This window comes from Rattus norvegicus, chromosome Y (genome assembly GCF_021556685.1).
Source record: "Rattus norvegicus strain SHRSP/BbbUtx chromosome Y, alternate assembly SHRSP_T2T, whole genome shotgun sequence".
NCBI lineage: Eukaryota > Metazoa > Chordata > Mammalia > Rodentia > Muridae > Rattus > Rattus norvegicus.
In genome coordinates, this window is record NC_141555.1 from 71,897,641 (window position 1) to 71,969,729 (window position 72,089).

At 42.0% G+C, this 72,089-nt stretch overlaps 2 pseudogenes; both read right to left on the reverse strand.

The window, feature by feature from the left end:
- Positions 1 to 40,549: 40,549 nt before the first annotated feature.
- LOC147998098 (large ribosomal subunit protein eL19 pseudogene) lies at positions 40,550 to 41,126 on the reverse strand (annotated as a pseudogene).
- Positions 41,127 to 62,398: 21,272 nt separating this feature from the next.
- On the reverse strand, positions 62,399 to 63,375 carry LOC147998099 (Y-linked testis-specific protein 1-like; annotated as a pseudogene).
- Between the last annotated feature and the right edge of the window lie 8,714 nt (positions 63,376 to 72,089).

Sequence of the window (72,089 nt, forward strand, 5' to 3'; positions counted from 1 at the left end):
ACACAATGCTGCTGCCTCTGTCATGTGAGTGCCTGCAAGAACAATTGAGGGTGGGGTGGGGGAGGGTGCTGGACCAAGGCTTTTGTCTAAGAGAACTTTGGAGCAGGTGAGGAAGGCGATGGTAAACGGGGTTGAGCATCGGAATCTAATTCTGTCATAATCAGGATTTCGTAGGAGGGCTGGGCAATGGTGTAGCACACCTTTAATTCCAGCACTCAAGAGGCAGAGTGAGGCAGACTCTGTGAGATCAAGGGCAGCCTGGTCTACAGAGTTAATTCCAGGATAGCCAAAGTTACCCACTGAAAAACCCTGTCTCAAAAATGAAAATCTAAAGTTCAAAGGGAAATGAAAAAATGGTTCTCTATAGCTCAGAATAACATATTCAGACAAATTTCTTCAGCCCGAGGCACTTTGGCTCTGCTGAGGAACCTCTCCTTGAATGGCTAGGTCAGTGTGGGATTAAGTTTCCCTGTCCCCACTTTAAGCAAGCAGAACAGAGAAAGGATAGCAAAGGAGCCAGAAGGGTGGCCACACCCCTCTTCTACCCTCTAACTATGAGCTATGTGGCAACATCCACAAGTGTCTGCCCAGAGACACAGCACACCAGTCCACCGGCTTTCTGTACTGTGCATCCTGACCCAGGCCCAGGTTTATTCTGCGACGCTGTTGCATCTCCGACCACAACAATAATCTTTTGTGTGGGCAACAACAGCCGTTTAGAAGTAATATCTCCTGGGGTTGGAGATTTAGCTTAGTGGTAGAACAGTTGCCTAGCAAGCACTAGGCCCTGGGTTCGGTCCTCAGCTCCGAAAGAAAAAACAAACAAACAAACAAACAAAGAAATATTATCTCCTAAAATGCACAGGCACAGAGAGGAGCTTTGGCATTTTAGTAGGATTGTGAATTAGATATTGTTGGCAAAGGATAATAAACTCCAGAGACTGACTAGCCTAGACCATCCGCTTAGCTCTCAAACGTGGAAGTTATCAGAACATAAGGTTACTCGCTGTAAGAGGGAAAACTTTTACCTTTCTGGGCTGCAGGGGTCCCAGTTATCTTCATAAACGTATTTACCGAAAGAAAATGCCCTAGTCGTCCAGATTCTGTCTTCGGAAACCGGTCAGGCACCAAAAGGCTGTTGAACAATTGTGGGTTTCAGGAGCTGAACTGGCTTTCACACACCGCTGCGAATATAGTGAACCCACCTTCAAGGGAGTCTAGCTCCCCCAAGTAGAAGAGATGCGCAACCTCCACCCTTGTGCTCTGTGACATCATCCAGGCTCTGCTTACGTCATAGAAGCCCTCTCAGGCCAGTTCCTTCCCTAGTTACGCTTAGAAACTTCCAGTATCTAGGTTTTAGCTTCTCATGTAGCCTCCTGGAGACCCAAAATAAAGTCTCCTCCCAAATATTCTGATGACTCGTGTCACATTCTGCCCAAGTAGCTCTTTTCGTGCATTTTTTTTCTTAAAAAGTCTTTTGTTTCTCAGTCACCAACATCCTTGGTGGTTATTTTCCCAACTCCTATCTTTCCTATCTTTAAGTCATTCTCCGTATCAGAAATATTGCTAGGCTCCCTCTCCGAGGCAACCCACTGGATAGCACACCAAAATTAGCTTTATCAAAACCCACAATTAGAGGAGACCCCTTTTTATTCACAAAAAGCTGGAATTTGACAGGATTAAATACCTTGTATTGAAGTCAATGTCAATCATGAATTATGGATTCTTTGCAAAGAGCGAGGAAAAATTAGCTCCTGGACATGTTTCCAAATTCGGAATAAACTGATGACAAACCCGATATCGACCTGTCATATTTTAAATGTCTTTAAAATTTACCAGCACTTCTGGTTACAAGGAATTTATACACTCTGGTTTCTCTTCAGATCGTATAAATCTTTCGCCTTTTACAACAAGGAATTTATTAGATCAAATGCAGTAAAACAGGATTAAATAGATGAGGTAATTTTATTTTTGAAATATGGGTAGACAGAATACTGGTTGCAGGTAAGTGTGGAATGTACCTGTAAATTACAGGTCACTTTAATTGTTTCTGTCACATAGTTCTTCAGATCTTCAAAATGATTCTTTTCAGAACCCTCCCCTGTCCCCAGTACACTCTGACAGTCCCTTCCATCTTCCCAATAATTCCCTTCCACTTTAACATTATAATTTTTTAAATGTACTTAGAGCTTAACAACTTATGGCAGCTTTTGAAAATCTGTCCACTTTTCTAAGTGCATCGTCTTTCTTTTCTCCCTTCTATCGTAGTTTTAAGCACATTTTCCTTCACACTTTGAGTTTTCCTCTCTCTCTGCTCTTATGACTCCTCTGCCATTATGTGACTTTGGTCTACTATGTGGCTGATCTCAATGTGGGGTTAACTCAAATGACATGATTTTTCCCCCTTTTCTCCCCTTCATCTTCCTTCTCTAGGCACCTGCTGAGATTTACAGCCTTGGGGATTTTTTTTAAGCCTGGAAAGCACACACACACACACACACACACACACACACACACTCATACATACCAAACACACACACACACACACACTCATACATATGCACATACACACAGAAACACTCATACATACACAAACACAGAAACACACACATACATACAAACACAAACACACACATGCACACACAAACCCACACACAAACATACACATATACACACTCAAACACACAAATACAGAGAGAGACAGAGACAGAGACAGAGTGCCCATGAGAAAACATGTAATATCATCTTTCTAAGAACAATAAACACAGACAACTTTCAAAAAAGGGAAGATCAAGTAGGCACCATGAAGAATAATCTCATCAAAGTCGTCAACATGAGGAGGAAAGATTTTGTCTCACTCTATCTTTTAGGTTCCCGTCTGTTTCTGAGCGACGTTGGGGCAGGAACTCAGGCAGGACTCTAGAGGCAGGAAAGGAAGCAGAGACAACTTAGAAATGCTGGGTACTGGATTGGTATCTATGACCTACTCAGCTTTCTCTCCTCATACAACCCAGGGCCACCTTCATAGGGGATGACACTACGCATAGTGGGCTAGACCCTTCCACATCAACCATTAAAAAAAAATTCCTTAAAGATATGGCCAAGTTCAATCTGATGGAGGCAATTCCTCAGCTGAGGATCCTTCTTCCCAGGTTGAGTCAAACTGATAATAAAACTAACCAGGACCCCTGCACATCAATTCTGATTGCCACACTGTGTGCAATAGACAAGCCATTGGAATAACCTTAGCTGTTGATCACTGGATAAATGGCTTAAAAATGTGATATACATTGATGTGATTTTCAACTATGTGTAAGAGGAAAGGGTTTTGTTCTCAGAAAAACGGAAGGAACTGTAAAATACAATATGTTAAGTGAAACAAGCCAGACTCATACAGACGATTGTGAAATTTAGATTTTAATAAGGGAAATAAGTGAAAGGTGGCATTTAGGAAGAGGAAGGGGAGCAGCAGGGTGTGTGTGTGTGTGTGTGTGTGTGTGTGTGTGTGTGTGTGTGTGTGTGTGCAGGTGTAAATGGAGGTGAGTTGTGAGGATGAAGATGGCTAATGTACACTATAAACCTGTACAAGGAGTCACAGCAAGCCCACTGCCTTGTACATTTAAAGAACATCTGTATAAGAGAACTGAATCTAAAACAATATTTTGATTAAATTGGGGGTTTATAGTTTAGAGATACCATAAATTTTATTCGTATTTTCCTTCCCACAGGTAGCTCTTGCTGTTTTGAACTTGATACTGGTGACAGGATAAGGCAATGAGCTTTGGTGTCTGTACCTCATCAATCACCCGGAATTCACTTCATTCAGTGAGGCTACCGTGGGAAGGAGGTAGTTAGAGATCTTACGGGTACACGATGTGGGAAGAATAATGCCCACCCCCACTATAGATATCCAAATATTCTCCGTCATCTCTGGTATGAATGTGATCGCCCAAAAGTAATTTTCTGAAGATTAATCCCCAGTGGAAATGTAGTTGTGAAGAATTGATTAGGTCAAGAGGGATGCGACCTACAAATAAAGATCCATTAATTATGCTATTGTGGACAAAGGTTAAATTATGAAAGGGAGTTTGGCTCCCTCTCTTGTCTTCCTACCCCATTGGATCCCTTCTGTGGTGACAACATCCCACAAGAACTCCTTCCTCTGCCGATGGTCTCTTCATCTTGGATTATACGCTTCTGAATCAGAATCATACAGAATCTGCATCATTATAGACTAGCCAATCGGTGCCATTCTGTTTGTCCATACAAACGTGAACATGCCTCAGAATTGTGAGCAGCTGGGTCATATGGGAAAGTGAAGCTTGCAGAGAGGACTAGGTGGTTAGTGCTGACTGAGGACAAGATGGGTTCAGGGTTAGCGTGTGTGCTCTTCGTGAAAGAACCAGCACAGAGGAAGAGTGTAGATTGGAAAGGTGCAGCTTGGGAGGGACTCAGACATCTACTGTTGACCTTGTGGGGACAAGGAGCCGTTAGGGAAGGGGAAAGATCACTAGGGTTAGCTTCAGCAACTGCTTTTGGCTAGCAGGACCCTTTTTAGAATCCTAATCTTCGAGGATGTAAAAGAAAACTGCCTGGAGTAAGTTGATGCATCAGTAACCATCAATAGTGTGTCCACTATTCCAGCGGGACCCAGGAAAAAGCCTGATCGTGGAAGATCCTTTGCCTTCAAGAGCTGGAGACTCCTCCCCGGCAACACTGGGCAACCCATCTATGTCAGTAAGAGCCTCCCACTATGTCCAGATCAGTGGTTGTAACCCTTGGATTGAGACCCCTTTGGGAGCTCAAATGGCCCTTGCACAGGAGTCACATATCATATATCCTGTACGTCAGATATTTACATTACAATTCATAACTATAGCCAAATTAAAGATTTGAATTAGCAATGAAATAATTTAACAATTGGTGTAGATGTATTAAAAGGTTATGTTAGGAAGGTTGAAAACCACTCTGGTTGACTCCTCTAAAATATGCCTGTCCGTATGGACTGGAGGTACAATCCCTTTTATTCAATCAGGCAAATCCAGAAAAACCAAAACACCACCATAAGTTTATGAAGGATAAACAGCCACTGTACCCACAGTGTCAGGACTCCTGATATCTTAGACAAATGATGTTAAAATGGAAATTACGTCACACCATGACCATCCCCCTAAATGAATAGCATAGAAGAAAAACCAGTTCCCTGGTGGTGGCACCAAGAGAAAACCCTTGTCTGAATGGTCAGCAAGGATTTTAAAGCCAGGATTCAAGCGTCGTCAATGAGAAACTTCCAAAGCAAAAGTATACACATAATCTTGTGTGAGGTAATAGAAGAAACAAGATTAAATCGAATAGGTACTCACTGAATTAAAACAAACACTAAGAGTAGGAACTAAAGGCATGTCTGGGCAAGATGAGCAATGAAGTGGAGTTTAGAGCAGGCAGAAGGGGCTGGGAAGACAGCTCATTGCTTAGCAACACTGGTTGCTCTTGCAGAGGATCAGGGTTCAGAGGATCTGATGGATTCTTTGGTCAAAACACACACACACACAAACACACACACACACACACACACACACACACACACCCCATAGAGATAAATTTTTAAAAAAATTAAAAAAGGAAGGAGCCAGGTATGCCCCTTTAATCCCAGCACTCAAAAGCAAGCTGATCTCTCTGAGTTCAAGGCCTACCTGGTTTATACAGTGAGTTTTAGGCCAGCCCTACCTACATAATGAAAACCAGTGGTGTCAAAATAAAACAGAAAAGAGTGTTATATTTATTTCTGATAATGTAGGCAACAAAGAAATATTTCTACAGAAAAGAACTTATTGTTGAGAGAATCAGTGGGCTGGAAGGGACCCCAATTCTTTGTGTCACTAACTCCATCACAGCCTCAGCAGGAAGCAAGAATGGGTACAGCTAAAAGGAAGCAGGGCGATTATGAGTAAATCTGTGGACACGCATCAGCCCGTCAGCAACAGAAGCAGGCAGAAAAACAGATAGGATAAGATGCCTTCACCAGCCAATGTCTCTGACTGACAGTCCCTAGTAGCACCAGGTTGTTCTTTTCCTTCAAGTACCCTGGACTTTTCAGAAACTCAGAAACCACAGAACAAAGTATGGCAAATGTCTAAGAAAGGATGTCCTGTGGGACATATTTGTTTATACAAGTTTCATGTAGCCCAGGCTGGCCTCAAACACACTATTCACCCGAGGATGATTTTGAACTCCTGGTTCTCCTCCTGGTAATGGGACTATGGGCATGTACCTCCACACCAGGCTTATGAGGTACTGTAGGTGGAGTCCAGAGCTGTGTGAGAGCCAAGTGAGCACTCTATCCACTGAGCTGCATCTCCAGCCCCTCGGGATGTGTTCTGCTAATACAACAAAACTAAAATAGACGTCTTCAATGAGAGACAACAGGAGTCTCCCAGTCCAAAAACGTTAAATTACACATTCACAAGTAATACAGATGTAAAGAAATAATGAAACTATGTAACAGTAAGAAAAAAAAAGAAGAAGATAGGAAAAATACTATCAAAATATGTGAGAAATAACTATGAAGGAGTTAAATAGGAAACTGTATTTACAACACTAATTCTTATATTAGAAAGAAAGACCAGCAACCTAATTTTTATCTACACTAGAAAATAAGAAAATAATTAATTCAATGAAAAAATAATTGTTAAAAGGAACCCCAAAACACTAAAAATAAGAAATTAACAAAAAAAGACAATGAAACACAATTAGTTTTCTTTTTTAAAGCAAAGAATTATATTTCATCGTCTCAGTTAGACCTAGATAGAAAAATATAAGGTCCTTTCTCTTTGGCGAGTTAAAAAAAAGAAAGAATTTGCCGTGTTTTAGGGTTTATGCAGAACACTGAATCTGGTCCCACAGACAAAAATTTAAAAAAAAATTCATCATTTAAACCCTTTTTAATGACAGTGTTTATCCTCAACTTATCTCTCCTATAATCTGTTTAATATCAGACAAGATTTCCAGGGTTGCCATATGGAGATTATGCAGTGTTGAAATGAAAGCACAGCATTGTATTCCCAACACAGACTCTGGTTGAGAACATCATTGTTTTTATCATGAGGAAACTAACACAAGATCCAAGCCCAGTCTCCCGAGGCGTTCTCCCATCTTAGAGCCATTTCTTCAGACAGCACTTCCCATGTGTCATATTTTGCTTCAACAATCGAAGCAGACTTGTTTGGTGCACTTTTTGGTATGCCATGCTGCTTGGGAGATCCTGGACCATCAGACATGATGAAACTTCTCGCCCACACCCCCAAACTACAGCACTGGTATCAGTGTAGAAGAAATAGGAGAGACAGAAAACAAAAAGGAAAAAAAAAACTGTTGTTGTTTGGGGAAGAGTCATATAAGTAGGCCAAGCGGACCTTGGACTTTTTATGTAGCCCGGGTTGGCCTTGGACTTACTATGTAGCCCAGGCTGGCAATGGACTTACTCTGTAGCCCAGGCTGGCCTTGGTTTACGATGTAGCCCAGGCTGTCTTTGGACTTACTCTGTAGCCCAGGCTGGATTTGAACTTGTGATCTTGGCAAGTATTGAGAATATAGGTATGCACTACCACACCCAGCTTTGTCTCTGTTATTATAAGTGACTCAGCTGTGGCCCCTCATTTGCCAGCCTCCCTCATCATCAACTACAGCATCCACAATCACCCACTAGGATAATCCCATCCTTTAACTCATCTGTTAAGGTAGGACATTACAGAACAGAGAGTCAGCAGGGTCCTCCTCCTTATTAGAACACATTTGTGTGGAGGGATTTGAGTGATTGTTTGAGTGAGCCAGTCATACCTTAACCTGGTTCTGATATTATGACCAAGACGGAAAAAAAAAAAAGGAAAAGAAAACAAAAGTAAAAGAGATGGGTCGAACACAGGGACTTGAACCTTAGCATTTGAGGAAATGGCTCACAGGTCTCAGGTAAATGATGGGTAGGCTTTGTGGCCCACACAGTATCCCAGTCCAGGGAGGTAGAGATAGGGCAGAATCCCAGGGCAAGATAGCTGTCAAGACTGTCATATTGGTGAACTCTGGGTTTGACTGAGGAATGCTGCTTCAATGAATAAGGTAGAAACGAAATGGATTAGTCCCTACATTATACACTGCACATGCACGTATGTACACACACACACACACACACACACACACACACACACACACACACACATACACAGGAACAAAACAAAAAACCTTGGACTTAAGGCATTGCCTCCACTGTATTAGCACATAGTAGAAGGTGGGGATCTAAATAAGTGTTCCTTTCCACCCCCACAAAGACCAACATACTTATGAACCCTCAGCCCTGGATCTGTACAATCTGCTGAGGTCTCCCAGATGTTTAGTTTAGTCTCCTCGCTCTGTAATATATTCTGGTGTTCTGTTTCAGGAATCCTGAGCTGGGACTTGGCTGACTTGATCATTACTCCCAGTCTTGCATCCAAGACAACTTTCAGCTGCCATGTACTGATCCTTGGAATGCCCTGCCAAGGTACCCTGACTTGCGTTTCTTACGAGGGCATGCCATTAAGCCAGAGAAAGTGCGGCTTTCTTATTCTGCCATTTATTAGCTTAGAGTATTGGGAAATTGGCTCCAGGTTTAAACCTCACTTCCCTCATGTATAAATGAGCAGGCGAACAATTCCAGTTCATCAGCTCTACATTAGGAGTGAGTTAGAAAAACACATTCAAAACGATTAGTGCCAATGTGTTTTATGAATGATAAGCAGTATTATTTATATGATTTGTGACATTGGAAATTATGGTACATGGAACGTAACGGTTTTCATTATCTTTGCACAGATGATGCGAGGAAAGCATCTAGGATGCAGAAATGCTTCCTTTTTTGCTTTATTTCCAAGAAGCATTTCTTTGTGCTCGAATTATTTTTTTAAAACTTACTTTCCACTCTATCTGCCCTTAGGTGATTAGGTTAGAACAGTGTTTGGTGAGAGGGGTTATAAAACGTTGTGTTACAGAATATATCTACAAGATCAACTGTTGAGTTCAAATGGAGGCAGCCTCCATGGTAAGCCATGCTCCCCCTGAAGCTTTTGATATCTTTTCTTTTTTGTTTTCATTGATTTCTTCTGATGGCTAGTCTTGGTGTAAGGAACCTCCTTGGAGGAGCTTCCTCCATCAGATTGGCCTTGACTATGTCTAGGTGGCATTTCCAAGAATGTTCTCTGATGTTGGAGAGCCTGGTCTAATGTGGGCAGCACCGCCCTATTGGATATCTAGGCTCAGTTCAATGGTTGACTGTGAATATCTGCGTCTGTGTCAGTCAGGTGCTGGCAAAGCCTCTCAGAGGACAGCCACACCAGACTCCTGTTTGCAAGCATATCTCAGCATCAGCAACAGTGACTGTTTTGGTGTCTGCAGATCTCCTGATGGCCTTTCCTTCAGCCTCTGCTCCAAATTTACTCCTGCATTAACATTAGACAGGGATAACTCTGATTTAATGAGAGATGGGTGAGTGGTCCCATCCTTACACTGAGGTCATGTCTATCTACTGCAGGTGGTGTCTTCAGATTCAATTTCACTGTTGTTGATGTTGTCTAATGTCATCCCTGTTCGGTCCAGGGAACCTGTTGCATCCTTAGTATCTGGGACATTCTAGAGGTTACACCATCCTCCACTGTTCCTTCTTTCTATACTCATTCTCCTCGTCCTCTGTTCTTCTCTCGTGTCTCTTCCCACATCTGATCCTACTCTCCTGTTTTTCTATTTCACTCCCCTCTCCCACACAGGGTCCTTCCTCCATGTTCCTCCCATGATAATTTTCTTCCCTCTTCTAATTGGGATTGAAGCAGTCCCTCTTTGTCCTTTCTTGTTGAGCTGCAGAGTGTATATTAGTTTACTGTGGATATTCTGAGATCTTGAGCTAATTTCCACTTACCAGTGAGTGCATGCTATTTGCATTTATTTGTGTTTGTGTTACTTCTCTCAGGATGATATTTTCTAGTTGCATCCATTTGCCTATGAATTTCATGAAGTCATTCTTTTTAATGGCTGAGTACCACACCATTGTGTAAATGGACCCCATTATATGAATCTGTTTTTCTTTTGAGGGACATCTGGTTTCTTTCCAGCTTCTGTCTGTTATAAATAAGGCTGCTATGAATATAGTGGAGCACATGTCCTTGTTGTAGGCTGGAGCAAGTTTTGGGTATGTGCCATCGAATGGTACAGCTGGGTCCTCAGGTAGTAAAAACTATGTTCAATTCTCTCAGGAACCTCCAGCCTGGTTTCCAAAGTGGTTTTAATAGCTTGTAATTTCAACAGTGACAGAGTGTTCCTTTCTCTCCACATCCTTGCCAGAGTCTGTTGTCACCTGACTTTTTATATTAGCCACTCTGACTGGTATGAGGTAGGATCTCAGAATTGTTTTGATTTGCTTTTCCCCAATGACTAAGGATGTTGAACATTTCTTTAGGTGCTTCTCAGCCATTCTGTATTCATCACCTGAGAATGTTTGTTTAGAACTGTAGTTCACTATTAAATAGTGTTATTTGAATCTCTGGAGGTTAGCTTATTGAGTTTTTTGTATATATTGTATATTAGTGCTCCATCAGATATAGGATTGGTAAAGATCTTTTCCCAATGTGTTAGTTGCTGTATGGAAATAATGACAGTGTCCCTTGCCTTACAGAGACTTTGAAATTTTGTGAAGTTCCATTTTTCAATTTTTGATCATAGAACAAAAGCCATTGGTGTTCTATTCAGGAAATTTACCTGAGTACCAATGTGTTCAAGGCTTTTCCCTGCTTTTTCATCAGTTAGTTTCAGTGTATCTGGTTTTATTTGGAGGTCTTTTTTAAAATTTTTTTTATTTACTTGAGTATTTCTTATTTACATTTCGAGTGTTATTCCCTTTCCCGGTTTCTGGGCAAACATCCCCCTAGTCCCTCCCCCTCCCCTTCTTTATGGTGTTCACATCCCCTACCCTGCCCCATTGCCGCCCTCCCCCCAACAATCACTTTCACTGGGGGTTCAGTCATAGCAGGACCAAGGGCTTCCTGGTCCACTGGTGATCTTTATGTGGAGGACATTAATCCACTTTTACTTGAAATTTGGACAAGGAGATAGGAATGGATTGATTTGCATTCTTCTACATTCTGCCCTTCAGGTGAAACAGCACAATTTTTTAAAATTGCTATCTTTTTATCCACTGGATAGTTTTAGATCCTTTATCAATTTTCAAGTGGCCGTAGCTGTGTGGGTTCATTTCTGCATCTTCAATTCTGTTCCATTGATCTACCTGCCTATCTCAATACCAATACAATACAGTTTTTCATCACCATTGCTCTGTAATACAACTTGAGATCAGGGATGGTGATTTCCCCAAAATTCTTTTATTTTTGAGAATTGTTTTCTCTATCCTGGGATTTATTTTGTTCCAAATAAATTTGCAAACTGCCATTTCTATGTTTTTGAAGAATTGAGTTGGAATATTGATGGGGATTGCATTGAATCTGTAGGTTGCATTTGCCAAAATGGCCATTTTTACAATATTGATTCTGCCAAAAACGAACATGGGAGATCTTTCTAATTTCTGAGATCTTCAATTTATTTCTTCAGAGACATGTGTTCCTGTCAAATATATCTTTCCCTTCTTGGATAAAGTCACACTGAGGTATTTTATATGCTTTCTGACTATTGTCAAGGGTGTCATTTCCATAATTTCTTTCTCAGCCTGTTTCTCTTTTGATAGAGGAATGCTACTGATTTGTTTGAATCAATTTTATGCTCTGCCACTTTGCTAAAGTTGTTTATCAGGTTTAGAAATTCACTTGTGGACTTTGAAGGTCACAAAATATACTAGCACATCACCTACATATAGTGACATTTTAAATGTTTCCTTTAATATATGTTTCTCTTTACCTCCATTTGTTTTCTAACCACTCTGGCGAGGACTTCAAACACTATATTAAAAAGATAGGGAGAGAGTGGGTATACTTGTCTAGTTCCTGATTTTAGAGGGACTTCATTAAGTTTCTCTCCATTTAGTCTGATGTTGGCTACTGGTTTGCTGTATATTGCATTTACTGTGCTTCAGTATGGTCCTTGAATTTCTGATATTTCCAAGACTTTTAACATGAAGGGATAGGTTCTGTAAAATGCTTTCTCAGCATCCAATGAGATGAGTGCTTGGTTTGTTTTAATTGAATATGTTTTTATAGTGAGAGTAGTTTGATTAGTGATCAGGTTCTGTATATTGAACCATCCCTGTATCTCCAGGATGAAGCCTACTTGACCATGATGGGTCATTGTTTTGATGTGTTCTTGGATTTGGCTTTCAAGAAATTTATTGAGAATTTTTGCAGGGAAATTCATGAATAAATTGGTCTGAAATTCTCTTTCTTTGTTGGGTCATTGTTTGCTTTAGTTATAAGCATAACTGTGGCATCAGAGATGGAATTGTGTAGTGTTCCTTCTATTTCTCGTTTGTGGAATAGTTTGGAGAATATTGGTATTAGGTATTCTATGAACGTCTGAGAGAATTCTGCACTGAACTCCTCTGGTCCTGGGATCTTTGGTTGGGAGACATTTAATGACTGCTTCTACTACTTTACGAGTTATGGGAGTATTTAGATGGTTTATCTGATACTGACTCAACTTTGGTAAATTGTATCTGTCTACAAAATTATCCATTTATCCCTAACTTTCCCGTTTTGTTAAGTATAGGCTTTTATAGTAGGATCTGATAATTTTTTGAATTTCCTCATTTTCTCTGGTTATATATATATATATATATATATATATATATTTCACTTCTGATTTTTTATTTTTAATTTGAATATAAAGGATTTACCTTTTTCTCGATTTTTCAAAGAGCCAGCTAGTGGTTTTGTAGTGGTTTTGATTCTTTATATAATTCCGTTTGTTTCTACTTGGTTGATTTCAGTCCGGAGTTTGATGATTTCCTGCTGTCTAGTCTTCTTTGTGTATTTGGATTTTTATTGGTTCTGAGATTTCAGGTGTTCTGTCAAACTGCGAGTGTATCATAGTGCCTGTTTCTTTGTGGAGGCTCTCAGAGCTATGAGTTTTCCTTTAGCATTGCTTTTTTGTGTTCCCAAGTTATGCCTTCATTTTCACTAAATTCAAAATATATACATGTGACTTTTAATCACATAAAAGGAGTTAGGATTATATTATTAAGTTATATTTCCCCAACATCAATTAAATACATTTATTTTTACTTGAATTAATTAAACGTGCTATAGCAGGACAAAGATTAATTTCCTTTTGTTAGGTTAAGACTAAATTTAACTTTTACATTCTCCTGCCTATCAGAAAATCTGTATTCTTATACAAAAAGATGTGCCAGGCACAGGTCTAATTTCTAGTATAACCTGTAATTACAATCATCAGTTTTGTCAGTTTCAAGTGTTGTTCACATCATGCCTGTAAAACACAATGAACAACATGGCAGGATAACCATAAGGGCAGTGCAGTGGCATAAATAGCTTGGTGATAGCCAACAGCTCTCTAATTTTGCTTAAGTCCTGTTCAATGAACGTGGATGGTACTGGTAATTTAGCCACATATATAAGGCTATTGAAGCTGTGGTTATGGGGGAGAATGTACAGCCCCTTACTTACTTAAGCCAGTATCATACCTAACAACAATCATAGCCATGTGTCCTTACATAAAGAATTAATTACAGTCTCTGCATCAATCATCACAGTGAATATCACAGCCATTCAAAGTCCAGGATAGAAATTTCAAGTCCAGTCTCAGTGACTCCATCTACAAAACGTCACTTTATTCCAGGCTGAGGAACATTACAGAAGAGGGGGCAAGAAGATTGTAAGAGACTAATGTTTACTATGAGATGGTGTCTCAAAGGAGCACCAGAAATTAAACTTCTCACCAACACGACTGCCTAAACAACTGCTAAGGGAGAGAGGGAATGGGGAAGAATTAAAGATTAGTTTTCTTTCTGTTTCATCTTCTTCCTCTTCCTTTTCCTTTTCTTCTCCTTCCTCTTCCTTTTCTTCTTCTCCTTCTTCTTCTCCTTCTTCTTCCCCTTCTTCTTCTCCTTCTTCTTCCCCTTCTTCTTCTTCTCCTTCTTCTTCTTCTTCTTCTTCTTCTTCTTCTTCTTCTTCTTCTTCTTCTTCTTCTTCTTCTTCTTCTTCTTCTTCTATTTCTTCTTCTTCTTCTTCTTCTTCTTCTATTTCTTCTTCTTCTTCTTCTTCTCCTTCTCCTTCTCTCTTCTCTCTCTCTTCTCTCTCTCTGTCTCTCTCTCTCTCATTTTCTCTCTCTCTGTCTCTCTCTCATTTTCTCTCTCTCTCATTATTTCCTGTTTACACTTTGAATGTTATTCCCTTTTCCAGGTTATCAGCTCATAAGCCCCTTAACCCTTCCCCCTACTCCTCTGTTAGGGAGTTCACATTCCCACCCACAGCCTCTCCACACTTCCCCACAATCCGCTACACTGGGGTACAACCTTGACAGAAATAAGAGCTTCTCATTACATTTTTTTCCAAGCAAGACCATCCTTTGCTACATGCAGTAGGAACCATGGGTCAGTCCATGTACAGTCTTTCTGTTGTGGTTTGATCCCTGGACACTCTGGTTGGTTGGCACTGTTATTATTATGGGGTTAAAAATCCCTTCAGCTCTTTCAATCCTTTCTCTAATTCCTCCAACTGGAGTCTGGTTCTTGGATCAGTGGTTTGCTGATGGCGTTTGCCTCGGTTTTGACATATTCTGGCTGTGTCTCTCAGGAGGGATCAATATCCAGTCATTGTCAGCCTGCACTTCTAATCTTCATCTATCTTATCTAGTTTTGGTGTCTGTATACGTCTGGGCTACATGTGGTCCAGGCTCTGGATGGCAGGTCCTTCAGTTTCTGCTATAAAGTTTGCCTCCTTATCCCCTCCTGTGGGTATACTTCCCCTTTTAAAGAAAGAGTGAAGCATCTGCATTTTGGTCATCCTTCCTGAGTTTCATGTGGTCTGTGTATTGCATGATGTGTAATTCAAGCTTTTTGGCTTATATCTGCTTATCAATGAATGCATACCAAGTGTGTGTTTCTGTGATTGAGTAACATCACTCAGGATGATATTTTCTAGTTCATTTTACTTGCCCAGAATTTCATAAAGTCATTGTTTTGATAGCTAAGTAATATTCCATTGTGTAGATGTACCACATTTCTGTATCCATTCCTCTATTGAAGGGCATCTGGGTTCTTTCCAGCTCCTGGCTTTTATAAATAAAGCTGCTATGATCAGAGTAGAATATATTTCACGGTAGTATGTTGGACCATATTTTGGGTATATGCCCAAGACTGGTATAGCTGGGTCCTCAGGTCATGGAATGTCCAATTTTCTGAGGAACCTCCAGAGTGATTTCCAGAATGGTTGTACCAGTCTGCAGTCCCACCAACGATGGAGGAATGTTCCTCTTTCTCCACATCCTCGCCAGCATTTGCCGTCACCTGAGATTTATATCTTAGCCATTATCACTGGTATGATGCACAATTTCAGATTTATTTTGATTTTAATTTCCCTGATGACTAAGGATGTTGAACTTTTATTTAGGTGTTTTTTGGCCATTTGATAACCTTCAGCTGAGAATATTTTGTAATTCACTGTACCCAATTTTATTAGTATATTTTTTGCTTTCTAGGGTCTAACTTCTTAAGTTCTTTGTATATTATGGATATTATCCTCTATCAGATATAAGATTGGTGAAAAAGTTTTCCCAATCTGTTGGTTGTAGTTTTGCCCTAATGACGGTGTCTTTTGCCTTACAGAACCTTGGTGTTTTATGAGGTCCTATTTGTCAATTATTGATCTTAGAGCATAAGTCATTGGTGTTTTGTTCAGGAAATTTTCTCCAGTGCCCATGTGTTGAAGATTCTTCCCCACCTTTTCTTCTACTAGTTTGAGTGCATCAGTTTTGATGTGTAGGTCTTTTATTCACTTGTTCTTAAGCTTTGTACATGGTCACAATAATGGAATAATTTGCATTCATCTACATGCTGACTTCCAGTTGAACCAGCACTATTTTTGGAAAATGCTGTTTCTTCATTTGGATGGTTTTATCTCCCTAACCAAATATCAAATGATAGGTGTGTGGGCTCATTTCTGGGTCTTCAATTCTATTCCACTTGTACAACCATCTGTCTCTGTACCAATACTATACAGTATTTATCACTATTGCTCTGTAATTCTGCTTGAGTTCAGGGGTGATGATTCCCCCAGAAGTTCTTTTATTGTTGAGGATAGTTTTAGCTATCCTGGCTCTTTCTTAATCCAAATGAATTTTCAAATTGCTCTTTCTATCTCTATTAAAGAAGTGAGTTGTAATTTTGATGGAGATTGCATTGAATGTGTAGATTGCTTTTGGCAAAATGGTCATCTTTAGTATATTAATCCTGTCAATCCATGAGCATGGAAGCTCTTTCTATCTTCTGAGATCTTCCTCAATTTCTTTCTTCAGATACTTGAACTTCTTGTCATACAGATCATTCACCCGCTTGGTTAAACTTACACCAAGATATTTTATATTATTTGGGACTATGTGAAGTGTGTGATTTCATTATTTTCTTTCTCAGCCTGTTTATCCATTGAGGAGAGGGAAGCTACTGGTATGTTTGAGTTAATTTTATACGCTGACACTTTGCTGAAGTTATTTATCAGGTTAAGTAGTTGTCTGGTGGAACTTCTGGGGTCACTTAAGTACACTATCATATCATTTGCAAATAGTGATATTTTGATTTCTTCCATTCCAATTTGTATCCCTTTGACCCCCTTTTGCTGTGTGCCTGCTCTGGCTATGACATGGAGTCCCATATTGAATACGTAGGGAGAGAGTAGGCAGCCTTGTCTTGTCTCTGATTTTAGTGGGGTTGCTTCCAGTTATTCTCCATTTAATTTGATGGTATATACAGGTTTGCTGTATATTTCTTACACTATGTTTTGATATGAGCTTCAATTCGTGATTTTTCCAGGACTTTTATCCCCAAGGGTTGTTGAATTTTGTCAAATGCTTTCTCACCATCTAGTGAAATGACCTTGTGCTCCTTATCTTTGAGTTTGTTTACATGATGGATTTCATTTATGAATTTTCCTATATTAAACCATCCTTCCATCCCTGGGTTCAAGTCTACTTGATCATGATGGATGATTTTTTGATGTATTCTTAGTTTCTGTTTGCAAGAAATTTATTGATTATTTTTTCGTCAATATTCATAAGGGAAATTGGTCTGAAGTTCTCTTTCTGTGCTGAGTCTTTGTGTAGGTTAGGTATCAGAGTAGTTGTGGACTCATATAAGGAATTAGCTAGTGCTCAGACTATTTCAATTTTGTGGAAGAGTTTTGACAATATTAGTATGAGGTCTTCTAAGAAGGTCTGATAGAATTCTGCACAAAACCCATCTCAACCTGGGCTCTGTTTGGTTGGGAAAATTTTAAATTCTGCTTCTATTTCCTTAGGAGTTATGGTGTTGTTTAGATAGATTATTTGTTCCTGATTTCACTTTGCTACCTGTTATCTGTCTACAAAATTGTCCATTTCCTCCAGATTTTGCAGTTTTTTTGAATATAGGCTGTTATAGTACAAGCTGATGATTTTTTTTTAATTTCTTTAGATTCTGTTGTTATGTCTCCTTTTTCATTTCTGATTTTGTAATTTGGATACAGTCTATTTGACCTCTGGTTATTTTGGCTAAGGGTTTAACTATCTTATTGTTTTTCTCGAAGAAACAGCTCCTGGTTTTGTTGATTCTTCTTATCGTCCTTTTCATTTCTACTTCGTTGATTTCAGCTCTGAGTTTTATAATTTCCTGTGTTCTACCCCCCTTGGGTTTACTTAGTTCTTTTTGTTCTAGAGCTTTTACATCTGCTATCAAGCTCCTGACATATGCTCTCCCCTGTTTTTTCTCCCAAGCACTCAGAGCTATGCTTTCCTCTTAGCTCTGTTTCCCTGTGTCACATATGTTTGGGAATGTTTATCTTCTTTTTCATTAAGTTCTAAGAAGTCTTTAATTTCTTTATTTCTTCCTTCACCAAGTTGTCATGGAGTAAAGCATTTTTCAACTTCCACGTATACGTGAGTTTTCTATCATTATTGTTTTTGTTGAAGACCAGTCTTAGTGTGTGGTGATCTGATAGAATGCATGGGATTATTTCTATCTTCCTGTATCTGTTGAGGCCTGTTGAGGGATCGATTATGTGGTCAATTTTGAAGAAGTTTCCCGAGATCATGAGAAGAATGTATATCCTTATTTTTTAGAATGGAATGTTCTATAAATATCTGCTGAATCCATTTGGTTCATAACTTTATTGCTTTCTATACATCTCTGTTTAATTTCTGTTTCCAATATCTCTCCAGTAGTGAGGGTGGATTGTTGAAATCTCCTACTATTATCATGTCAGGTGCATTGTGTTTTTAACTTTAGTAAGGTTTCTTTTATAAAACCTCAGAATTTCTGGTGAATCATTTTTATTGCACAAATGCAAATGTAAATATAACATTCTGGTTCTTGAGTTGACTTTCTGGATATTTAACAGGGAGAGGCAAGGCCTCCCTCTCTAACTAGAGAGCTAACTATACAAATACTGAAACTACTAATGAAAAGAAGTTGCTTTAAAAATATTTCAAATTAGGGCTGGGGATTTAGCTCAGTGGTAGAGCGCTTACCTAGGAAGCGCAAGGCCCTGGGTTTGGTCACCAGCTCCGAAAAAAAAATATTTCAAATTAAAAATGTAGTCATTTTCTGTGCTGTCTGTGGGAAGGTTGTTTATTTGTTTTTGTTTGTAGGTTTGTTTTAATTTTATGTGGAGAAATATTTACAGTAGAAATAATAAGTGTGAAATGCATCACAATAGAATCCTATGCATTCCAGCATTTTTTATACAAAGCAGAGTACACTGAATGGTCACGTCTGTACAACAGCACTCATGCTTCATAATTGTCAGAGCTTTAAGTCTACCCTATGTTCTCTACACTTAGATTTTTATAACTTTTGCATGTATGGGTAAGGTCTAATCTAATAGATCTAATATGCTAATATACCTGACTATGTCCCCTGCCCCCATGAGAAAACTATGTATTGTTTATCTTTTTTTGTTTTTGTTGATGTTTTGGGGAGCCGTGTTTTTCATTATCACCTATAGAAAATTAATCTAGTGATCAATTAGTGAATAGATACAAAAATTATTTATTGTGGTGAGAAATTCCCAAAAATAGAGTGTACATAAAGGTAAATCTAAAATGTTTGTGGGTAGACATGCACACAAGCTCATGACCCATGTAGCTGACAAGCATTCCACACAAAATCAACTTAAGTGATTTGGGAAATTAACTTATTCACACAAAAGAAAACTCATAGGGAATACATTTTTTTCTTAGCCATGTTTATAAGCGATCAAATGGTGAGGCAGGATGTAAACAAATACTTTATCCTTCATTTTTGTTTATTCTAACAATTTAATTCATGTACAATGTCCATGTGCACTTTTTCTATTGTGTTTCTCTGTGTCTCTGCCTCTGCATGAATATATAGGCACACATTTGTTTGTGGCATACTTGTGTGTGCGTGTGTATGTGTGTGTATGTGGGTGTGTGTCTTATATGGTATTTATGAACATAGGTAACATGTTTATTTATTTATAATTTGGAAACACTGAAACCCACATTTGATTTGTGGCTCAACCATTTGCTGATCTTCTCACATACGTCTGATATTTCATTATAGCAAGTGAATAGAGACAGAGCCTAACAAGCTGGTGATATCTCCTTCTCTACTCTTGTCAGGAAAAAGTGGTGTATATTTTGGCAAGAAAACCCAAACTTCAGCAAAGACATATACACCCAACAATACAGGAGACGACATCTCATTTGAAGGGAAAAGTTATCAGACTGGGAGAAAAATGAGTTTGCCACATTCCAATATTTGAGGGAGATGAGACTGAACTTCAGAAGATATTATGGGGACAGGCAGAATCCCCAAGGAACCAAAGTAAGCTAAACCCTGGAGCTTCTCATTACACGAGAGCTCAGACACTGGTAAGGATGGTGAACATAATGATAAGAACTTTGCAGTCCATACTCAGTCTCCATATAAGGCTACAATGTGAACAGGATGAGAAGGAGTCAGCACCACAGCGCTATAAGCTACTTTACAAGTTACATTGTGAAAAACAGAGTGTAACTATAGACAGAAGAGAAGGATGATATTTGAAAACAGACAAGGCTGTGCTGGAACTGAACAGTTTTCCATGTAAGTAACCAAACAAGCACACAGCAGGTGCCATATGCAACAGTGAGCAAAGAGGAATGAACTGCATACATACTATGTGTACAGAAATACAGGTTGTTTGGTGGATTTTTAAGATGTTGAGGTGAGAGAATAGGAAGGAATTTCTATCAAGAAAGGCACCATGTCTTGCTCTTAGAACTCACATTCAAGAGACTGAGGGAGAAAAATTAGGAATTTCCGGTTAGCCTGGACTACATATCCAGACAATACATCTTTTATTTTTTTTCTTTATTTAAATCAATAGTCTGATGATAGGATATCATGAACAATAATAAGAAAACCGACATTTAATGCCTACGCAGTGATACTCCTGCTAAGAAAACATGTTATGTAAATAGACAGGAACTATTAAGTTACAAATACCAGCTGTCATATTGAAAGTTGTGGCATGAAGGGGTCTGATGTTGTTTGGTTGATCCTTCTTCACTTTCATGGATCACTGTACACATCTTAAAATCTTCTCTGACGACCTCGTTACTGTGCAGACATCGAGATGTGCCTTGCCTTAATTCTATGTATTAAAACCAGTAATCATTTATTTATCAAATGATTATTTGATTTTACTTAATCTTCAAAAATGATGAGTCTTGAGGAAATGATACCTTTGTTGTGTGGGTTTGAATATTCATAATAGCAATCAGAGGATAATCAGGGCCCAACACACACACAGGGTGGTTGGAGAGACTATACCTGTGTCATCAGGAAAGCATAGAGATGAGTGGATTGATCAGTTTTTCTGTATAACATTCATAACTAGTTAATGATAAGAATGGTTAAACGTCGAGATACACTCAAGGTTTTCTTTTCCTTCGTTTGAATGATTGCTTATACAGCATGTGAAACTGAACTTAAACCCAAGGTAAATCTTCTGCCTGAGCTTCATTAGTGCCAGTACTACATGTTTCCACCTTCTATTTTAAGTATTTGTACACTTGGCTCAATGCTTAGCACCCTTTGAAAAATCCCCTGGTGCTAAGAGAGAAAGTATTAGCTATGAAATTATGTGAGAAAAAATATTTTCTAAGCTTTGATTTTTGTGATTGCAGACAAAGACTTTGACTCTGATGTAACTGAGCCTCTAAAATACTAAAAAAATAATGTCTCTCATCTGCAAGAATCCTACTAATAGCTTACTGCTCTGTGTTTCTGGAGATGAGTGTCAATTGTGTCAATTGCTCTTTGTGGCAGGAAAAGGGCTTGTCTGTCAAATGCTTTGCAAATGCCAAGAACTGTGAGGTCCCTGGAGAATGCTTCCTCTGTTCGCCCTCATTCTGCTCTCATAGCCTTTGCTATGAGCACCCGTCCATCTCTACACACCCCCATGTACTTCTTTCTGGTGAACTTATGTATCCTGGAAATTGGTTACACTGGCTCTGTCATACCCAAGATATGGAGAGCCTTGTAAGTGAGATCTGAGGAGTCTTTCAGGAGGGATGTGCATTTTTCTGATCACTAAGGATGTTGAACATGTCTTGATGTGTTTCTCAGCTATTGAGATACCTCAGTTGAAAATTCTTGGTTTACCTCTCTAACCCAGTTTAAAAGTTGGGTTACTTGGTTGTCTGGGGGTTTACATTTCTGAATTATTTCTATATTTTTTATTATGGCACTCTACCAGATATAGGGTTGAATAAAGTCTTTTCCAAATGTGCAGATTTCTGTTTTGTACTATTGGCAGTGTACTTTGGTTTGAAGAAAGTTTTCAGATTGATGAGATTTCATATATTGACTGGTTATTCTAGAGTTTGAAACTTTGGTTCTTTCTTCTGAAAACTTTCTCCTGTGCAACTGTTTTCTAGGCACTTTCTGACACTTTGCCTTCTATTTTCTTCTCCATATATGGTTTTATGTCAATTTCCTTGATGCACTTGGACTTGAAATTGAAGAAAGAGATAAAATGGATAAATTGGCATTCACCTACATCCAGATCAGCAGTTGGGATACCATCATTTCTTAAAATAATTTCAATTATGTACAATATACTTAGTCATCAGGGAATTGGAAATCAAAACAAACGTAAGATTCCACCTCACATCAGTCAGAATGGCTAAGATCAAAAACTCATGTGACAGTATATTCTGGTGAGGATGTGGAGAAAGAGGAACACTCCTATATTTTTGTTATGATTGCAGACTGGTACAACCTCTCTGTAAATCCGTCCTGACTTTCCTGAAAAATTAGACATTGTAGTGCCTGAGGAAACAGATATACCTCCCCTGGACATATACACAAAAGATGCTCCAACATACAACAAACGCACATGTTACACCATGTTCAAAGCAACCTTATTCATAATATCCAGAAGCTGGAAAGAACCCAGATGTCCTTCAACAGAGGAATGGATACAGAAAATGACATATATTTACCCAATGATTACTACTCAGCTGTCAAAAACAATGAGTGCATAAAATTCATAGGCAAATGGGTGGACGTAGAAAATATCATCCTGAGTGAAGTTACCCAATCACAGAAAAACACACATAGTACACAATCATTGATAGGTTGATATTACCCTAAATACTCAAATTACATCAGATACAATGCAAGACCACATGAAACTCAAGAAGGAGGACCAAAATGCAGATGATTCACTCCTTCCTTAAAAGAGGAACTAAAATATCCATAAGAGGGTTAGGGAGGCACTGTTTTAGGAGACTGAAGGAATGGCCATTCATAGTATGCCAGACATGCTGGGCATATATATATGTGTGTGTGTGAGTGTGTGTGTGTGTGTGTGTGTGTGTGTGTGTGTGTGTGTACGTGTGTGTGTATATGTGTGTGTGTTTGTGTTTGTGTGCATATATGTATATATGTATGTATGTATGTATGTATGTATGTATGTATGTATATACAAAAACATGATAAGATGGATGAAGCTAAGAGGTGCATGCTGACAGTAACTGGATATAGATCCCTTCTGAGATACGCAGCCAGAACATGTGAAAAACAGATGAGAATGCCAGCCGCAAATCAGTGAAATAAGAATTGGACCCCCTTTAGAGGGATTAAGGAAAGGACTGAAGGTGCTGAAGGAGCTTGTAAAACCAAAAGTAAAAATGCCAACCAACCAGAGCTTCCACATACTAAACCACTACCCAAAGACTTACATGGACTGACCCAGGGCTCCAACTGCATATGTTGGAGCGAATAGACTTACTGGGGCACCATTGAAAAGGGAAGTCTTGGTCCTACTAAGGTGGACGCTTCTTGTAGGGAAAGTACAGAGGGGTGCTCTAAGGAAGGGGAATGGCTGTGGAGGGGACAACCATTATAGAAGGGGAGGGGAAGAATTTAGGGCTGATGGACAGGAACCCCAGAAGAAAATAACATCTGATATGTAAATAATAAAAATGGAAAAAGTTTAATCTTACAGTTCTAAAATCTTAGTGTTCAATAAATATAGCTGTTGAGATTTTAAAACATTTATTTCCCATGAAAATTAATATTGTATATGCACATGGTATACAAGTGCTCACCAATATATTAGTTAGTTATATGGAGCCTGAGAATTGAACTTGAATATTCTAGAACTATCTTTCTGAATCATTTTAAAAAGTTTTCGAATTATTTCTAGCTCTCATCTGAGCCAGACACTTCTTTATTTACTATGTCCAATTGTTTTTAAAAAGATACAGAAAAGTTTCTTATTCTTTGTACATATATGGTTGCACACATTCCAGAACTGACTCAATATGAATTAGGGTCGTTATTATAAGGTATTATTAAACTATTGTCTTCATATAAAAGTAAATTCTGTAACTATTTATTTATTGGATCTTTTGATTTGTTTTATTGTATGAAATATCAAAATCTACATTTGCATCCCATTAGCATTAATTTCATTGATTTTAATATGGCCCAGATGCAGGGGACAATGGGAGAAATGTAAGGACTGCTAAGAGATGTACAGTCTCCTGTTTGTTAAGCTTGGCATGTATCAAATTCAGAAAGGTAGAATGACTTATATTGATATGTATGAACGAAGTAATTACATATGGTGTCCTATGCTGTGAAAATGATAAGAAAGCTCAATATATTAGATTTTTAATATGTAAAGGAAACAAAGTTATTTTAGATTGCTTTTTAATGGACGTCTTTCCGAGGAGATAATTGGGCCTTAGTAATCAATGCCCACAAATATGATACACTGCTATGCTTATTATTTGAAAAAAATAATACCTGGAGTAGGCAAATCCTGAAAGAAGTTTCATTCCACTATACTCCTGTCTGTTTAGAGATTGGATATGCCAAAGATGAAAAGAGTTATCTTCTGTTCCTTATTGAATTTTATTTAATTAAATGAATGTTTTCAAAAAGAAATATTAAAGAATATAGCCATACCTGAACAGATTTTTGCACAGGATATTGTTAGTGTTCTCACTGTGTAATTTCGCTCTAGAGTCATTCAATATTGTTAATGTATCTGAGTCATTCATCCCATTAAACCGTCCAATAGCCTTCAGCATGTTCAAATTAACAACATTCATATCGAAACCTGAACCAACTTTTAACTTGATTTCCTTTTCTGCCCTATTACAATCTGTTGCCATTTTTCTAGTATTTACCATGGATTTGTAAATAAACCTGCGTATGTAGCCCAATCAAAATCACTTGTAAATATTCTTCAACAACTTTCACTCAATATGAAAGTTCCGGTCTTTTAAACTTTTTGTTTACAATTGCATGAAGCACTTCCCTGCATGAGGTTTTCTGCAAGTTCTGCTTTTTCTTCCAGAAGTGTACTTCCTGTGCTTCCTGTCACATAGACAGCTTTAAGTTCTAGGTCTGAGTAGAACTAGCACTTTGTAACAACTTTGTTTTTCTTTTCTAAAGTTTCAATGGAACAAACTGTTGGTAGATAATTTATTGGGGGAAAAATAGATCATTTTCTTATCTTGTATAAAGAGCAATTATAAAATGGTTGATGTTGAAAATAGTATTGAAAACAGAGAAGTGGATAGTGATCACATTTGTGACAGAGAAATAATAGTTACATGTATGAGATCAATGTTATTAAAGATAAAATGATAGATCGTGATTAATTTTCATGATAGCACATGAGGAACTGTTATAGATTTAAATATAGTGATAGGATTTGAGGTAGAATGCAGAGCAGGTGGAAAGTGACTGAAGATGTCAACATGCAGACAAATTATGATGCTGTGCATTTAAGTAACAAAGACAAGATGATGAAATAATTTGACAGATTAATGCTAAGGAAGTTAAGTATTTCATGTCTTTTATCTAGCTGTGTGGAAGTGTCCAATAGACATCTTATTTTAAAGATTATGACTGATAAATCTACCTTTAGGTATTAAAATATTAACACAATTCACATTTAAAATTTTGCTTCATATTAAAATATTTTTTTACATTTCAATACTAATTATTTCATGATTGATGATTCTGAGTAAGTGTGTTTGTCTACTTATCTGTGATCTTTCATCAGTGTAACTACGAATGTATGTATGTATGTACATATGTATGTATGTATGTATGTATGTATCTATCTATCTATCTATCTATCTATCTATCTATCCCTCTGATCTATCACATATACCAGACCTTTGATATATTTTCTTCCTCACATACATCTAGTAGTAATCCTGAAATTCTATCACATACTGGAAAAGCTAATTAGTTATGTCTCATGCTAAAACATATACACAGTCACATAACTAAGGTAAATATTTGTGTTTTTATGAAATAGATAAGAAATTTGATAGTATAAAAATATTATCTATATTGAATCTATTTTCTGAACTGTAAATTTAACTGAATCAAAATTTATAAAGTAGCTTTTAAAATTCTTGAGTACTAATGTATATATAGAAAAGTTTCATAAAATCAGAAAATAGAGTGCATTTGTATGTACAAATATATACACATATACACCTACAAATATATACACATATACACCTACAAATATATATATATATACACTTACAAATATATACATATATACATATATACATATATATATATATATATATATATATATATACACATTTGGCCACATACACATATATACATATATACACATACATACATACATACATACATACATACATACATACATATATATATATATACATACATGCTTTTACAAAGCAAAATCCTTGCTATAAAAGAATTTGCCAAGGCCTTAAGTGTATAGTTTAGCCAAATAAGAGAAAAATGATGTTATTGCTAAATGTCTCTGTGTGAGTACTCATTTCTGCTTGTTTAACATGATGATGGTTCTACCAATCTGTCTTCTATGTACTTTGGGATTGAAATGATGTCCTTTGCTTCTCTAACTCACTCATACACTTTCTCCAAAAATAAGTGATTTGCAAATTCTTCTGTCTAACTCTTTCAAGAATTGGATTTGTATTTTGATGGGGATTGTATTGACTCTGTTGATCGCTTTTGGTAAAATGGCCATTTTTACTATATTAATCCTGCCAATCCATGAGTATGGGAGATCTTTCCATCTTCTGAGGTCTTCTTCAATTTCTTTCTTCGGAGTCTTGAAGTTCTTATTGTACAGATCTTTTACTTGCTTGGTTAAAGTCGTTTCCCTAATTTCGTTCTCGGCTTGTTTTTCTTTTGTGTCGAGGAAGGCTCCTGATTTATTTGAGTTAATTTTATACCCAGCCAATTTGCTGACATAGTTCTCTGGTGGAACTTTTGGGATCACTTAAATATACTATCATATCATCTGCAAATAGTGATATTTTGACTTCTTCTTTACCAATCTGTATCCCCTTGACCTCCTTTTGTTGTCTGATTGCTCTGGCTAGAAATTCAAGAACTATATTGAATAAGTAGGGAGGGAATGGGCAACCTTGTCTAGTCCCCGATTTTAGTGGGATTGCTTCAAGTTTCTCTCCATTTAGTTTAATGTTAGCAACTGGTTTGCTGTATATGGCTTTTACTATGTTCAGGTATGGGCCTTGAATTCCTATTCTTTCCAGGAGTTTTATCATGAAGGGGTGTTGAATTTTGTCAAATGCTTTCTCAGCATCTAATGAAGTGATCATGTGGTTTTGTTCTTTCAGTTTGTTTATATAATGTGTCACATTGATGGTTTTCCATGTATTGAACCATCCCTGCATGCCTGGGATGAAGCCTACTTGATCGTGGTGGATGATTGTTTTGATGTGCTCTTGGATTAGGTTTGCCAGAATTTTATTAAGTATTTTTGCGTCGATATTCACAAGGGAAATTGGACTGAAGTTCTCTTTCTTTGTTGAGTCTTTTTGTGGTTTAGGTATAAGAGTAATTGTGGCTTCATAGAAGGAATTTGGTAGTGCTCCATCTGTTTCAATTTTGTGGAATAGTTTGCATAATATTGGTATGAGGTCTTCTAAGAAGGCTGATAGAATTCTGCAATAAACCCGTCTGGACCTGGGCTCTTTTTGGTTGGGAGACCTTTAATGACTCCTTCTATTTCCTTAGGTGTTATGGGGTTGTTTAGCTGATTTATCTGTTCCTGATTTAACTCCGGTGCCTGGTATCTGTTTAGGAAATAGTCCATTTTTGTAAGTGCGCAGACACACACACACACACACACACACACACACACACAGGAGTAAAAGGGCAACTTGTGAGGGTCAGATGTCTCCTTCCACCATGTGGGTCCTGTGTATCAAACTTAGGTTGTCAGGAATGGGACAAGCCTGGGTCAAGCATATTCAAACCATGATGATGCCTTTATCACTATAGGATAGTTTTTGCTTCCTGGAATATACACATGGATCCAGGATACAAGCTCTTGTCCCTAATGTCTTCTTTCACGATTTCAAGTTCAGTCCTTGCTTCTGCCTGGCTGTAAGGTGGCTGTGAGATTTCTTTTGGCTCCTTCCCAGCAGAGTCATAGAGGAGGATCAATAACAGTTAATCAGTATTGTCCACACATTACTGTATTAACATGTGTCTCCAGGGCAAGGTCCATCAAGGCAGGACAATAACCAGGCTAGCTTTTACTTGCTCCTAAGAATGTTTTTTAAAGATTCTCTTCTAATCATCCTGGTCTACAAAACAAGTTCCAGGGCAGCAAAAGCTACATTATAAGATCTTGTCTCAAACATAAAGTGTAACAAAATACAATAAATACAGTAAAATATAATAAACACAAGAAAAATAAAATTTTATAGCTATAACCATAGAAAGATTATTTGTCCTCCACATTGATGCTTGCATGTCAGAACAGGATTCAATATAAAATTGACTTAACACTCTTCCAGGCAAGCCACACAACCAGGGAGGGGCTGATGTGAGCGGATTCACACTAAATCTGAGCTGTTCTCGCCATACTAAACGTGTTCCCTTTCATTCTCTGTGGCTAAGACCTCTTATGAACAACCCTAAGAAACCTAGGCTCTCCTGTTCCGTCTTCAACTCATTAAGTCTCTCAGAAACCACGTTAGGAATCCCAGTGTGTTACGTTACCATAACCTTTCTCTTCCTGAGGCATCTCATCTGTAAAATAAGAATAAAAAGCCTCTTTGTTTAACAAACACTTAATGTTGCTGAGACCCGGGAGCTGTCCTAGGTGCTGAAAACAGGGTACAGCCGGACACAGCCTTCAGTGCTCATGAGAGTTAAAAGCTGAGCTGGGAGAGATACATAATTAATATGAATATATATTTATATAATAAAGAACTTGGAAGTGGAAAAAATCTTGAAAGACAAAAAATAAAACAAGGAAAAGAACGGAGAATCAAAACAGAAGGTACAGGTGTGGTTAGACTGGAAATCACGCCCACTGCAAAACAGGCAGGATGGCACAAGTTCACTTCTGAAATAAATAACTCTAAAGTTCCAATTCTGTACTCAGAAGAAAAAAGGTGACTATTAAAGATAAAACTTTTAAAAAGTTTTGTTTTTTCACCGACAACATCTAATCGAATTGCTAATCAACTGGACTAAATGAAGAAATGATAAAATGGTGCCACAGAGACGACATAGTAATTAAGAATGCAAACTGCTTTTAAAGAAGATCTGAGTTTGGATTCAGGCTCCCGTGTCCTGTATCCCACAACCCCCTGTTATTTCAGCTCCGGGGATCTACCGCCCCCTACTGGCTTTCTTGGACATCATGTTCATATGTGTACACACACACACACACACACACACACACACACACACACACACACACACGTTCAATCACAGAGATAATTAAAAATTAAAAAGTAGACTTTGAAAAAGAATGTTACAGAAGAATCATTTAAGGAGACAAAATAATGAGTCAGAAATTCATATCCATACACAGAAATCAGTGCATGAGCAACAGGGTAATGAAAACAGGACTAAAATTAACATTTTCGGTCATGATTGCTCTGTAACATGAAATAATAGCAATATATGTTCACATCTGATGTAAATATAAAATAGACAGCAAGTTAGAGCAGATGGGAAGGAGTAATTGGAAATATAGATTCCACGGGCTGCGTATTAATACAACTAAAGAAGTACTTAACTAGGGGTGAGTCTGGATTCTTTGACACATATTGTAAATACCTGGTGCGGTGGGAACACATAAAACACATGTTTTATTTTTTTTAATACATCTCAATGCTCAGGACCAGGGATACCAGAACATCTGCTTACATCCTGCTACTAGAAAAGAAGTGGCCTCATCTTTAGTGCCCATTCTTGGGAAGGTGAAAAAAAAAGGCGAATTATGTCTACCGGGTTTGAAGAATATGTGGACTGTGACGAGTTGGTAGCCAGAGTGCCTGCATCATCCACAAAACACAGTACTGGGGAGAACAGTGAAAGATTCAAAGAAGATCACACTGTGCCTGGCCCACCTCCTGCTGACTCTTCTACTGACAAACTGGGAAAGGTAATGTCCCCACACATTCCAGGTTCCCAGCATCCTTCCATATCTAGACATGGAGAAATTGGATCTTCCACTTTTCCAGGAGTTTCTGGAACTATCAAAATGTTTCCAAGGATCTATAGGTCATTCCACATTTACCCAGGTGTCCAAAGTCTTCCCACAGATCCTGAAAAGAAATCATACATTCTCCTCCTCCAGAAGGAGTGTCTTTTTTTATTCCATCTTTATTAAATTGGGTATTTCTTATTTACATTACAAATGTTATTCCCTTTCCTGGTTTCCAGGCTAACATCTCCCTAGCTCCTCCCACTCCCCTTCTATAGGGGTGTTCCTCTCCTGATGCACCCTCACTTCTGCCCTTTCCCAACAATCCCATTCACTGGGGAGTTCAGTCTTGGCAGGACCAGAGACTTCCCCTTCCACTGGTGCAGGACTCCCAGCTGCCGACATGGTTCTTTTCTGCGCATGTGCACACACATGTGCTGATGAACCCGCAAACACTCTATGCCTCTGGGAGAACGTTCCTGTAGAGATATATCAGCCAGAATATAGGCATCGAGGCCCTGGCAGACTGAGAGTTCTGCAGAGGCTGACAGTCTCCACTGCCTCTTCTGTGACAATTAGTATTGAATGTCTGGGAATTCTGAAGTGTCTTTTGTTGTATCGACTGACTTGTTAGCAGAAACGTGAGAGCATCAGTACACCACACAGAGGTGGCTCATATCTCACAGGTGACAGGTGTGGCACTTGTGCTTGCCCAGATGCCCTTTTATGGCGTGGATGTGTTTCTCTCCCTCTCCAAGCAGGCTTCGGTGCAGGGAAATATCCTGTTATCTCTTTCTCCATAAAAGGATATCCAGCTCTGGTTTGAAAGTCAAATGAACAGCCATGTGTGCCGTGGAACAGCAATGAAGACAGATTCCTTTACGTATGCAACTGTATTCCGAGTGGTACTTTGGGTTTATAATTGTAAGATTATTAACAGCAGGTTATGAAATTAAGATTTCAATATTGTGCTCCATTTAAATGGCAGGTAAGCTTTTGGCTGGATCAGGAATCAGCACATTGTTGGGTAAATATTAATCGGGCTGTGATGACATCCCGTAATTAGTTAAGGCTTTGGCGGGGGGAATAAGATTTCCTTTGCTACCTGCCAGTTTAGCTCAAGGCAACTTTGAGGCTTCAGGGAGGATGCTCTCAGTCTCAGAAGGGTTTCCATTAGAAGGAGGAGATGGTTGGAGTAGTTATCCCAGCTCCGGGTTAGAGTCTAATTCTAGACCTGGGTAATTATATCAACAGTTAGATATAACTGCAGACACACAATAGGATGCAGTTCAGGCTGATTAGCCACACATAGCCTTTAGGTGGATCAATGAAAAGTCAGCAATTCTTTTCCTGAGCAGAAAAATCCACACTGGAGCTGCGCGTGGGTGGCTGCAGGCTCGTGTCTCTACAGGTGCTCTCCGAGCCACCTGCAGGTATAGGATGGGATACAGTCTTTGTCCCAAGTCTACAGTGAAGCGGTCCTCATCCTGTCTCCGGGCTAGAAGAAACTGAAGTCCAGAGATGTCTTTGTTCCGGTCCACACAGCAAAGGGCAGGGCAGAGAGAGATTCACTCTCGGTATGTCTGAAGCTTTAAGACATCCTCAGAGACACTGCTGCAAATCTCCACCCACACCCATTGATCCCAAAGCAAAAGTGACCATCAAGATATCTAAGACTTGACTTCCACTGTGCACGGAGAAAAACTTCTGTCCGAGTTGAGGTCACTTCTAGGGTGCACAAGGAAAACCTTCCTCCAGTCCCTCCCACTAGATCTGGCGTGGCGGGAGAGGGAGCAGGTAGGGTCCCTTCATCTTGACAGCTGCAAGGCTGTTTCAGGCTCTCTCCCCCCCTCCTGGGTTTAGGTTGGGTTGAGGGTGGGTGTTTGGAGAGCCCTGCCTGGACCATCCGAAATTGAAGAACACACGGAGGGGCTCCGGGCCACGTGCGCCCTCTAGCGCCAGTCAGAGGGACGACATCTCCGTGAGTTCTCACCTGGGAGACCTGCATCCACCTCTGACCTAGGCACATCCATATCTCTCCAATTTGAGAGGGAAACCTGCCTTTTGTAGGTCAGTGAGCACCTAATAGGGCTACAGGAAGAGCGTTTAGCTGCACAAGGTCTTGGATTTGGTCTTCAGCGCTACTTGAAGAACAAAACAGGGCATTTCGACCAACCCCTTTATTTTTACATCCAAAACGGATAAATGGAGCCTAATTGTAGTTTCTACTTATGTATTTTATCTATCCATTTCCACCTTTCTCTCTCTCTTTCTTTCTTTCTTTCCTTGTGTGTGTGAGAGATATGTATGTGTACTCATGTGTTTGAATGTGTATTGTGCAGACATGTGTGTATGTGTGATATGATGTCATAGATTTTCATTGCTTTCCTCTCAGATTCTCCGCAGCAAGGTCTTTCAGTCAAAATCAGACTCATTGATATGACGAGTTCTGCTTGCCATTTTCCTGTCTGGATTCTCTAACTCTGCCTTCCCAGGCTTTAATTATAGGCAACCTCCACAACCACTCCCTTTGACCCCTGCCCCCATTTATGTGGGTTTCCAGGGGAGGGGAGGTGTATCTAGGTCTCTGTGCTTACATGGAATGTGCTTTAGTTGTGGAGCCATCTCCCTAGCTTCTGTAGTGTATGTCAGATGCTCATATTTGACCGAGCAAGTGTTTTGATATTGCAAAGGAAAGATACCTAAGCTATCTCAGGCCAGGGGGCCGTGGCCCTTGGTGTATTTGGAATGTAGTTGGCAGTCCTCAGCCTCATCAGTATTTGTGACACTGAAATTGTAACCTTTTCTTTTCTTTTCCCTTCTTCATTTTTTTAAATCAGTGTCTATTCATTATCCTCAGTGCTGGGTTGCATCAAGGCAACTTCCTTCAACCATGTCATGTGCTTTACCCTACCCGAACTTCCTGCTCACCCCCGTCCCCCAACCCCGGCCTAGTCTCCTTTCTTCTCCAAGCCTTTGTCTGCCTTCGTGACATATGGACATATTTTTTTTTGATCTGTTAAGAACCATAAAGAGTCTGTAATGAATTACAGGACTCACAAACGAGACAAAAATTACAGTATTTGCTTATTGGTGTCTGGTTGATTTTGCTTAATGCAGTGGTCTCCAGTTTTCCTACAAAGACTTAATTCAATCCCTTATGTGGCTTGATAAAATTCCATTGTGTATGTGACCAGGACTTATTCGATGGTCTATTGATGGAAACACAAGAGGATTTCACATCTTGGCTACTGAGAATGGCGCCACAGTAAGCATGGTGTGCAGGTGTCCTGTGATGTGTTGCCTCTAGTCCTGTGGGCTTAGTGTCCAAATGCTCAGGCTGACTGCCATTCAACAAGAGGGTCTGAGACTAAGCTGTGTGCTCTCTCTTTGGATGGAGGGTTTGCATGAGATGACTGTGTGTGTGTGTATGTGTGTGTGTGTGTGTGTGTGTGTGTGTGTGTGTGTCTTCGGTGAATGACTGTACACCCTTACATTGGGACTCTTCATCGAGATAATGAAACCTATATCTGTGTTGTTGAGCATTGGAGATAGATGTTTACAGCACCCCATCCCTCTATCCCTCCTTACCCCTCTGCTTCCTTCTGCTCCTTTTCCCTTCCCCTTCTTCCCCACTCCCAATTTCAAGACAGTGTCTCACTATATAACCAAGGCTGGCCTCATGCTTGCAATGAGTCCCCTGCCTCAGACTTCCAAATACCAAGTAGTCCTTTCCTTGGAGGAAGAGAGAGACTTTCAGAGGTGCAGGTGTGGGCATGGGTTGCTAGGAGAGGAGTAGACACCAGACTGTCTGACTTTGTACAAGGAAACTAGGACCAAAGCAGATAGCATTGGGAACAGTGACGTTGGCCACAGTGCCCACTCCCTGTCCCCCGCACCTAAAACCAGAGCTCTGCAAGTCATGGTTTCTAAGGCATCAAGTCATTTCAGTAGTCAGATAGAACATGGCACAGGGATCCTTGGGAACATGTAAATCAGAAATTATTACCTACAATTTCTAGTCTAGGAGAAGAAAGGGCACCCAGATTGTGTCTGTGTGTGTGTGTGTGTGTGTGTGTGTGTGTGTGTGTGTGTGTGTGTGTTCATGTGTTGGGTCATAGAAGGAAGCAGGGTGGATAGCTGGATTTTAAGAATCTCTGAAATTTGAGTATTTTCCTGAGCTTCTGGGTACAGATATGGCTGTGTGGGTCTGTTTGGTATCTGATCTTTTAAATAGAGAAGTGCTTACATGGGGAGGGTCCATCCCAAGCAAAATGGACAAATACTACTTGGTTTCCCTCATTTTGGGGGCCCAAAAACTCTTTAAAGATTCTTTGTGCTCATAGGAATGGGAGTAGCAGGTCAGGGGCTGGAAGGGGTTGAATAGACCTTGCTGGATGAAGAGGAAGAGATGCTGCTGCTCTGTTAGCCAAAAGACTGGCCAGGACAGCATCAAGTGAACAGGCAAACCATGTTTTCAACACTTGGGGGAACCATGGTGAATTAGGATGAAAAGCATCTCTCCTGTCCCAAGCCAGATTCCCGAGGGCCTCTTGGCCATCTCAGACACTTACTAACAAAGTCATCAATATCAGAGCTGAGAGATCCACATCAGAAACTAGTCACATTCCTCAGTTTCCCCTCTGGAAGAAACAGATCAATTACATCAGGACCAGCTTAGGCACAGCCTAATTCCAGCTGCCTTTTCCCCCACCACCACTGCCCTTGTTAGTGAAGGTGATCTGGCACTGATGAGTGGGCTGCATTCTTGGGTTATGGTTATTCTAATACAACCACTATAGGAAACATCTGTTGCTGGACAGAGCACCGTAGGCATGGCCATGCCTGGTTGGTTTCTATTAATGTCTTTCATGAATCACAGGCTTAAGTGGATGGAGGGGTGAAAAGGGTTTGTGGCTGTGGCACAACTTCCCTACTGGGGACTTGGAAGGACTTGGTCTACCCTGGAATTTCTCCATTATCCTCCCATTCAGTCCTTTCCAATTAAGGTTTTAACTCAGAGAGGGAATGGGTCCAGGTCGTATCCTGGGGACCGTGGCACTGACATCACGGAAACATCGTGTGATTAGGCTGAATTAGCACACACTCGATGTTCTCATGCTCTTCTTCAAGCCAGTGACCTCTGCACTGAACCCCATTATTATTGATTACTGAGTGAATGTAAGACTGAAAGGGGTGGGGCTGCAGTATCGCCCTGTACAGGGCAGCCGAATGTCTTCTTGTTGGCCGAGCCCACATCAGATTGACTGCTGCTCCAGACAGAGTGCCCAGGTTGAGAATTTAAATTATGATCCTTGAATCCCTACGTAATGAGCCATCTCCCACCCCTGGTGTTTTGTCTCATCAGACTGCAAGTTGATTATTTAGTATGTAAGGAATGGGAACCATGAGGAATGGGAAAAAGGGAATGTTTGCCTCCTCTGCCCACCCCCTCTGCTCCCAGGGAGGTTGTGGCAATGGCAGGCTGCCCTCATCTTCTCAGTGAACTGGACTTCGTGGATGTTCTCAGGACCTTGGAGAGGGCCAGAGAAGGTGCTTTGTTCTGCAGGATGTTTTTGACTCTTGAAGGTTCTGGATGAATTCCAGGTTAATGGAGAACTTTACCTCACAGAAAGGTAAATCAAGAGGCTCGATTATTGCACCAGCAACTGGAGTCTGTGGAACCCGTGGGGCGGGCTCTGTCCTTTGTCAGCAGTGGTGGGGACACTGGATACTGCAGTCACAGCCTGAGCAGTTACTGTCCCACTCAGGTACCTCCATTCAGGTAGAGCTGGATCCCCTTCCACACCACAGGGGGAAATCAGTGAGTTTATTACACAGAGAAGGTGACTGCCACAGTTTCTGATTTGAACATGGGCATTTAGAGAGAGCTTTATACACAATTCTGTTGCTTTTCAGGCACCATTGTTCAAAAGATATAATTTTCAGCAAGGTTGAAGGACAAAGTGAAGTTTAAAAATTAGCTAAAATATAGTGATTGAATATACTTGTTTTTATTTAAAGTATTTTTTAGATTTATTTTGTTATTTTATATGTACCTGCACCTATGTGTGTGTGCTATGGTATGCATATGGTACCCTTAGAGATCAGAAGAGGATGTCTGTTCCATTCGAACTGGACTTATGCATGGTTGTGAGCTACCATGTGGTTGCTGGGAATAGAACTCGGGTCCTCTGCAAGAGCAGCCATTGCTCTTTAGGACTGACCCATCTCTCTGGCCCATCACTTGTTTCTCTTAGGTGATTTTCTTTTTGTAAATAAGTTCCAAGATGGTTTTATGAGTTACATCGTTTGGGTCTAGGGATGAGAGTGGATTTGTAACAGCGTGAAACCAGGGGCCATATAATTCCTGACCGTCAGTAAGGACAGTTTCAATTGTGTGTGAACAATTGAACACACACACACACACACACACACACACACACACACACACACATGCACGCACATGCGTATTGTTTGCAGATTCCTCTGGAGGCCAGAAAAAACCTCAGGTTCCTGGGAGCTGATTTACAGGCAGCTGTGAGCTGCTTAAGTGGATCCTAAGAACAGAATTTGGGATCCCTGCGACTTTGGAACATGCTCTTAACTGATGGGCTCTCTCTTCAGGCACATGTGTTCCTCAACCTCGACTGAGATATCTTTAGGAAAATGTTCACTATCTCTGCTGGCATCCTTGGCTGGGATGGTTGTGCTGATGTTTCTGAAGCTCAGGCATCAGGAGACAAAGGCTAGACCCCAGGAGATAGCTTCTCTCCATTTTAGCGTCACCCTTAACTCTCCAGTTCCTGTATCCTGTCTTGTTGGAACCACAGGCATTGCTGCTTCCTCCAGGACTCTGGAGGTGTGTTCTTGTCAGTTGAGCAAGCATGTGAGGCTATGAATAAAGTTCAGAGTAACTCAGGGCCTTTTGCTGTACTATTTATGAAATGGTTGGGCTGGAATTAGGGCCCGGACTGGTTCAGGTGTGTAAATTAGAGACAGCCTCAAAGTCTCTTGAGTTGAGCCTCTTTTATAACCTCATATGCTCTCTGGGGAGCACGTAACCAACCACACCACCTTTACCGCCGGAGTGGTGGCTGAACACAGGCTTTGGGGCTGAGATACTTCTTCAAGCTGTGAGACTGTGGAGTCAAACTGCTGTCGGGTCCTCAGCTTCCCAGCTTCTGTCACATGCAGCTCTTTAGGTTGACATCACAAACTGTAGGGGAAGAGAGCTGGGAGCTCATTACCATGTGTGTCTTGGAAAGTTTGGGGGTGAGTTCTGCATTAATTAAGCCTCATTTGAATAATGAGCACATGCTATTTATTTTCTTGGAGAGCTGCTCTGAGGGAAGCAGAGAGGCTTCTCCTACAGGAAGCCTGGTGGCCCTTGTGCCGGCCGCCCATCTCTTGGGGGAGAGAGGGGGAGGCAAGGGTGCTATTTTAAACTCTCTGTTATTGAAGGAAACACCCAAAACTGGAACATTGTGGGGCGGGTTGTCAGCTGTTTCTGTGAGAAAAGGCCTGGGGTCAGCCAACATCTTCTCCAGTCCTTTCAGCGCTGCTCTCTGTCGTGCATAGAAGATGGTCTAAAATCTGCCCATCTCATCTCCCCAAACCATGTGCTCTTCTTCTTTTTTATGGGAATGAGTAGAATGGTGGAAAACTTGGGGTCATGTGGCCACCTTAGTGGTCATGAGGGGGACTCCACAGGAAGAGAGGTGTTCTCACACCAAACACACAGATCTGCCTGATCTTGCCCTGGGTGTTTAAAAAGGATGGCATCTCTGCACCAAAAAGCAATGGTTCCTCTGTACATATGGATATTTAAATCTGATCGGGACTCATGATCTAGTCTAGGTTAAACAAGTATCCTATGTGTCTTTTCTCTGTGATTTTTTTTTCAATTGGCTGGACAGAGTGACTTCATCTCTCATGTGGTACAGGAAGAAACGGGCCAGATTCCTCCAGCTCTGTAATTAAATCACATACCTTCATGCCTTTGGCTGCACCGAGCAATCTTCCTTCTCAGAACTACTTGCCCATCAGTCTAGGACAGTGTTCAGAGCTATAAACAAAATACAGAAGTCTCATGCCTGATTCTGTTGAGTGTGTGGTTCAAGAACTCACACATGCTGGCACTTACGAGGCTGCACACCGGAGCTTCATACACTTAACATTATGATATTGCAGAGGGTGTGAGGGGCTGTGCACACATGCTAATTTCATACCTCAGGGTGATAAAGGACTTCTAGTTCTTGGGGTTTTAGAGCCACCAAGACCCAACGAATGTTCTTCCCGCAAACATCATGAGTCTTTAAGCAAGACTTTAAAACAAGGGTGCAATTATCGTATATGTGAAGAGACCCTGTGGTGGTTTGAATGTTCACTGCCCAGAAAATGGCACTATTAGGAGATTGGCCTTCTTGGAGGAGGATTTTCCCTGTGGGGGTGAGTTCTTGAAATCCTTCTCCCAGCCATGCGGGAGACAGTGTGCTCCTGGCTTCTTTTAGATGAAGATGTAGAACTCTCAGCTCCTTCTCCAGCACCATGTCTGTCTGCACACTGCCATGCCTTCTGCCTTGATGATCATGGACTGACCCTCTAAACCTGTAAGCCAGCTCCGATTACATGTTGTCCTTGGTCATGGTATCTCTTCTCAACAGTGGAAACCTAACTAAGATCACAGACTGGATATTTCATGGGATTGCTCAAATGTCCTTGGCACCATCACTCTTTTATCTTCTTCAATGGCCCAACCCAATCTCTATCCAGTCCAGGGTGCTCCTCCAGTCTTGGTTCTCACAGGACTCCCCTATACAAGTCACTTTCCCTCAGAGTCTCCTAGTGCCTACACTACCACCAGCCATGGCATCCTCTTCATTGATAGAGTGAAGCCTATTCTCGAGGACGGGCACCAAGTATCCCATGTGGTTTTGAGAGTAGCAAAGCATCTCCAGGGATAGGGCACAGATTTTGGGGCTTAGAGAGATGGCTCAGCCACGAAGAACACTTGTTGCTCTTGCAGAGGACCCAGGTTCTATTCCCAGCATCCATATGATTGCTCACAGTTGAACTGTTAGCCAGTTTCAGGACATCTAATGCCCTCTCTTGGCCTCTTTAGACATCAGGCAGGCACGTGGTGCAACCAGTTCTGTGTAGACAGAACATTCACACATTCAATCATATAAACATATCTGATTCTTAAAATGTATGAGCTTTGGATTATGGGCATGGGTGATGCTGAGCCTGGATCCCAACAGCTCTCTTTTAAGGGGAGAAGGGACACCAGGAGTTTGGAACCCGGTGGCTGTAGGTGAGGAAGCAGCGTTTGGTCATGTCAGTATAATGCCTCCTGGTTTGGAAGTGCTCATCTGAGGGCTCTGATGGTGCCCATGAGGCAGAGGTCTCAGCACTGAGCATGGGAACAGTCAGCACTGGGGGAAGGCAGCAGGTGAATGACTATGTCTTTCTCCAAATACAATGAAAGAGGTCCTTTTTCCCGTGTTTTCTGTCATCATAGTTCTAAAAACCCCCGTGGTCCAGATGAACTTAATTTGAAACTCATTACAATGGAGATGGGGGGTGTGAGCTGACAGTTCATTAAGGAAATATTTGATGAGCCAAGAAAAAAGTGCCAGAGTTAATATTATAAAAACGATTAATGAGCAGGGTGGCTCCAAAAATTCATAAAAGAAAATAACAATGCAACATGCAGGCCCTCGTCTCTGTTGGCCGACATGCTTCTGACAGTGTGTCCTGATTTGTTTGTGTTAAATGGTTGAGGCTCTAGACTTGCCCACATGTCTGATGTTGTCACTCATCTGAACTTGACAGGATAACTTTATGTTTTTGTGTAAACACATTTCTAATGCCTTAATCGCTTTAGCTGATGTGGGCTGGGGTGATTGCCAGCCAGTTAGGGATGAAGATGCTTAATGTGTTTCTTCTGTAAAAACAACAGCAAAAACAACAACAACAACAACAACAACAACAACAACATCAACAATGACTACAACAGCAGCAGCAACAACAAAACCCCAAAACAAACAAACAAAAAACCAAGTTTGTATTTTTTTTTAAAACCTCAAAAACTTCATATTCACCAGAAAAGTAAACTGGAATTTATGTTGTCTGGTGGTACTTGTTCCTCTCTCTAGAGCGCTATTGTATTAGGGTTTCCAGAGAAACAGAAATGGCAGAATGAATACACATTGTCTTAGTTAGACTTCCATCGCTGTGCACAGACACCATAGGCAAGGTAACTCTTTTTTTTATTTTAAGGCTTGTTTTGTTTTAATGACTGATCATGTGATGCCACAGTGAGGTCACTATGTACAGACGTGAAGGAAGCTTTATTTCTTGGTCTCTTCCTCCTTGTACAGAGTCTTAGTGATCTCCTCCTTCTTGGCCTGGAGGCGCACCTCCCATGCGTTTTTGTGCTTCCCTGGTCTTAGACCTACGAGCCTCAGCCTGGTCAGCCTGCAGCTACTTGCGGGCCGCGTCTGCCTTCAGTTTGAGGATCTGCTCCATAAGAATCCTTTGGTTTTTTAATACATTCCTTTGAACCTTCAGGTACAGGCTGTAATACATGTGGCGGTCCATCTTCTTAGATTCCCTGTATCTCATGTGAAGCCGGTGAAGGATCCTTCTCATCCAGGTCACCCTCTCAGGCACCCAAGTGTTGGTAGTGCCCTTTCCGTTCCCTATGACCATATGCCTGCCCTTCAAGGTGTGTTTCTGTCAGCCAGTCTGAGGATGGACAGTTACAGGCTTCCAGATGATCAGGCCATCTTCAATCAGCTTCCTGATCAGCTGACAGGAGTTGGCATTGGCGACTTTATTGGACTCATTGGGGTCTAACTGGACCTTCTTTTTACCACAGTGGAGGACACTAGAGGCAAGACTCTTCTGTAGCCTGAGCATGCTCATGGCTGCAGACACAGCAGCCAAGGAAACTCTTATAAAGGACAAGATCCCATTGCATCTGGCTTACAGTTTCAGAGGTTCAGTCCATTATTATCATGGCAGTAATCATGGGAGCATCCAGGCAGACTTGGTGCTGGAGGAGCCCAAAGTTCCTGATTAACAGGCAGCAGAAAGGAATTGTCTGTACCACTGAGCATAGTTTTAGTATATACAAATCTCAATGCAAAGCCACACAGTGGCACACTTCCTCCAACAAGGCCACAACCACTCCAACAAGGCCACACCCACTCCAACATGGCCACACCCAACCCAACGAGGCCACACCTACACCAAAAAAGCCACACCTACTCCAACAATGCCACACCTACTCCAACAAGTTCACACCTACTCCAACAAGGCCACACACACATCAACAAGGCCACACCTACTCCAACAAGGCCACACCTACTCCAACAAGGCAACACTTACACCAACAAGGCCACACCTCATAATACTATCCCTCCTCATGGCTCAAGCATTCAAACACATGAGTCTATGGTGGCCCACTCCTATTCACATGACCAAACACATCAAAAGGTAATTTGAATTACAGGACACTGGACAATCTAACAATGGCTGTCCATACAAGGGTATTGAGAACCCCATTGGCTGCTCAGTCTATGATGCTTGATGCCTCAGCCATCTTAAACTGGTGCTGAAAGCACGTGAGTTTCCTGGAGGCGTTGGTCTTCAGTCTACAATGAGATATCAGAGAAGGTGGTTCAAATATGAGCAAAGGAATGCAGCAGCCACAGGAGAGATGAACTAGCCAGTGAGAGTGAAAGCAGACAGACAAAAATCAAAGCCTCCGTCTTTCACATTCTTAAATCTCGGTTGCCACCAGATGGTCCCACCTACACTTAGGGCAAATATTCCTGATTCAAATAACCTGATCAAGAAAATCCCTCATAAGAGTGCCCAGATGCGTGCATTTTAATTGAATTCAGAGCCACTCTAGTGAGCAAAAAAGATGAGTGATCATGTCTGCCAACTCTCTCATACAATTTATTTTTCTTGTTTGCTTTATATTTTGGGCCCGAGATTAACCAAGCCTTGCCACTCATATTGCTTAGCCTTGAAGCATTCATCTGCATTCTGTTCTCACTAGAAATCAAGATCACATTGTATGTTCACCCCTCTCCTGGCTGATCCCTGCCTAACCCAGGAACCAGCCAGCTTGCTGTCACCACGGTCTCAGAGACTGTATGGCTGATAATGATGCTTCAAGTCCAAGATTAGAGTCCAGGCAAATTTACTGAAGCCTGCTACCTGGCTTGTAGATGGTGCGTTAGCCTATATTTTCCTGGGCTGAGACGGTCCAACAAGCTCTCTGGGGGTTCTTTTTAAATATAAGTGCACCAATAACACAGAGGAGGAGTCCCTCTTTATGACTGAAGTCACAACCTCCAAAGTGCAGCTTCCTAATGATGTCATCTTTGGTGACATCTTCCTAGGAGTGGGGTAGGGGAGACATTTAGATCACAGCAACCTCTACCGATGGAGATGGCTCTCCTCTAGCTGCACCAGTATAATCAGGTTTCTGTGTGGAGGCAGCACAGGCAATGTAAATCCCACGCATGTCCCTGTTATGTCTCCTTGGCCCTAATGTACCCTGTACCATGACCTTCACCCTGCACCAGGTGCCCTTGTGTGCACCAAAGCTCAGTTTCCCTGATGTCAGGCACCAGGTATCTACCTCTATCTCCTTTAAAATCCATTTGTTAGCTAAAGAATATGGGTCAGTAGGTAAACTGCTTGCTGTACATACATGGAGACCTGAGCCTGGATCCTCAGAGCCAACTTACAAGTCTAAGGTGGTAGCATGCACTCTGACCCCAGAATCAGGGAGACAGAAACCTGGGGTCCTCAGAAGTTTACTGGCCACCCCATAGTCAATGTTTTACTTAGGATTATACTGCTATGAACGGACACCATAACCAAGGTAACTCTTAAAAGACAACATTTAATTGGGGTTGGCTTACAGGGTCAGAGGTTCAGTCCATTACCATCAAGGTGTGAACATGGCAGCATCCAGGCAGGCATAATGCAGGAGGAGCTGAGAGTTCTACATCTTCATCTGAAGGCTGCTAGGAGAATATTGGCTTTCAGGTAGCTAGGATGAGTGTCTTAAAGCCCACACCCACAGTATCACACTCACTCCAACAAGACCACATACACACCAACAGTGCCATACCCTCTAATGCTTCCTCACCCTGGGCTGAACAAACATGTACACACACACACACACACACACACACACACACACACACGCAGGGACACAGGCATGCATGCACCCAAACCATCACAGGCATCAGTTCCTAGATCCCAGTGAGAAAAGCCTACCTCAAAAACAAAGACTCGCACTGGCAAGATAGCTCAGCATGCAATGGCACTTGCCACCAAGCCTGAGGTTCTGAGTTCAGTCCCCAAAACTCACCAGGTGGAAGATGGGACTGAATCCTACAACATGTCCCTTGGTCTCTACATATGTGTTGTAGCATGTATGTGTCTCCCCCAAATAAGTAAAACTATTAAAAAGAGGAATGACACCCAAAATTGTCCTCTGACCTATAAATCCATCCACATACACAAGTCATGAGTGCACACACACACACACACACACACACACACACAAACACACACACACTCCACTTGTCTTGGAGAAGAGTCTCATGTAGATGTTTTTAAAGATAATACTGGTCTTAGTGCAATTCTTGTTCTATTGTCCAAAGAGAGACACATCTCTAATAGGGCCGGGTAGGCACAAGGCTTTCCCATCTAACGAAACAGGAAATGTGAACGTTGTGCTTTCCAATTTCATGATGAAAATCAATGCATTCTGCTCTGTGACCTTGCACGTTCCTGCTTATCTTCAGAAGTGATAGCCAGACATTGCTGTCACCTGGTCAATTGGAAGTGCCAATATGACATTGTGGTGGGACAGGGATGAGAGACAATATGGTATTTGTCTACGAACAAACCCACAGCTGTAGCGAGCCCTTCCCTGCTTCATTTGACATAGTAGGGACAGCATCAGAGGAAAAAGGGCTTATGCATCTTAAATAAGAAACAAGCTTATGCATTTTCATAGGAAATAAGCTGACACCTGCTTGTGTTAGTGTTGATTCTTGTCTTGAGTGAATGAAGACAAGTTTTCAGATTTTCCTAATAGGCTGTGGGTTTCCTTTTAACATTCTCATCTCAGTGCTCCGAAGTCCCTCTCTTTGCGAGTAATGCCCTTATCATGCTTGAATCACTCTGGTCAGGCCATTGGTCATAATAGTTACTTAATGTTTCTTTTTCAAACACACTGCTTGGGATGAGGGAGACAGCTTGGGGTAGAGCATGAGGGACTGGACACAAGGTAAAAACTAAGCATAGGTATAAGTACTTGTAGCAAGAGTTGGAGAATTCCTGGGATTCACTGCCAGCCTTTCTTAACTATACTGGTGAGATTCAGGCCACAGAGACACACTGGGTCAAAAACAAGGTAAATTCGTCCACTGGCCTGGATGTCACACACATGAAAACATACAAGCACAGCACATATGCATATATGCATACACACAAATGGGTAAATATGTTATTAAACAACCATGCATGTAACGAATTTTCCTCAGAAAACCCCCAGAGCACTTTCTTTAAAGAGGAGATAGTTGCAAAAACTGATGCAAGGGAAAGGAAGTTGTAATGGAAACGAGTCTTACACCCCTTCATTCATTATATGGGGATACATGTAGACTTAGATTTTTTTTCAAACCTATTTTAATAAGGGTTCTCAAATGCTTAGAGCCCCCTTCTAGCCCACTGTCCAAAGGTAGGGGAGAAAAGATGATAAATAGGGCAAGTGGATGTGGACATGTTTAGAAGTAGTTCTTTGGGGCAAATCCAATCTGAGCTGTGAGGACACCGTCAGTCCAGTCCAGTAGTGTCAGGATACCAATAGTACAATTGAAAAAAAATGTCACCAAACATAATTCAGCACTGGTAGCACAATCTAGCAGAAACAGTCAGGCCTCCACCAAACTGTCACTAGTCAGCAGGAGTGAACAGAACCAGCTGGAACACCAGGAGCTCTTTGCCACACCTCAATAAAGTGAAGGTCAGTGAGAATCAAGACCAAGGAGGGATTGCAGGGCAAACAATGCAAGCACCTCATCAGTGTCTACTGAGTCATACTCGTAATCTCTCCAAATATCACATGACTTGCCTTAACCAAACCCCACATGAGTCTGCATCACAGGACACCCAGAAATTTCTACTTCAGACATCAGAGTGTGAGGAATGAGAGAGAGACTGAGACATATGGAACAAACAAGGATATCCCCTTGAATTGTAACATGTCCCCAAATGACTGGGAAGGGAAGATATTTCTATGCCGAGCTGCTGAATTCCATTTAAATCACAGTGGCCTCCAACTGGCCGGTTTCCTAAAATTGTCTCTGTTGTTACCTGATACACACACCTTATACTTTGTGGCTGATGATGGACCTTCATTCAATAGCTCTAGCCGTCCTTTTGCTACTTTGTAGGTTCTCCTTTCTTTCACATTCAACCCCCTAACACTAGATAGGAGAGAAAAGAGGAGAGAGGGAAAGGGGTTCTATCACCATTAGACGACCTCCTGTTGATTAGGGGCATCGAATTCCTGGGGGGTCAAGTTTGATCTTCATTGTCAGGATGTTTAGTTTCTTCTTTGGGTCTGACTATTTTAAAAACTGCAACCAACAGCAGCCCACCTCTGGGGCTCTAGCATTTATATGTTCTCTGAAAAGTCTCCACATCCCAAATGTTACAAACATGCAAAATCTATCTGCTGCTGGCAAAATCACGCCCCTGCCAGAGCAAAAGGCAAATCATAGTCAGCCACTGTTGACAATCGGAAGCAACCCCATACCCCACAGCCTGGATTAAATCAAAAACATACTTTTATCATATCTCTATGTTTTTAAATACACCAAAATTCTCACTGCAAATAGCCGGTTTCATTTGGATATTAGTATCAACGACTTTCTATCCTTTAATCCACGGAGAGCATCCTGATTAGCTTGAATCAGTCATGCTAGCTTTGTTCTATGCATGTCACTGGTGTTGAGGTGCACCAGAAGACTCACTGAGACACACCAAAAATCTTCTGAGCAAAGATTTTTTCTGCCTGTCAAAAATTAGGGAGCTATCCAAGACAGTTTCATCTCTCTTCCTTTTCCTCCCATCCAGGGTTGGAGTTCTGCTGTGGAGGAGTGTGATGTATTCTCTGGGGATGCAGCCGCCTTCTTGTGACTACATTATACCCAATCACAGAGGGCAGTAAGATGAGAAAAATGGATGAGCCAAGAGTCCTGTGGGATGGCTTGGCTGGTGAACTGATGCTGTCTGTGCTTTGGTGTTTCTTCACAAGTAAATCACACCCTTGGGATTAAGGGACACTGATTGGTTTTATATTTCTGTGACCAGAAACATTCCAATCATATATATTTATTGTGTTTGCCCTTCTAAGGCCAGAATTATTGCCAGCATCATTTGAACTCATCTACTGTCCTATCGGAACCCCACTTTGCCAGCCCCTCACCAGGCCCTCATTAGCAATTAGTAACCAAACACTCAAATAAGGGCCAAAGTCCCAGGAGGTGGATGTGATACAACAATTAAAACACACTCACCAGGAAGGACAATGGAATATTATTTAAGAAGTTTCTCCCCAAAGAAGAGTGAAGTCAATATAATTTTAATGTTATATTCTTTTATCTCTCTCTCTTCCCGTTAAATGTTTGATAACTATCTGCTAAATATCTGAACTTTCTCAGGACTACACACAACACAGATGATATGCACACCTGCCTTCTTCATGATTACTGTGGGTGTTAAGTTATACTTCATGGACTTAAGGTATTTCCTTTTTTTTTTTTTTGCAGCGTAAGGAAGATGAGGTTTCTTCCAGAAACTTCACATTTTACAAATGCAAAATGTCGCCCTATTGAGAAACAATACAAAATCCTTCATAGCACAACCTGGCTTCCTGTCTTCTGATTAGAAATTTAACCCACATCGAATTGTCCTGGAAGGAACATGTTCCTTAAAGAGAGACTGTGGTGTGACAGAGGAATGGCTTTCAAAGGTCCTGAGGTCGGGTTCTCAGGCTAAGGTGCTGGCTTAGCCAGTAAAGTATTTGCCATGAAAGTAAGAGGGTCTGAGTTCAGTCCTTAGAACCCAAGTTAAAAAATGAAAGTCAGACATGGTGGCCTGGAATCCTGGTACCAGAGAGGTGGACAGATGCATCCCCAATGTTCTCTAGTCCACCAGCTCGACTGGTATGTTTGAGGTGAAAGTGTGAGACTTTGTTGTAAGAAAACAAAGCAAGGCAGGGTGGAACTGTCTTAGTTCCTTCTCTTTGCTCTGATGAAATACTGTGTGAACTATCTCAGGGAGGAAAGGGTTGACTTCAGCTTGATCAGTGCCCATCAGGAAGAAGTCAGGGCAGGAACTCAAGGCATAGACTTGAAGGCAGCAGCTGAAGCAGAGGCGATGGAGGAACAACCGCTTACTGGCTTGTTGCTTATTGCTTGGTCAACGTGCTTTCTTCTGTAACCAGGACCGCCCACCCAGAGGTGGTGCCATCCACAGTGAGCCTCGACACACCAATCATTATTCCAAAAGGTGCCTCACAAAATAATAATAATAATAATAATAATAATAATAATAATAATAATAATAATAATAAATCCCGACACGGGGTTACTCACCTCAATGGTTTCTGTTCCCGAATGAAAGAAACACGCTCAGCCTCTATATCTAAAGCAGCCCACAGCTGGGCAGCTGCTTACCCTCAATCCTGTTAGATTCCACCTCACAGCAATAACTCCAAGTTACTATTTACTAATTTCTATGCTTCATCTTGGCTGTTCTTGAATCCAAGGTGCAGCCCTCTGGGCCATTATCTATTAGCCCTTTTATACGGCAGCTCTGCCCTTGTGCATGTTATTTCCCTTCCATGGCAGCCACTGTCTCCCCTCCTCCACACTCCCCTAAGGCATGGGGACCTCTCTGTCCTGCTTGCTCGAGGACCCAAGCCCAGGAACCCTAAATCCCTTCCCTCTCTCTCCCTCTCTCCTTCCCTCTCTCTCTCTCTCTCTCTCTCTCTCTCTCTCTCTCTCTCTCTCTCTCTCTCCTTCCCAGCTATTGGTGGCTAGCATCTTTATTCACCAATCAGAATTAACTGCGGGCAGGTTCCCAGAAGCTACGTGCAGACTTTCTCCTGCAAACTAATTTGGTATTAGTTTTAGTTAATTAAATTTATTACTAAATTTAAACTAAATAATTTAGTTTATTAAATTAGTATTAGAAAAAAATCAGCTACAGTCTCCTCTTCCCAGGTGTGTCAACTTGACCACTGAAGGGAGTTGAGCCAGTGACTGAGGAAGACAGCTATGGTTGATCTCTGAGCTCCCATGCTTATGCAACCACACACACGTATGTATTCATTTATTTAATTCCAGAGCAGGATATTGGCATACAAGGCAGGGAGAGTGAATCTGGGGACAAGTAGATAAAAGAGAAACAGGTATTTGTAATCACCACAGAGTGCTCCCTTCTTTCCTCTCAGAACAAAGGAGACAACAGCCAGAGTGTCCTCTGCCTGACTCTGTAGGGGCTACTCGAGGCCAAACCCCAAACCTGCAGCATTTCCCCCCAAGTCTTTGTTCCACGATGTGGCAGTGTGCATTAAGTTGAAAACAAAAACAAAACAACAAAACTCCCCCAAATAGATCTAAAAGTACCAAGAAAGATTAAAACCATCTTGTTAAAAAAGAGACAACTGCTTATTTCTGTTTGATAAACGGGTGTTTCTCCAATAGTTAGGATTTTTAAAAATTATTATTAAACAAAGTAGAAATAGAGTAGAAAGGACGAGAATGAGACAAGAAGCAGTTGCTGGTCCTCTGGGGAAACGCTAGGTAGAATCAGGTAAATTTTTATTCTGGGAAAGCTCAGGTTTGACCATGCGGGCTGTTTGATATTTCATGGTTTCTCGTGAACTCATCTGAACTTTGGCTTTGCATACGTGCACTGAGGCACCCTTCTGTCTTGGATCTGTGTGGTGTTTTGCATGCCCAGGATGCCCTTCATTCCTCCGACATATACACTTAGGATTCTGTCAGGTGCTAAGCACAGGTTGGTGATAGTCCCACATGGTCCTCTCTTTGGTGAGCTTGAGAGAGGTCAGGAGTCAGCTAATAATGCTGACCCTTTCATGCAAGTGACAGCTTTATAATGTGTTATTTATTAAGAAATGGTAACTTACTTTAATTAATTAGTTAGTTAATTAGTTAGTTAATTAATTAATTAGCTTGTGTGTGTCAGCTTTGTCACAGCACATGTGTGGACCTCAGGATCTCAGGCCTCGCAGCAAGGGCCTTGATCTGCTGAGCATCTCACCAACCTGTGGCAAATTGCTGACCAAAGGGTGCAGTGGGCCTTGAATGAAATGTTTTCTTTTTCTTTTTCTTTTTCTTTTTTTTTTTTCCGGAGATGGGGAACGAACCAGGACCTTGGACTTCCTAGGCAAGCAATCTACCACTGAGCCAAATCCCCAACCCGAGGTGTTTTCTTTGAATATATTGATATTGTTTGAGAATTTATATAGATGCATGTAAGGCATATTTGTTCAAATCCAGCCCTTCATTCCCTCCCTTCCAATTCCCTTGTTGCAAAGTTTGTGTTGCAGGAAATGTCTAGAGATGTGTGGATTTTTGGAAGCTCTGTGTCAGGTCTGAGCTGCACACATTTTCCCTTCAGGAAGACCTGGTGATTAGCAGGACCATTAGCCACTTAGTGGGTGGGAAATGCCCCATTATTTCAATTTTAAATGTCTAACTAGGCCTGGTGGGAGGCAGATTCTTATCACTTCAGAAAAGCCTTCAGTCCCCTTGACACCTGTTCCCAGCCCAGAGGGCTCTTGTGTTTGGTGAGGATTGTCCTGGTGTGCTCTGAGATTTCTGCATTTGATCGAGGACTCTGGGTGTTTGTGAGATTTAGACAGCACAGGGATCTTGGCTTCTCTGGATTTCCATGAGAGAACTCCAGTCCTTCTGCAGACTTGATTGACAGGGTGTCGGTACTGCTATTGGCATTCCCATTAGGGGCTGATGACTATTCTGGCTCATTACACTCTCACTGGAGTCTGGCCTCCAAGGTTTGCCTTTCAGACTCTTTGTCTTTACTTCAAGGAGGGAGCATAGAGCAGGTCTTAGCATAAAGATGCTGTGCCTCTGAGTCAAGGGAGAGTGTGAACGTGGGGCAACTGCAGCTTTGTCTGATCTGTGATGTCTGGATTTCCCTTCCCTGAGATTTTACCCTCCCCCCATCCCTCCTACTTCCTTTCTTTGCCCCCCTTCCTGTCCTCCATCCTTCCCCACTTCTTTTCCATGGTGAAGACCATTGCTCCATAACATCTTATTATTAAAAATAACAGAGGCAAAGACTTTGGCCTTGTAGTCATATGATTTCACACAGGAGACAAAGATACTCAACATTCCAGGCTGAAGAGCTTGGTCCATGCTTCCCTCTAGTGCACCCCTTCCCTTTCTAGGATAGTTTGAATGTAATTGCTCCTCAGAGACTGTAAACGCAGAAACACAGCTCTCACCTTAAGGGACTAAGGGACTTAAGGGACTAAGGGTGATATATTCTGGAGCCATGTAGAGTGATCATGGTCCAGGAACACAAACTTAGGTCACCCCTTATTCCAGTGTGGACGCAGTTTCATGAATTTTCATAGTTTTACAGAACAAAGAAAGTTATAATGCAAGGCAAATCCAAAATACGTTGGTGGGCACACATGCAAGGCAGTTAAAGCAAATTGGGGGGATCTTTTCTATGGCCCCACGATGCTATCTGATGACATTCTTAGCTTTTGGTTTGGTGGTTTCTAGGGGTTTACTAACTTAATATATTCAAAAAAGTTTTTATTTTATATCTATGACATAGATTAGTTTTGACAAAGAGGTAGGCAAAGAATTCTGAGGGCTAAAACTATCAGGTAAGTAGTCTCTGGATCAGCAACATCCCAACATCTCCTCACCACTGCAGCTCTAACCAGCCAGTCAGCTTTCGCAGATGGCTTCTTCCTAGAAATTCTCATTTAAAGGGCACACATGTTTAAACAGTCTGACCTCAGGTGCTGGCGCCATTTTGAGAAGGGATTGAGGAACATCTTGGACACGGGGACAAGCTGGCAGCCATAGAGCCACAGAGGCAGACTGCGAGGTCCATGGCCTGCCTGTCTCTGACTCCAGCCTCCTTCTCTATGTCATGGGAGCTTGGTGTACAGTGTCAGCCTCCTTTTTCTTCTGTCAGGTACTTTGTTATGACAGTAAGGGAAATGATTACCGTAATTAATAGCAGTTCAACTAACTGGAAGCAGTCTTGAGTGCCAAGGTTACCGTTCTGTTTTGCGCTGGGTGAAGAGTTGATGAAGATCCTGTTGTCTCCTTCCAGAATGATGAGTTGACATCTTTAAATGCAAATGTCTGTGTGCGTCATTGATTGGCAGGCAGGGCCTTACCCATTGTAGCCGAGTGAGCTGATTCCTTATGGACTAGAGTTGGCTCCCGCTCCATTGCTGTGGACTTCTGAGCCCATGAGGAGAATGGGAAGCAGAGGAGGTCACTATGTGACCAAAGATGCAAGGATGGAGGATGTGTCCACAAGCAAAGGGTGGTGGCATCCTGCAGAAACAAGGGGAGGGGCAGAGCTCTCTCTCTCTCTCTCTCTCTCTCTCTCTCTCTCTCTCTCTCTCTCTCTGTGTGTGTGTGTGTGTGTGTGTGTGTGTGTGTGTGTGTGTTTGTGTGCGCACCCTACTGACACTTAGGATCTAGACACTCACCTTCCCGAATGCTGAGAGAATGAGCATCTGTTGTGATATCCCCCAGGTATGGGCATGTGTTGTAGCCACTTTATGGCACTCACACTGAATCCCTTGCTGCTCTCACCTTGGCCCAAGCCCAGTGTGCATGAAAGGGCCACACAGAAGGGGAGATGCTTGCCCTGAGATAACACCTGTAGATCCTGTCATAGATCTCAGTTCTCTGGGTTGAGTGGTTTTATATCCCAGGGCCCATTTGTAGTCAGGACCCTGTTCTTAAGCAAGTGCTCTTCTGGAAAGGATGAGCAGCCAACTCTTAGTGGGATGTCCACTGCTGGAGCCACTGCTGGAGCTTCTCCTGTGACAGTGGCACTGATGTGTGGGACTATTCCTCTCCTAGTGCTAGACACCAGGTAAATCCGCTCAGCCCCGGGACTGCTCATTGTGGGTCTCCTTCCTCCCCTTCTGTTTATCAACTTCTGAGAATTCAGGATGGGTCTCTATGTGCAGAGCTGTGAGGACTGTTCTCTGCCAGGTGAGCCTCTCTTCTCACCACTTCCCCAAGCTTCATGTCTCATTCATGTCAGCACAGAGGAAACATGGCTGATGGTGTAGGACGTCCTTCGTAACTCACCTGGGAGCTTGTCAGAGGTGCATAGAGGGGCAGGACTTGTAGACTTCTGTCGGCAAAGGCAGGTCCACTCTGTGGAGAAGGGAGGGGGCAACAGCCTGAGGGGTAAAACTGAGCCCAGCCTGCTGCGGGCTCCCTTGTGTTTCGTGTGCATCCTCATTGCACAGTGTTGTTTGCTCAACTCAGTTTTCGGTAGCATCATTCTGGGCCCCTTTACTTGTGGTTTGAAATTTTGAGCTAATTCTAAAGTAAAGGGGTGGAGCTGGGAGATGTAGTTTCTTCTTGTAGAGGGCCGCAATAACATTCGCCACCACGAGATGGAGCTGGCTTCCACTGCGCCCCACGTGGAAGGCAGAGATAGTTTCGCCATTACAAGATGTTGCTGGCCTCCGCCACGCCACCCGACTTCCTTTAAGGAAGTTAACTGTGTGCGCATGTGCAACAGTGCCTTCCTGCCAGGTCTTTGCCCACTCCAGGGCGTTCATAATGAGATCCTGGGTAAGCAACCAATCAGGTGTGGATGTGCCGCGCTAGGGTGTATATAAGATGCGCCATGCTGGCGTCCCAGGCGCCCTCTCTGTTATTAATAAAGAATAAGCATTTTGGCTCCAGAAGGATCCGTGTGTTCCCGTGTATTCTTGCTGGCGAGAGGTCATGCTGGAAATCTTCTGTTCAACTAAATCACAACTTTGTAAGCAGTGGGTGAGGTTTTTGCAAGTTTAGCTATTTTCCTCTCTGGGTTTATTGTATCTTCTTCTTTGAGGCCTGGGAATTGGGCAGGTATCCTGGCTGTTTCACACTGCACACTCTAGGTCTTAGGATGTGCTGCTGGGGAAACAACAGCCATTCTCTACAGCACTCCCTCCCTTAGCACGGGACCTTGTGAGACATTTGGTATCAAAAGGACAGCACTAGCAAGAACAGTCCTTGCTCTGGCTTTAGTTACATTGACTGAATGAATGTTGTTTCGGGACCTCTGGTTTATTTATTCATGGGTTGTGTTGGGAATCCATTGGAATTGAAGCATTCCCTTCTGGAAAGAAGAAAGAAGCTCAGAAGATTCAGGAAGCTAAATAAACCTTTAATGCTTAGGAATCTCGAAGGTTATGACGATCAGGTCCTGTTCCAAAGAGCAATAAGATGAGAACAATTGCCCCGGGGGTCGGAGGCAGCCATGATGAAGGGAGCTTCTTGGGTGGAGCTGCCTGATAGTTGGGCTGAAAGCTACAGGATGTAGCTATTTTGAGTGTCACACATGCTGGAGTGGGTTGTCCACGGATAGAGTTGTCTGAGCCACTCATCTGCTCCTGAATGTTCATGATAAGGTAGACCTGGCTGGAATCGTTTGTAGTTGGAGGCCTACATGAGGTGAACACACATTGTTCAGGTCTACCCAGAACAGGTCACGTAACATAAGCTGCTAGACATTCATGTATGTTGAAAAGTAGCAGAATTCACCCTATGTTAAGATAACCAGAACTAGGTAGCCAAGGTAGCAAAGCTAATGCAGGTTATATAGGACCAGGGGGAGGAAGGATGTTCCTCAATCTCGCCCCTCATCCCTGCACCTCTGTGCTGGTCCAGATACCACCAGGCAGGATGCCATCCTACAATCCACATCTACACTTTTTTACCGCCCAGATGCAATACTTCAGGAACCTACAGCACTACAATGACCTCACGGGCTGCAGGGAGGACACAGCCAGTACAGAAGTTGCATAAAGTTAAAGGAGAACTATCACTCGTGTAGGGTGAGGACCTTTTCACTCTCCAGGAGCCTTGCGTGAGAGCTTGGGCCTCTTGTGATCCACAGTTCTTACTTCAGGGCTCAGCAAAGGTCAGGGCAAATGTAGTCGTTGGTCGGAGCTGCCTTCCTTGCTAACTGAGGTGTCGTTCTTTTATTTTCTGCCACAATGAAATTAACGCTTAATTACATTTTCATGTTTTTCATCTTGTGATACACAGTGTTGACCCACAAAGGCATAGGGAAAACATTAACATTTGTTTCCACCTCTCTGCGGGAATAGGATGCTTGCAGGGAAATTGTGAGTTCCCCCATGATACAGGTTATGTTCTGAAAGGGAAGGAGGGGGACTCCAATCTGCTCTGTAGTAGTTGCATTCAAATACAATGCTGTCTATTTATCTTATCTGTCTCTCTGACTGGATGTCTATCTTATCTATCTAATCTATCATTTGTCTATCATCTATGATCTATTTATCCATCCATCCATCTACTTACCTATCTATCTACCTATCTATCTTTCTGTCTATCTATTATCTATCATTTGTCTATCTGTCTATCTATAATTTGTCTATTTACTATATATCTACCATTTGTTTATCTAATATCTATCATCTATATATCTAAGTTGTGTGCATGGGTGTGTGTAAATGCATATGTGTGCAGATGTGTGTATATGTCTCCTCATTCAGGTAGAGTCAGAGAACAACCTCAGGCCTCATCCTTAGTCATGGTCTGTGTATAGAGACAGTGTCTCTAATTGGCAAGGAGCTTACCAATCATGCCCGCTGTGGTGGTCAGCAGATCCTGCGGATCCTGTCCTTGTTTCCCCAACTGGCATTAGAAGCTTTCTCCACTCACATTTTGATGTGGGTTCTGAAAATCAAACCCATGTCTTCATGCTTATGAGGTATCCTGGTTAGTTTTCACTGACATCGTGACATAATTTAGAAGAGACTTGACATAGAGTCTCCTGGTAAGAGAGAACCTCAACTGAAGTGCTGCCTCCATCAGATTGGCTTGTGGCCTAATGTGTGAGAGACTGTCTCGACTGACAGGTGATGTAGCTGGGCCCAGCACACTGTGGGTTTCATCATTCCTAGGCCAGGATGTCTGGCTTCATGAGAACGTCAACTAAGCATGGGCTAGCAAGTAAGGCTGTGAGCAGTATTCCTTTGTAATTCTCTCTTCGAGTTCCTGTCTGACTGCCTACAATAGCTGGTAATCCAAGGTGCAAGCCAAAGAAGTGTTTTCCTTCTACAAGTTGTTTTTGGGTAGAGTGTTTTATCACAGCTGTAGAGAGGCAGACTAATATGTGAGGCAGACACTTTACTGACCTAGTGACCTGCTTATTTGCAGTCATGCATTTTAAAAGAAAAAGCTTTAGGAATGGGAACCAAATGGCTGACTATTTCTAGGGTGAATACAGAAATCAGATACCACAAAACTATGTATGTATTTAAGTGTTATATATATTTATGTGTGTATGTATTGTATATATGTGTGTGCATGCATTATATATATGTATATATAGTATATTGTATATATACAGTATAAAAAATCATATGTTTGAAACTAAGTGCAAACACGCTAATATGTATATGTGTATTTATAAAATTATCAGTGCGTTCCATGTATGTATGTTTATGTGAGTATGCATGCACGTGTGCCCATGTTCTTGGTGTGCATATGCATGCGGATATATGTGTCATGCACGTCTGTATGCATGAAAGTATACGTCTGTGTTGATGCTACTTAGTCTTGTCCTCCACCTCCACGCCGTAACCGGCCTGCTTCTCAGTGTCTCTTTAGATGGAGCTGGGTGTCGTCTCCTTCTGGTAGGAAATGATGGACCGTAAGTGGATACGATCATAGACTGGAGACCCCAGCACAGTTCATATACACATGGTGGGAGTGGCTCTATACTCAGTTATAAGCAGGTACTCAGGTCTCTGACTCTTGTCTATGAGCCAGAGAAGGACAACTTTCCTCTCTCCACTCCTGGCCTGGTTTGCATTTAGTGTCCTCCTGCTGCTCCTATGAGTTGCTGGTAGGACACTCCCTGCCTGTTGCCACTAGAGACTGACCTGCACCCGGAGAAGCACATGGTGTGGGGCGTCTTTACAATTGACTGCTAATGGTATCTCACCCCAGACAAAATGCTGCAATTCGGACATGGTGTAGCTCAGTCCCGGAAAGAAATAGGAGATGTTGAGAAACCTACCCATCTGTTTCTAGTGTGAGGTGACATTTAGACATCTGACTCAACCTTCTGGCCCTACCCTATGGGTTTAAGGTACACACTGTCCCAGTACAGTGTTCAAAGGTGGGACTATGAAAATCGATTGGACCCTGTGGGCTGTGATCAATGAGTTCATCTGTTGATGGATGTGTATGAAGGTGGTGGGAAACGAGGAGATAAGAAAATAAGGGACTTGGTCATTTGGGACATGTCTTGGAGGGTGTTTTTTTGTCCTTGGTCTCTTCTTGTGATGATGCTTCTTGGATGCCAGTAAGGTTAGCAGTTGAGCTCTACCATGCCCCTTTCATGGTCATGTGACCATGGACCAAAACCTATGAAACCATGAACCAAAATAAGTGTGTTTACTATGTGAGTTGCTAGGCAACGTGTAAGAGTAATGAATGGGATTAACATGAATGTGGCCAAAAGTGATGCTGAGCATACCAGGTCAGGAACGGATTTGGTGTAGGAGGACCCATGACTTAATCCTTTAAACTCATTTTCTGGTGCTCACTTCGGCAGCACATATACTAAACTCATTTTCTGGAGGTTGCACAATAAGAGAAGACCCAATGTTTCCCAAGTGGTTTTATCCAGAAAATTCTGCCAATGTATCTGTCGTCTTAGCAAATCAAGAACCTCCTGCATCCCGCTCTGGTCCTTCTCCTGACTTTACGTTGTGTTTTTAATAGACTTCGATATCGTATGAATTAGTGGGAAATGAGTATTAAAAAAAAGAGAAGGAAACTAAAAATTTTGCTGTAAAATCATTAAATTACACACTTAAAATAAATGGACTTTTTGAGTAAATTATACTTCAATAAAGCTGCAGAAAAGGCTTGGCCAACTGTGATGCTTGTCGTGTGATTTGCTATTTGTCATAGTTCCTGTGACTTTGAACTTAATAGTAGTGGGTGTTATTACAGATGACCCAGACACCAGGGTAACCATGCAGGGAGAACACTCTATTCCTTCAGGGAAAAAAAATCAAGTCAAATTCTTTGGCTTTCTTAATGAGGGTTTTTCTTTTCAAAGCTGAGTTGGCTGGAAGTTGGACAGATATTGGCTGAGAGGAAAGATGGAGAGAGCACAATGTTAACGGGGATAACTGAAGGTTGTGCTCATGAAAGGGGTTGAGTTTCACGGAGTTCAGTTGCAGAAGCTCCAGCGGCTGGTGGAGCTGAAGCCTAGGAGTCTTACAAGACTGAAATTACACGTTTTGTGATGTCACGGCCGAGTGTGAGATAAGGCTAAATGAAGTGGGAAAATTTTGGTTTCTTTGGAAACTCACTTGTGTCACAGGATGTTTTTCTGGAAGCTATGTTTGGAGAGGGTGTTTTTCTGAAGCAGAAACATGAGAAGGCATGTGGTATTTCGCTGGAGCACACGCTTGAAGGGGGACAGGTATATGGAGAACATAATTGTAATCCCACAGAGAGGGAGAGGACATTTTTACATTGCTAAACCTTGCAAGGCTTCGATGGTCTTTGCTGGTCTTCGTTCTGTAATGAGAAATGCACAAAAGAACCTGTGCTATTCGGGCTGCATCTGGCTCCTTCTGCTGCTTCTTGTTGGTTTGTTAGAGCCTTGTGGTCTCTGCCAGATCAAGGCACTGCTACTGATTCGTGTTTTGCATTTGCTACTGGACCGTACTGCACCATGAAGATTGGAGTTGCCCCAAAGTATTACTTCTAAGTAGATGCACAACTCTCTCCCTTTTCCTATCAACTTTCTGTCTCTGCTACCTCTGGTTGGTGGGCTAGAAGGTTTAAGAACCCTAAATAAAGTAGGTTTTGAAAAAAATCTAAGCCTACAGATAGATTCATGGGTTTTGAGAAAGGGCTATGTCTCTTGCTGAGAGGAGATGATATGTAGGTTGTGACTTTTTGGTTCTCTGTTCTACTGAGACCCATTAAATGGCCAGTGACTGACAGTCTCCCAGTAAGTGTAGCACACACTAAAATGATTTTGCTTGGCATTGAGAGCTGTAGAATGTATTCATTTCTTGTCACATATGCTCGAGTGTTCATGTTGGTGACAGTAGTTACTCTTCAGTTCTGCAATACAGGGAAGTGAGTCTATACACTGAGAGAAGAGAGTGGCTGGTGGTGAGTATGTAACATGGAGAAAGAGAATCACTATGGTGCTGGGTCTCTCGCTCTATTTTTTCCCCCAATTTGACAATCTGGAATCAACTGAGAAGAGAGAACAATTCAAGAACTCCCTCCAATAGATTAGTCTTTGGGTAAGTCTATGGAACATTTTCTTTATTCATGATTGTTGTGGGAGGGCCCACCATTGTGGGCAAGTACATCAGTAGTCATGTGTAAAAAGAATAGCCTTTTAGGCTGTAAGAAATAGTAATGGAGCAAGCCATGGGGAGTGTGGCGTTTTGAATAAGAAAGGCTCCCCCAGTCATATATTTGAACATTTACTTAACAGGGAGAGACAGTATTTTCAAGGATTAGAAGGATTAAGAGTTGTGGCCTCATTGGAGGACGTGGGTGTGTCAACAAGAGTGCGGTTTGAGTTTTCAAGAGCCCCATGCTTTCCCAGAGTCTCTCTCTGTGTCTCTCTGTCTCTCTCTCCTTTACTCCCTCCCTCCCCCTCTCTCTCTCTCCCTCCCTTCCTCTCTCTCTCTCTCCCTCCCTCCCTCCCTCCCTCTCCCTCCCTCCCTCCCTCTCTCTCTGTCTCTCTGTCTCTCTCTCTCTCTCTCTCTCTCTCTCTCTCTCTCTCTGTCTCTCTCTCTCTCTCACTGCTTACAGAACAGTAGCTCTCTATTGCTCCCGTGTTATGCTCACTGCCATGAGGATGGACCAGACTTCTGAAACTGTAAGGGAGCCTCCAATTACATGCTTTCAATTATAGTAGTTGCCTTGACCATGGTGTCTTTTCACAGCAACAGAACAATGACTGAGACAGGGAGCAGGCCAACAAGCAGAGCTCCTTGTTACCGCTTCAAGCTCCTGTTCTGGTTTCCCTCAGTGATGGTCTGTAACCTGTAAGGCAAATAACCCTTTCCTCCCCAAGTTAGTTTTGATCATGGCATTCATCACGACGAGAAGGAAGCAAACTAGAAAGTCACTGGTCAGTACATGAGCAAGTTTTACCTTAAAATTAAAACAAAATGTCTATACCTTTCTATTTGTGGTTATGAGGTAAGAGTCTGTGGCTCTACTGGACTCACTGTTTCTATAAGAAATTGTTTTACTTAGGGTTCCTATTGTTGTAAGGAAACACGGTGACCAAAGAGCAAGTTAGGGAGGAAAAGGTTTCTTCAGCTTATACTTTTACATTGTTGCTCATCACCAAAGGAAGTTGGTACAGGAACTCAAACAGGACAGGATCCTGGAGGCGGGAACTGAGGCATTGGCTATGGAGTGGCAGTGCTTACCATCTTGCTCCTCATGTCTTGAATAGCTTGCTTTCTTATAGAACCCAGGACCACCAGCCTAGGAATGGTGCCACTCACAGTGGGCCGGGCCCTCCCCCACCAATCACTGAGAAAATGCCCTACACTTGGATCTTATGGAGGCATGTTCTCAACTCAGGCCCCCTCTTCTCTGATGACTCTAGCTTGTGTCCAGTTGCATAAAATCAGGGCAGTGGTTAGAATGTGATTGTCCCATGGGAAGTGTGGCACAAGCAGGAGTTGTGGCATTGTGGGAGTAGGTGTGACCTTGTTGGAGGAAGCATATCACTGTGGGAGTGATATGCTTCTTCTCAAACACCATGTCTGCCTAGACGATTCCATGTTTCCTGCCTTGATGAAAATAGACTGAACTTCTCAAGCTGAAATCCTGCCCTAACTATTTGTTGTCCCTTGGGGTTGGGGATTTAGCTCAGTGTTAGAGAACTTGCCTAGGAAGCGCAAGGCCCTGGGTTCGTTCCCCAGCTCAAAAAAAAAATGAACCCCCCCAAAAAATGTTGTCCTTTATAAGTTGCCTTGGTCATGGTGTCTTTTCGCAGCAATGAAACCGTCAGACAACCAGCCAGTACAAAATCTCCAAAATAGCAGAATTAATCAACGATAGAAAGTATTTTCAAGTCCTGCAGTGAGAAACTTTTTCTTGAGAGAAGAAACAGCAAAGAATATGTCCAAGATAAGGTTGTCTCCAAAGTAACTCTTGGAGTGTAGATGTGGCTCAAGGAGACCACATGGAGTGCACAGGGGCTTCTCAGGAGGAGAGAGCTACATGGTCAGGAGCCGGAAAGCATTTTAAAGTCATGGCAAATAGCATATGAAAGAGCTCAGCACATCTGCATTGGAGGCACCATCAAGAGTTTTCTGAGGAAAAGCTTCCATGTGAGTCAAAGACGGGAACTTCCTGGGGCTAGATACGGTAACAGGGCCCACAGGTGTGTAGGAAGCCATCCAGTCAAAGGAGAGCCAGGCAAGACAAGCCAGTGCAGGAGCTCTTTGTGGCCATCTAGGGGCATTGAGAAGAGACCTAAAAAATATTACAGGATGCAACAGAGTCTAACGTGCTCAGGGAAGCTAAACCCAGGATCCACGTAACACCTGACAGAAGCTCACGGCATCCTCATCTTCCCTTTTAAATTACTTTTTACTGATCGTACAAAATAATGGGCCTTATGATACTTTCAGGAATCGATAGATATAAACTTAGTTTGGCACTCACTACTCTTGAGTTATCCTCATCAAAATGTCCTTGGGGGAAGCCTCCACCTCACATCCACCTTCTGTAGTGACGGTTGGCTGTTCTTTAAGGAACCAAAGAGAGCAATATGGATGCGGCCCAAGTTCAACTCATTCTAGACCCTTTCTGTTCTTCCTGGTCTCCTGCTTCACTTTTTGAAAACTCCATCTTGGAATTCCTTCCTCCCTTAGTGTCCTCTACTCCCCCATGTGTTCTTTAGTCTTTCTTCCACATCACCATCAATTTAATCTTTCTTACCCTCATCCTGGTCTCTTCTCTGCATGTGAAGGTTGCATGTATTTGAAAAGATGACTTTAGGGGCCTGGAGAGCTGACCAATGGATCAAGAGCTCATTTGCTTTGAAAGAGGACGTGGATTTGTTCTTTGATCTCATGTCCAATGGCTCCCAACCACCTTTAATTCCAGCTCCAGGGGACCTGACTATCCTTGTCTCTGTGGTCTCCTGTGTTCATGCCCTGCCCCCACCCACATAATTAAAATAATACATCTTCAGATGAGAAACAGGTTTCATTAGGTTTTGTTAGTCAAACAATCCCCGACCTTCTCTGATTCTGAGTCTGCCTGGATCAGTTTATTGGGTTTCCCCTTGTTTTCCAAGACCACCTTCCTGTTACCTGCCCCTCTTTCCCCAACAGTCTGTTTCTCGCTCAAACTTCACCTCAGAGTGTCCATCTATGTCTGGCCCCTCTCCACTGCTTCCTAAACACCCGTCTTTTTTTTCCCTGTGCCATCCCTGCTCTTCTAAGCCTCATCTCCAGTTCTTTTCTCTCCCTAAAGACCAGACCAGCTCAGTCCTGTTTGTTTTTGTCTATGGGACATTAGACTTACGGTTCACAGCCTTGACCTTTCCGACTTCCTCTCCATGTTCCATCCACCACAACCCGTCTCCTCCACTAAAGTGTTCACACACAACACGTCACATCGCACATTTTAATTTTTAGAGAAAAACAAATTCCACTGGAAAAGATACTGGGGTTGTGAAAGGCCCTTGGGTATCTGAAACACAGAAAAACAAACATATTCCCCCCAATCCTATAAATTCCCCATCTATGTCCCCCACACATTATGAATTTCACCTTAACGGATCTTTTCCACCAGATTATAGACGTAGATGTGGACATCAACATCACACTTGATGAAGTACACGGAAGGCTTGGCTGGAACTTTGTAAATGACGTTGCCGATCATTTTGGACCCGTCACGTCAGGTGAACTGCACACATTGACCTGCTAAGATGTCGCTGTCAACGTCTGACTTCACCTCTGCTGGAGGAGTCTCTGGAATGATACGGAGGTTACCTTCCGTGTAATCATTCATGAGCTGGTAGATGTATAGGACTGGATCTTTCTCGTAGGTAATGTAAAACCAGTCCTTCATGATCGGCACCTGGGCTAGGACCACCCCCCTCCAGTTGTCCTTAGAGCCATGTTTCCCTCAAATTTATGCTCCACAGCTCGGCCAACCATGGCACTTGCGAGATGGGAGTCTTTCACTTGATGAACCACTTCTTTGCGAGTCAAGACCTTAAGCTTTAAAATTCTCTCATCTCTGTGAAGTGCCAGTCCGTAGTCACAATCAATTCCATCATACTGGACCAGATAGAGAGAGGGATTTAATGGCAGTTGATCTAGAACGATAGCCTTCCACTGGGTGACGGGTTCATCACCTTCCTTCCATCCATGAGAAATTCTGCAACCCACAATGTTCCCCAGGGCCTGGGGAGAAGGTCTCCTCCTCCTATGCTTCTGGAAGGATGGTGTGCTCATCCTCCTCAGAGACATCCTCTTCTTCTTGGCTGTAGACTTAGTGTGGTAGGCCATAGCACTCCTGGTCCACTGTTTTGTGGCTATCGTTCTGTGTTCAGGCTTCATACTTGCCCGTGGCCTGGGTTTGAAGAGCTCGCCTGCATAAACCAGACACAATGCTGTTGCCTCTGTCATGTGAGTGCCTGCAAGAACAATGGGGGTAGGGTGGGGGAGGGCGCTGGACCAAGGCTTTTGTCTAAGAGAACTTTGGAGCAGGTGAGGAAGGCGATGGTTAACAGGGTTGAGCATCGGAATCTAATTCTGTCATAATCAGGAGTTCGTAGGAGGGCTGGGCAATGGTGTAGCACACCTTTAATTCCAGCACTCAAGAGGCAGAGGGAGGCAGACTCTGTGAGATCAAGGACAGCCTAGTCTACGGAGTTAGTTCCAGGATAGCCAAAGCTACCCGCAGAAAAACCCTGTCTCAAAAATCAAAATCTAAAGTTCAAAGGGAAATGAAAAAATAGTTCTCTACAGCTCAGAATAACATATTCAGACACCTTTCTTCAGCCCGAGGCACTTTGGCTCTGCTGAGGAACCTCTCCTTGAATGGCTAGGTCAGTGTGGGATTAAGTATCCCTGTCCCCATTTTAAGCAAGCAGAACAGAGGAAGGATAGCAAAGGAGCCAGAAGAGTGGCCACACCCCTCTTCTACCCTCTAACTATGAGCTATGTGACAACATCCACAAGTGTCTGCCCAGAGACACAGCACACCAGTCCACTGGCTTTCTGTACTGTGCATCCTGACCCAGCCCCAGGTTTATTCTGCGACGCTGTTGCATCTCCGACCGCAACAATAGTCTTTTGTGTAGGCAACAACAGCCATTTAGCAGTAATATCTCCTGGAGTTACGGATTTAGCTCAGTGGTAGAGCAGTTGCCTAGCAAGCACAAGGCCCTGGGTTCGGTCCTCAGCTCCGAAAGAAAAAAAAAAAAAAACAAACAAAGAAATATTATCTCCTAAAATGCACAGGCACAGAGAGGAGCTTTGGCATTTTAGTAGGATTGTGAATTAGATATTGTTGGCAAAGGATAATAAACTCCGGAGACTTACTAGCCTAGACCATCCGCTTAGCTCTCAAACGTGGAAGATATCAAAACATAAGGGTACTCGCTGTAAGAGGGAAAACATTTAGCTTTCTGGGCTGCAAGGGTCCCAGTTATCTTCATAAACGTATTTACCGAAAGAAAATGCCCTAGTCGTCCAGATTCTGTCTTCGGAAACCGGCCAGGCACAAAAAGGCTGTTGAACAATTGTCGGGTTCAGGAGCTGAACTGGCTTTCACACCCCGCTGCGAAGATAGTGAACCCACCTTCAAGGGAGTCTAGCGCCCCCAAGTGGAAGAGATGCGCAACCTCCTTGTGCCCTGTGACATCATCCAGGCTCTGCTTACGTCATAGAAGCCCTCTCAGGCCAGTTCCTTCCCTAGTTACGCTTAGAAACTTCCAGCATCTAGGTTTTAGCTTCTCATGTAGCCTCCTGGAGACCCAAAATAAAGTCCCCTCCCAAATATTCTAATGACTCGAATCACAGTCTGCCCAAGTAGCTCTTTTCGTGCATTTTTTTTTCTGAAAAAGTCTTTGGTTTCTGAGCCACCAACATCCTTGATGGTTATTTTCCCAACTCCTATCTTTCCTTTGGTTATCTTTAAGTCATTCTCCGTATCAGAAATATTGCTAGGCTCTCCCTCGGAGGCAGCCCACTGGGTAGCACACCAAAATTAGCTTTATTCAAACCCACAATAAGAGGAGGGCCATTTTTATTCACACAAAGCTTGAATTTGACAGGATTGAATACCTTCTATTGAAGTCAATGGCAATCATGAATTATGGATTCTTTGCAAAGAGCGAGGAAAAATTAGCTCCTGGACATGCTTCCAAATTCGAGATAAACTGATGACAAACACGATATCGACCAGTCATATTTTAAATGTCTTTAAAATTTACCAGCACTTCTGGTTACAAGGAATTTATACACTCTGGTTTCTCTTCAGATCGTATAAATCTTTCGCCTTTTACAACAAGGAATTTATTAGATCAAATGCAGTAAAACAGGATTAAATAGATGAGGTAATTTAATTTTGAAATATGGGTAGACAGAATACTGGTTGAAAGTAATTGTGGACTTTACCTGTAAATTACAGGTCACTCTAATTGTTTCTGTCACATAGTTCTTCAGATCTTCAAAATGATTCTTTTCAGAACCCTCCCCTGTCCCCGGTACACTCTGACAGTCCCTTCCATCTTCCCAATAATTCCCTTCCACTTTAACATTATAATTTTTTAAATGTACTTAGAGCTTAACAACTTATGGCAGCTCTTTAAAATCTGTCCACTTTTCTAAGTGCACCGTCTTTCTTTTCTCCCTTCTATCATAGTTTTAAGCACATTTTCCTTCACACTTTGAGTTTTCCTCTCTCTCTGCTCTTATGACTCCTCTGCCATTATGTGACTTTGGTCCACTATGTGGCTGACCTCAGTGTGGGGTTAACTCAAATGACATGATTTTTCCCCCTTTCCTTACCTTCATCTTCCTTCTCTAGGCACCTGCTGAGATTTACAGCCTTGGGGATTTTTTTAAGCCTGGAAAGCACACACACACACACACACACACACACACACACACACACACTCATACATACCCAAACACACACACACTCACACATATGTAAATACACACAGAAACACTCACACATACACAAACACACAAACACACACTTACATACACACACAAACACACACACATGCACACACAAAAACACACACACAAACCTACACATATACACACCAAACACACAAATACAGAGAGAGACAGAATCAGAGACATAGAGAGACACAGAGAGAGACAGAGAGCTCATGAGAAAACATGTAATATCATCTTTCTAAGAACAATAAACAGACACAACTTTCAAAAAAGGGAAGATCAAGTAGGCACCATGAAGAATAAAGCCGTCAAAGCCATCAACTTGAGGAGGAAAGATTTTGTCTCACTCTATCTTCTAGGTTCCCGTCTGTTACTGAGCGATGTTGGAGAAGGAACTCAGGGAGGACTCTAGAGGCAGGAAAGGAAGCAGATACAAGTTAGAAATGCTGGGTACTGGATTGGTATCTATGACCTACTCAGCTTTCTCTCCTTCTCATACAACCCAGGGCCACCTTCATAGGGGATGACACTACGCATAGTGGGCTAGACCCTTCCACATCAACCATCAAAAAAAAAATTCCTTAAAGATATGGCCAATTCCAATCTGATGGAGGCAATTCCTCAGCTGAGGATCCTTCTTCCCAGGTTGAGTCAAACTGATAATAAAACTAACCAGGACCCCTGCACATCCATTCTGATTGCCACACTATTGTGTGCAATAGACAAGCCACTGCAATAAACTTAGCTGTTGATCACTGGATAAATGGCTTAAAAAATGTGATATACATTGATGTGATTTTCATCTATGTGTAAGAACAAAGGGTTTTATTCTCAGAAAAATGGAGGAACTGTAAAATACAATATGTTAAGTGAAACAAGCCAGACTCATACAGACGATTGTGAAATTATATTTTAATAAGGGATATTAAGTGAAAGGGGGCATTTAGGAAGAGGAAGGGGAGCAGCAGGGTGTTTGTGTGTGTGTGTGTGTGTGTGTGTGTGTTTGTGTGTGTGTGCAGGTGGAAATGGAGGTGAGTTGTGAGGATGAAGATGGATACTGTACACTATAAACCTGTACAAGGAATCACAGCAAGCCCACTGACTTGTACATTTAAAGAACATCGATATAAGAGAACTGAATCTAAAACAATATTTTGATTAAATTGGGGGTTTATAGTTTAGAGATACCATAAATTTTATTCGTATTTTCCTTCCCACAGGTAGCTCTTGCTGTTTTGAACTTGATACTGGTGACAGGATAAGGCAATGAGCTTTGGTGTCTGTACCTCATCAATCACCCGGAATTCACTTCATTCAGAGAGGCTACCTTGGGGAAGCAGGTAGTTAGAGAACTTACGGGTACACGATGTGGGAAGAATAATGCCCACCCCCACTATAGATATGCAAATATTCACCGTCATCTCTGGTATGAATGTGATCGTCCAAAAGTAATTTTCTGAAGATTAATCCCCAGTGGGAATGTAGTTGTGAAGAATTGATTAGGTCAAGAGGGATGCGACCTACAAATAAAGATCCATAAATTATGCTATTGTGGACAAAGTTTAAATTATGAAAGGGAGTTTGGCTCCCTCTCTTATCTTCCTAGCCCATTGGATCCCTTCTGTGGTGACAAAAACCCACAAGAACTCCTTCCTCTGCCCTCGGTCTCTTCATCTCCGATGTACAGGCTTCTGAATCAGAATCATACAGAATCTGCGTCATTATAGACTAGCCAATCGGTGCCATTCTGTTTGTCAATACAAGTGTGAACATGCCTCAGAATTGTGAGCAGCTTGGTCATATGGGAAAGCGAAGCTTGCAGAGAGGACTAGGTGGTTAGTGCTGACTGAGGACAAGATAGGTTCAGGGTTAGCGTGTGTGCTCTTTGTGAAAGAAACAGCACAGTGGAAGAGTGTAGATTGGAAAGGTCCAGCTTGGGAGGGACTCAGACATCTACTGTTGACCTTGTGGGGACAAGGAGCCTTTAGGGAAGGGGAAAGATCACTAGGGATAGCTTCAGCCACTGCTTTTGGCTAGCAGAACCCTTTTTAGAATCCTCATCTTCGAGGATGTAAAAGAAAACTGCCTGGAGTCAGTTGATCCATCAGTAACCATCAAGAGTGTGGCCACTATTCCAGAGGGACCCAGGAAAAAGCCTGATCGTGGAAGATCCTTTGCCTTCAAGAGATGGAGACTCCTCCCCGGCAACACTGGGCAACCCATCTACGTCAGTAAGAGCCTCCCACTAAGTCCAGATCAGTGGTTCTTAACCCTTGGATTGAGACCCCTTTGGGAGCTCAAATGGCCCTTGCACAGGAGTCACATATCATATATCCTGTACATCAGATATTTACATTACAATTCATAACTATAGCAAAATTAATGTTATGAATTAGCAGAGAAATAATTTTACAGTTGGTGGAGCTGTATTAAAAGGTTATGTTAGGAAGGTTGAGAACCACTCTGGTTGACTCCTCTCAAATATGCCTGTCCATATGGACTGGAGGTAAAATCCTTTTTATTCAATCAGGCAAATCCAGAGAAACAAAATCACCACCATAAGTTTATGAAGGATAAACAGCCACCGTACCCACAGTGTCAGGACTGCTGACATCTTAGACAAATGATGTTAAAATGGAAATCACGTCACACCATGACCATACCCCTAAATGAATAGCAGAGGAGAAAAACCAGTTCCCTGGTGGTGGCACCAAGAGAAAACCCTTGTCTGAATGGTCAGTAAGGATTTTAAAGCCAGGATTCAAGCGTCGTCAATGAGAAACTTCCAAAACAAAAGTAAACACATAATCTTGTGTGAGGTAATAGAAGAAACAAGAGAAAATCGAATAGGAACTCACTGAATTAAAACAAACACTAAGAGTAGGAACTAAAGGCATGTCTGGGCAAGATGAACAATGAAGTGGAGTTTAGAGGAGGCAGAAGGGGCTGGGAAGACAGCTCATTGCTTAGTAACACTGGTTGCTCTTGCAGAGGAACAGGGTTCAGAGGATCTGATGGACTCTTTGGTCAAAACACACACACACACACACACACACACACACACACACACACCATAGAGACAAATTTTTAAAAAAAATTTAAAAACAGAAGGAGCCAGGTATGCCCCTTTAATCCCAGCATTCAGAAGCAAGCTGATCTCTCTGAGTTCAAGGCCTACCTGGTTTATACAGTGAGTTTCAGGCCAGCCCTACCTACGTAATGAAACCCAGTGTCAAAATAAAACAGAAAAGAGTGTTATATTTATTTCTGATAATGTAGGCAACAGAGAAATATTTCTACAGAGAAAAAACTTATTGTTGAGAGAATCAGTGGGTTGGAAGGAGACCCCAATTCTTTGTGTCACTAACTCCATCACAGCCTCAGCAGGAAGCAAGAATGCATACAGCTAAAAGGAAGCAGGGCGATCATGAGTAAAGCTGTGGACACGCATCAGCCCATCAGCAACAGAAGCAGGCAGAAAACCCGCTAGGATGAGATGCCTTCACCAGCCAATGTCTCTGACTGACAGTCCCTAGCAGCACCAGGTTGTTCTTTTCCTTCAAGTACCCTGGACTTTTCAGAAACTCAGAAACCACAATACAAAGTGTGGCAAATGCCTACGAAAGGATGTCCTGTGGGACATATTTGTTTATACAGGTTTCATGTAGCCCAGGCTGGCCTCAAAAACACTATTCACCCGAGGATGATTTTGAACTTCTGGTTCTCCTCCTGGTAATGGGACTATGGGCATGTACCTCCACACCAGGCTTATGAGGTACTGTAGGTGGAGTCCAGAGCTGTGTGAGAGCCAAGTGAGCACTCTATCCACTTAGCTGCTTCTCCAGCCTCTCGGGATGTTTTCTGCCAATACAATAAAACTTAAATAGATGTCTTCAATGAGAGACAACAGGAGTTTCCCAGTCCAAAAACATTAAATTACACATTCACAAGTAATACATGTGTCAAGAAATAATGAAACTATGTAACAGTAAGAAAAAAAAGAAGAAGATAGGAAAAATACTATCAAAATGTGTGAGAAATAACTATGAAGGTGTTAAGAGGAAACTTTATTTACAACACTAATTCTTATATTAGAAACAAAGACCAGCAACCTAATTTTTATCTACACTGGAAAATGAGAAAATAATTAATTCAATGAAAAAATAATTGTTAAAAGGAACCCCAAAACACTAAAAATAAGAAATTAACAAAAAAAAAAGACAATGAAACACAATTAGTTTTCTTTTTTAAAGCAAAGAATGGTATTTCATCATCTCAGTTAGACCTAGATAGAAAAATATAAGGTCCATTCTCTTTGGCGAGTTAAAAAAAAATAGAGAAATTGCCATGTTTTAGAGTTTATGCAGAATACTGAATCTGGTACCACAGACAAAAATTTAAAAAAAAAATCATTTAAACCCTTTTTAATGACAGTGTTTATCCTCAACTTATCTCTCCTATAATCTGTTTAATATCAGACAAGATTTCCAGGGTTGCCTTATGGAGATTATGCAGTGTTGAAATGGAAGCACAGCATTGTATTCCCAACACAGACTCTGGTTGAGAACATCATTGTTTTTATCACAAGGAAACTAACACAAGATCCAAGCCCAGTCTCCGGAGGCGTTGTCCCATCTTAGAGCCATTTCTTCAGACAGCACTTCCCATGTGTCACATTTTTCTTCAACAATCGAAACAGACTTGTTTGGTGCACTGTTTGGTATGCCATGCTGCTTGGGAGATCCTGGACCATCAGACATGATGAAACTTCTCGCCCATACCCCCAAACTACAGCACTGGTATCAATGTAGAGGAAATAGGAGAGACAGAAACCAAAAAGGAAAAAAAAACTTTTGTTGTTTGGAGAAGAGTCATGTAAGTAGGCCAAGCGGACCTTCGACTTTCTATGTAGCCCAGGTTGGCCTTGGACTTACTATGTAGCCCAGGCTGACGATGGACTTACTCTGTAGCCTAGGCTGGCCTTGATTTACAATGTAGCCCAGGCTGTCTTTGGACTTACTATGTAGCCCAGGCTGGATATTAACTTGTGATCTTGGTGAGTATTGAGAATATAGGTATGCACTACCACACTCAGCTTTGTTTCTGTTATTATAAGTGACTCAGCTGTGGCCCCTCATTTGCCAGCCTCCCTCATTATCAACTACAGCATCCACAATCACCCACTAGGATAATCCCATCCTTTAACTCATCTGTTAATGTAAGACATTACAGAACAGAGAGTCAGCAGGGTCCTCCTCCTTATTAGAACACATTTGTGTGGAGGGATTTGAGTGATTGTTTGAGTGAGCCAGTCATACCTTAACCTGGTTCTGATATTATGACCAAGATGGAAAAAAAAAGAAAAAGAAAACAAAAGTAAAAGAGATGGGTCCAACACCAGGACTTGAACCTTAGTGTCCCGCACTTCGTCTCGCCAGCAGGAACGACGCGGCACACACAGGATCCTACTACAGAAACGCTTTAATGCGTCTTGAGAGGGAGAGCATAAGCTTACAATGCGGAGACGGAGAGTGAGGAATAACCGTCCCTTATATAGGAAACTATCCTCGGCTAGGACGTGTCACTCTCTGACTGGTCGCTGCCAATTATGCCAGATGACGTACCAAAACGTACGTGTCCCTTTGAGTAGGGACGTTACCAGGCGCCTGCGTATTGCCCTTTTTACTAGGTGCGTTCTGCCGGATGCCGGTGCCATCTTGTAATGGAGTTTGTGAGGACAGCTCCTCACATCTCTATGAGGACAGCTCCTCGGACAGCTCCTCACATCTCCCCCTTTTCTGTTTTTTTTTTTTTTTAAGCAAACAGGACACCCAGATATAGGAGGGTGAAGACAGAGGTCATATCCTCGTACAAAGTTGGCGAACCTGTACAAGAGAGATACCCTCAGGCTGTTGTTGGGACCCAGGGCACTCCCGACCTTTCGCACTGCCATTTTTGAGGGAAAACTGGGGCAGAAACCCTCATGTAATATGACATGCCTTCCAGGGAGCATATTTGGTAGAACTTCTCTGTGCGATGCTAAGCTCGTCACCCCTCATGGGCTGCTCAAGCCGGACACTCTAATCCTGTGCAATGAACCAAGGTTCTAGGAGTGCAAGAGCTGTCCAGCCGGCCACCTGTTGCTTGAGCATGGTCAACCAGATATCGGCTGACGCTCCTTGTTCAAGGGCTACAAGCGCTTGGGCGATCACTACTTTGTCCTTTCTTGTTTGAGATCTCAATTTGCAAAGCAACCAGAGGAGTAACACTAATCCACAGCAGAGGATCACTCCAAAAAGTCCCACTCCCACCCATTCCTT